The 72,089-nt window shown below is 39.7% G+C and overlaps 2 protein-coding genes across 2 annotated transcripts; both read right to left on the minus strand.

Moving 5' to 3' along the window:
* Positions 1 to 15,356: 15,356 nt before the first annotated feature.
* LOC137246709 (uncharacterized) lies at positions 15,357 to 18,120 on the minus strand. Its single transcript, XM_067777718.1, has one exon. It carries the CDS (start codon positions 17,983 to 17,985, stop codon positions 17,044 to 17,046), a length of 942 nt encoding a protein of 313 aa, XP_067633819.1. The 5' UTR covers positions 17,986 to 18,120; the 3' UTR covers positions 15,357 to 17,043.
* Positions 18,121 to 21,147: 3,027 nt separating this feature from the next.
* LOC137244448 (succinate--CoA ligase [ADP/GDP-forming] subunit alpha, mitochondrial-like) lies at positions 21,148 to 29,235 on the minus strand. The gene is made up of 5 exons (XM_067773437.1): positions 28,960 to 29,235; positions 28,422 to 28,595; positions 28,119 to 28,349; positions 22,860 to 23,040; positions 21,148 to 22,789 (listed from the first exon to the last, which is right to left on the minus strand). The coding sequence occupies exons 2-4, from the start codon at positions 28,557 to 28,559 to the stop codon at positions 23,032 to 23,034; spliced, it is 378 nt and encodes a 125-aa protein (XP_067629538.1). The 5' UTR covers positions 28,560 to 28,595; positions 28,960 to 29,235; the 3' UTR covers positions 21,148 to 22,789; positions 22,860 to 23,031.
* Between the last annotated feature and the right edge of the window lie 42,854 nt (positions 29,236 to 72,089).

Below are 72,089 nucleotides of genomic sequence, written 5' to 3' on the forward strand. Positions count from 1 at the left end.
TGTCTCGTGCCCCTGTCACACAAAACCATCCTAAACCCAACATCCCAACCAATTTTCCCAGTCCTGTCGCAAGTTCGTCGTCCAATGTCCATAGTCAAAATGTTAGTCCTGTTCAAAACCAAATGTTTTGTCCCTCCCCGTTTCACCTTATGTTGTGTTATGCTTGTGGCATGCCGGCGGATTTCTATTTGAAGAACCCGCCGGAAGCAGCAAAAGACACAAAGTGCAAGTCGAATTTCCACTTTATGAAATGTTTTGCGTGTGGAGGTGATTCGTCCTTTTGTGTCTTTAAACCAGAGGCGGGAAACCGGGCGTTGGCAGAGATGTCCGGGAGCTCTGCCTCAAACCAGGATCGCCCGGGGAATTAGTTGGAGGTAGGCAGATAGAAATTTTAAAAAGAGATAGAGAGAAAGAGGGAAAGGAAAAAGTGGAGGAAAAGAAGAAAGTTGAGCAAGTTAGAGATACTTTACATGTTAGGAAGTTGAGGTATGAGGAAGCAAGGAGGAGAATATTCTGCGAAGAGATCAAGGCTAAAAAGAAGAAGAAAAATTTTGAAAAAATACGGAAGATGCGAGAAAAACACAAGATTTTCAAAAGGATTAGAAAAAAAATTATTTCGACCATAGTTACTGTGCAGGGTGATAATAGGTTGTTCGCCAAAACGGAGATCGGTGGACGCGAGATGCTCGCGCTCTTAGATTCCGGGGCCGGGGCTAGCTGTTTGGGGAAAAACGCCCATAAGTTACTCGAAGGGAAGGAAAGCTTGATTCTGCCGATTCAGGGTCAAAATGTGAAGACAGCCAATGGGGGTGAAACCGCGGTTGTAGGTGTAGTGACTCTTCCAGTACTCTGGGACAGTACCACTCGGGAGCTGGAATTTCTTATAGTGCCTGGACTGCAACAAGAGGTCTTTCTAGGGATCGATTTCTGGAAAGCCTTCCAGCTTAATGTAGTCAGTAGGGGGCCCCAAATCCAATCAAAGGTTTCGGTCGTATCAGAGCTTACTCCTGCGGATGGTGACTTATCATTCGATGCGGTGCAACATGATTTGAGTCCCGAAGAAACTGTAGCTTTGGATCGTGTAAAAGCACAGTTTCCTTCCTTCGCGATATTTGGGTTGGGTAAGACCGATGTAGAGGAGCACGTCATCGAGGTGACGAATGAGCATCTTCCTGTAAAGCAGCGCCACTACCCTATTTCTCCGGCAATTCAAAGATTAATATTCGCAGAACTGGACAGGATGTTAGAGATGGGTGTTATTGAAGAAAGCAACAGTTGCTGGAACTCCCCCGTCTCACTCGTCATCAAAGGAACTAAAAATCGCCTATGTTTGGACGCCCGCAAATTAAATGATCGCACCATCAAAGACGCCTACCCACTCCCACATATAGACGGTATTCTAAGTCGGCTTCAGAATACCAGGTGCATATCTGCCATTGATTTAAAAGACGCGTTTTGGCAGATACCTTTAGAGCGAAAGTCCAGGGAGAAAACTGCTTTCACTGTACCTGGTAGACCGTTGTACCATTTCACAGTAATGCCTTTTGGACTGTGCAACGCGGCACAGCGAATGTGTCGCTTAATGGACAAGGTCATCCCCGCTTATCTTCGTGAATCTGTGTTTGTTTACCTAGATGATTTATTGGTTTGTTCTGAGAATTTTTCGTCCCTTTTAGATATGTTGTCCCGTGTTGCAAAATGTCTTCGTGATGCTAAATTGACGATAAACGTTGAAAAGAGTAAGTTCTGTTTTAAGGAAGTATGATATCTGGGTTATGTCGTAGGCGACGGGTGTATCCGTACGGATCCAAATAAGGTGGCAGCGATGCGAGACTTCCCCGAACCCCGAACACCGAAGCAACTCAGACGGTTCCTAGGGATGACAGGCTGGTACCGCAGATTCATACAAGATTACGCGACAATTGCAGCACCGCTGCACGACTGCCTCACTAAAGACAAAATAAAATCTTTTAAAATGACGGACGAAGTGATGCAAGCATTTGATTGCTTAAAGCAAAAATTAATATCTGCACCGGTGTTAATACATCCGGATTTTGAAAAGCACTTTTACGTGCAATGTGACGCATCCACGGACGGAGTCGGAGGGGTACTCTTCCAACTAGACGAGGACGGAAACGAACGACCGATTGCCTACGTATCTGCGAAACTAAATAAGGCACAAAGAAATTACAGTATCACGGAACTAGAGTGTTATGCAGCGGTCCTGAGTATAAAGAGGTTCCGGCCCTATATCGAGGATTGCCCTTTACGGTAATAACTGACCATGCCAGCTTGAAGTGGTTGATGGGTCAGAAGGACTTGTCTGGCCGGCTGGCAAGGTGGAGCTTAAAATTACAAGGCTTCAATTTCGACATCCAGCACCGTAAGGGCACCCAAAATGTAGTGCCGGATGCTTTATCCAGGGTCGATATGAGTGAAATGTTAATAAACGACAGAATACTGGACATTGACGTAAATTCACCTTACTTTAAAACGACTGAGTACCACGAACTCATAGACACGGTGACAGCAAACAAGGACAAATTACCGGAACTGTGCGTATCTGATGGATACGTTTATAGACGGACGCAATTTGACAAGGGGGAAGGGCTTCAAGGAGACCATGCCTGGAAACTCTGTGTACCGACTGAACTTCGTTCTGGGTTGGTGGAGGCATCGCACTGCTCGCCTTCGGCAGGTCATGGAGGTATACACAAGACCCTTGCGCGCATCCGTGAAAGATACTACTGGCCAGGACTGGTGGCAGATGTACAAAATTATATTAAAGGTTGCGATACCTGTAAAGGCAACAAAACCCAAAATGCTTTCCACAAACCATTGATGGGAAAACAACATGTTACTGAACGCCCTTTTCAACGTTTATTTATAGATTTTATGGGTCCATACCCACGTACATGTGATGGTAATGTTTATGTGTTTGTGTGTCTAGATCACTTTTCGAAATTTGTGTTTTTTAAACCCATGCGTAGGGCAACCTCAGCTGAAGTTGTAAAATTTTTAGAAAAGGATATTTTTCACGTGTTTGGTGTACCGGAGTATGTACACTCCGACAATGGCAAACAGTTCGTTTCAGAAATGTTTACATCATTTTTAGCAAGATATGGCACGACGCATGTAAGAACGGCGTTCTACTCGCCACAAGGCAACGCGGCAGAAAGGGTCAACCGATCAATATTGCAAATAGTGAGGTCGTATGTAGGCGAAAACCAGAAAAATTGGGACAAACACATTAGTGACGCGGCCTTTGCATTACGAAGCGTCATCCATTCGGCGATTAACACATCACCGTATTATGCGTTGTTTGGTATGCCCATGGTGCAACATGGTGCATCGTACGAATTGTATCGAAAATTAGGCGCAGTCAAGGATGTGGACTGCGAGCTAGAGTTAACTTCAGATAAGCTTCAGGCGATTAGAAATAATATTATGAAAGAGCTGAGGTTAGCTCACGAGCGTAGCAAGAAGGTATATAACACTCGAAGTAGGGATGTGACGTTCAAGATTGGACAAGTGGTATACCGCCGAAATTTTAAACAGAGTTCACAAATCGACAACTATAATCCCAAACTTGCCCCAAAACAAGTTAAATGCATTGTACTTAAAGTAATAGGTAACTCGATGTATGAACTCGGTGATGCTAGTGGAAACAGAATCGGGGTATACCATGCTAAAGACATATTTGTGGCATGATGCTAGTTAAAGTTCAATGTTGCATGTTATTTATTACTCACCTTGGTACCTGAAAAACTTGACCTGTAGAAAATGGACATCCATTTTAATTTTTTTTGTGATTATTTATTCAATTATTTTAGGTTTTATTGACCTGTTAATGTAATTACACCGTTTTGACCTAACTTTTATTTAATTATACATTCCCAACTTAACATATTAACCCATCTAGACATTTGCAACTTGACTAATTTTCTTCAATCTGTGATATAGTTTTAGTTCAAACTGTGATATAGGATTAAGAGGCCCATCTGTGATACTGTAGGTTAGTGCTTGCTTGAGAACCCAGTGATGTAGGTTTAGAGTTTTGATAATTTGTTTAAATTTTGTTGTAGCAGTAAATACATGTTGTAATATATGTTTTAGTAAGAAGCAAACTAGAAGCCCGGCATTAGGTCGTGGGTCGAGGCCACACGTTAGCCCTACACTTATAAACCAACCCAAGGCTGCGTTATGAATTCCTTTACGCACACGCTCCATGATGCAAGCACCATCGGCGGATGCGAGCCTGTAACGACAGCCTTTGAGGATTTCTCTGACGACATGCAAGCGGGTATATGAACAGATGTGTAGGCAACCGCTAACCAAATCTCCTTCTCCGCTTTACGATATTAACAAAGCGGATGTTTGATTGTGTGAGTGGGTTGAACTGTTGCTTGCACATATGTGTATATACGTGCCGCCTAAGGGGCGAACGCGGATTGGTTCAACCAAAGCAGGAAGGCGATTCGTGACTTACGGTGTCCTAAATGCCGCAAGGCTTAGTAGGTATAAAAGGGGGTCCCGCGGATCAACAGCATTAAAAATCAAAAAGTCGCGGTCTTAACTAGTGCCAAAAGTGAAGTGAAAAGTTTTGTATTCAAAGTGCGTTTTGTTCACCTTAAAGTGTGGGTGCGCGAGTGACAAAATATTTTTTTAAAGTGCGGTTTCACGCGAAAAGTAAACGCGAGCGAAAAAAAAAAAAAATATAAGAGTGAACCTTGATACCAGGGAATCCTCCCTAGGTGCACCGCAGAGCAAGGAGTATCGCCACCATTGGGCGTGGAAAAATCCCCTCAAAGAAGCAGCAAAGTCACAGGTAAGCCAAAGTGTGATATTTGAAATTCCTTTATTTTTTTTTGAGAAACCATTGTTTTTTTACCCGCGTTTTTTTTTACACCTTTTTCCTTTTATTAGAACATTTTCTTTTTTTTGAACCTTGGTCTAAATAATTTTGTTTGAAATTAACATTTTTTTTTTGGTAAATTTTTTTGAAGCAGGAGAGTTGTTAGTAAACCATTTTATTTTTTTAGAATTTTTTTTATAAAAAAAAAAAATTAATTGAGGTAAAAATAGTTTCGAATCGTTAGATCGGCTCAACCTAAAATCCACTGTGCGAAAGTAGAGTTTTTCATAAATGTTTCTTTGGCGCTTTTACACAAAAATCATTCCTCTATTACCAAGCTAAACATTTTTTGACCCAAAATTCCCTTTCAAATGTTGACCGTTTTTCGGTGTAAATACTTGCATTCCCGTCGAAATATTTGTTGTGAATTTTTAATTTTTTTGACTTTTATTCGATCGAATTTGGTCTTAATTTAAAATTCATAAATATTAAAATATGCATAGGTGCACTTACATGTACATATGTATATACATATATATGTACACGAGCACATATGCAAACAAAAGTTAGATTAAAAGAAGAAGAGAGGAGATAATTGAAATATTTTTTTTGTTAAGTCATTTTAAATTTAGAAGAAGAGAAACAAAATAACTAAATTTTTTTCAAACCCAGAAAAATTTTAAACAAAAATTCTTTAAAATAAAAATATTTGAAAATATATATGCGTTCTCTTTTTGCAGCGCACGAAGCCAGCCGAAGGCCGCGACTTCTTTTCATATAAAATTTACACAAAATCACACGGAAAAACATACAAGTTATTTGATCGAAGAAAACACGCAAAACAACAACAAACACCAACCACACATACAAAAGGGGTCAATTGTCAAATTAAGGGATTGGGTTCTGGCCAAAACGGCAGCCAACGAGGCTATATTGGCCAAAAGCATCCGAACGAATTAGCGCCAGAATTTCGCAAACACATACACAAACACGCACACACAACATAATCAAAAAGTCACCAACGTCACACCACCAAGAAAATAAAACCAAACCCGAACATCAAAGGCAAGGCACGCAACTTCACACTATACACTTCAAACCACCACACAAAAAGGTAACACAACCTAGTTAACACCGACTTCGCAACCGAAGTCAGCCTGATATATGTAGATAGCAGCAGAAATAACATTGCACGCAACCGCAGCAACATACAACGTGTTGCTAAACATTTAGTGGCGCAACCACCCCACGCACTTGGCAACATTTGTTTAAAGCAAGCACGGCTACACAAACAGCACTCATCAACATTTGCTCACCACACCTCCACACGCCAACTCAAAACAGAAAAAATACCACGATCACAGCACTGATAAAAGGAGAGAGAGAGAGCAGTAAAGCGCGGCTCACTGGAAGCGCGCTCACCAACTTGAAATCTTATCTCTTATCACCACCACCACTTACACTTTTTATTATATTAGGGTACACCAACCGAACATTTTTTTTGTCGCAAAGCTTTCATACATTTTTAATTTGAATTTTTTTATTTTTGGATTTGTTAATTCTCTTTGCTTTGCCTAGTTATAAAACCAGTTTTATTATTTAATTAGCATAAGTTTTACAGATCTCCTTATACTTTGAATATTTTCCTTACCTTTAAGTTTTTTTTACATTTTTTTTGCACTTGGGCCTACACGTGTACAGGCATATGCATCACCATTAGGGTGTATGCTGCCACTCTCAAAATTAAATCCTAGTAGTGGATCTTTTCGGGCTATCGTAGCCCATCCACACAATTTACATCACATTTTCAATCCTTTTTTTTAGGATTGAAAAATTTCCTTTTTTGATTTTTCCTTACATCTACACCGCACTTACACTTATTGCTTTACGCGCCGCGATCCTGTTTAGTTCCGTTAATTTTTAATTTTTATATTTAATGTAATTCATATTTAATTTTTACTTTTTGCTAAACATTAAATTAAATTAAACACATACATTTTTTTACATATGCATGAAGGAATGCACATGCACCGAACCGCCGCGTTAAACTAACATCAAAAGACATTAGCTCCTAATAATTAGCCTTGACCACGGTCAAGCGGCCAAAGCCCGTAACAGTATCAGGGATAACTCATAGATCTACATACATATGTTGTTTGTTTCCTTCTTTACTTCCAGCTTGGGTGTTGTTTTTGGTACCAAAATCATACGGATAAGCGAGGTAAGTTTTTTTGAAGAAAACATAGAAGAAAACACATGCACATACCTTTATTTATGTAGAGTGGTTCTCTGTGTAAGGGCACATATTCCTATACAGATATTTCTGCTGACATATTTTTGAGAGTGAAAGCACACACGTCCGTGCATTTTTATATATGATTATACGTGTACTTGTGCATAAATGATTAGATAGACATTAGGCCGTTGTTGAATTTTTAATGTTTCTTGGTAATAATAATTATTAATTCTGCTTTGTAAATTTTCCTTTCAAACAAAAATTAAAAGTTTGAAATTTGGACTAGGGGAGAAGTAATGAAACAGGAGTCATAATGTTTGATTAGCTGTAAGGAGTCATTTGTAAGTTATTTTAATAAATATTGTTTATTAATTCGAAGTTGGAATTCCTTGGAATCAGCGTCTTTATATTGTGTTGTATGGGTTGAGGAGTATTATTTTTCATACATAGGTAATTTCAGCAACAACATGTCTGGCTAAAGGCAATCCTTTGTTGGTGTAGGTGTTGCCCTTGCGGCAACTGATGGTAAGTTGGGGCAGTTGAGGGGAAAGATGGAAGGTACGTAGGTACCCAAAGACGGACATTAGTCAGGTTTAAGGGGACTCTACTCGGGAAGCGGAGCCATAGCAGAGTCCAACGGCTGTTCGCATCTCGTGAACAGGAGGGGTGGGAAGGCTCCACCTGACTCGGACAGGTTTTCTCCCGCTTTCCTATATTTGTTTTTCTTTACTTTGTTTAGATACTTTCCCTCAGGCATGAACTCAATTTTGCTATGTAACTGTTGGGGAAGGAGAAGTGGCAAGAACCGCGCCTCAAAGCCGACGAGCCTCAGCCGGGCTACTACCATGCCACTCCGCCACTCCTCCTCTCCCGCACCAGGCAGTTATGTAACAATTTTTTTTTTTTAAGGCAGATTGCCAAACGAAGGGCGTGGGGTTTCTGTTTCTTCGGTGAAGGAGCTCCAGGAGCAGCCAAAAGCAAAAAAAACTATGTATGTATAGAAGTACACTAAATTGAGAAATTGTTGATAATAAAAATTGTCTGTCTTTGTTTTGAACGTGAACGAAATGTTGGTATAAGTTGAATATTTCTTGGGGGAAAGGGAAGGGTGGGAAGGGAAGAGTAAGTAAAACGTCCAGGATTGCAATGAAACAAAGGGGATCGCGTAAGTATGGTACAGTAAAAAGGAGCGGTCCAAGGTAGGGTGGGCTTCCTGGCGGTAAACTCAGGCGAACACAGACTTAGAACGACCAGGTAATATGCGCCCTATCTCAATGTTTACATTGGGTTAAAAACCCCGACCCGAAATACTGAGCTAGCCAGGGCGTACACATTGGGACTAATGAAGGGGCGGTGTAAATATGTGCTTACCCATATTTTACACATGCACTTTACTTTAGAATGTATCCCCTAAGGATTTCAGGCCAATCAGTCTTTCGTCGCGTCTTCTTAAGACGGTTGATTGACCTGTAACTACGGGAAAGGATACCTCGGGGGTTACTGTCGGCTTCGCAGCATGCGTACTGCAAGGGCAGATCGACGGAAACGGCTGTTACAGTATCCAGAACGAAGTTGAGCCAGAGTGACTCGCGTTTCCCTGGGGAGTGTGCGTTCCTCTTCCGGAAGTTTTGGGTACTGTTTCCTGAGTACTGGATTCATCGGGCAATTCCTGGCATAAAGTTCCGACGCCTGTTTGTGGAGTTCACCAAGGACCTGCTTGTGTTTTTTGCTTCATACGGCTGAGTTCTCAGGTGCCGTATTTCCTCAAAATGCTTACGGAGATTTTTCCTTAAGTCCCTAGGCGGTGTTGGCTCATCAATCAGATGTCTGTTGGAATGCCCAGGTTTCTGGGTATTCAACAGGAACTGTTTAGTTAGCATCTCATTTCTCTCCCTGATGGGGAGTATTCTCGCCTCATTATGTAGATGGTGTTCTGGGGACATAAAAAGACAGCCGGTGGCGGTTCTTAGCGCAGTATTTTGGCAGGCCTGTAGCTTATTCCGGTTATTTTTAGGCTTGGCGACCATATAGGGGACGCGTAGCATGCAATCGGCTGGCCAATTGCTTTGTAAGTGGTAATGAGCGTTTCTATGTCTTTTCCCCAAGTACTGCCAGCAAAGGATTTGCCGGCTCTGGATTTTCGATACAATTGCGGCTGCGTGCTCACCAAAATGAAGATCCTGATCAAACGTCACACCCAAGATTTTGGGGTGTAGGACAGTCGGTAGCGTAGTGCCATCGACGTGGATGTTCAAAATGGTCACATTTGGGACGTCCATGTTGTAAATAAGGTCGCGGAGGATTTAGTCGGTGATAGTGCTAGGTTTCGCGAGGCGAAAAAACTGGAGAGATCAGGGAGATAGCCGTTTATTCTGTTGCAAAGCTCATCGATCCCTGGGCCTGGGCCTGTGGCCATTATTGTGCAGTCATCGGCGTACGAAACGATAGTAACTCCTTCCGGTGGCGAAGGTAGCTTGGATATGTAGAAATTAAACAAAAGTGGGGATAGGACACCACCCTGTGGCACCCCCTGGGTGCTGATGGCATTAAGCGCGGTGGTGGTGCTATGGAGTTTTCTGAAGCCATGCTGATGGCAGGCTAGCTGCAAATTTGCTTTGAAATAGGGGAGCAAAATGGCTTCAAGCGTCTTGGCTACTGGCGATAGGAGAGATATCGGGCGATATGACTCTCCTATGTTAGCTGGTTTCGCAGGCTTTAGTAGCGAGACCACCTTGGCCATTTTCCCATGACAAAGGTGGAAAGAGACAGGTTGAAGACATGTGCTAAATATTTGAACCCCTCTTTCCCTGGGGTTTTAAGCATCGACATGGCTATTCCGTCTGGGCCCTCTGCTTTGGATGGTTTAGCATGACCGATGGCATCCTCAACCTCTTTGGCGGTGATGGTGATTGGTGACGCGCTGAATTTATGTTTACGTGCGTGTCTGTTGGCCCTCCGTCTATCTTTGTCGACCGTAGAATGCATTATATATTGTCGGCAGAAAGCGCTCGCGCATTTTTTCGCATCCGACAGCACTTTGTCGCCAAAGGCGATGGAAACTTTGTCTTTGTGCTTAGTCGGATTCGATAGGGTGGACCAAAGTTTACCCACACCGGTAGAGAGGTTACAACCTCTTAGGTGCTCCTCCCATTTCGCCCGCTTGTGTTCATCCACAAGCAATCTGATGCGTTGGTTTATATCCCTTATTTGGGGGTCGCCTTGATCAAGCTGCCTTATAAGATCACGTTCTCTCGTTAAGTTTGCGGCCTCCGCCGGGAAGTGGGGCCGGATTTCGGGAATTCTCCCGGCGGGGATGAAACGTGCCGAGGCGGATTCAATGACCTTGCGGAAGGCACGCTCCCCTTGGCGGGCATCAGTCGGGATAGGGAGGGCAGCAAAGAGGTTGTCTGTAAAAGATTTATATTCTTCCCACTTTCCTTTTTTAAAGTTTATGAAAGTGCGTTTTTCGGTGACGATGAAGTCGGCGGTACGCTCGAGCGAAATAAGTATTGGCAGGTGGTCGGATGCCAATGATACCATCGGCTGCCAGTTGACGCAGTTTACGAGTTCTGCGCTCACGATTGAGATATCTGGCGAACTGTGACAGCTTCCTACCATGCGTGTGGGGGCGTCTCCGTTTATTGTGCAGAACGTCGTTTCTTCTATTTGATCCGCCAACATCTCACCCCTACTGTCCGCTCGCAAATTTGAATGCCATAGATCATGATGGGCATTGAAATCGCCTAAGATAATGCGATTGTTGCCAGTGAGTAAGGCTCTGATATTAGGGCGGTATCCGCTGGGGCAACAGGTGGCAGGGGGATGTAGATGCTGATGATTTCTAGGTTTGCATCGCCTTACCGGACAGATAGGCCTTGACGTTCTAAGACATTGTCCCTGCGGTCGATGCCAGGATCAAATATGTGATATTGCACAGAGTGGTGTATTATAAACGCGAGGCCGCCTCCATTTCCGCTCTCGCGATCTTTTCTGTGGATATTATACCCAGAGCAGGTCTGCAATGCAGATCGTGCTGTGAGTTTAGTCTCTTGAATCGCAGCAATGCGGATGTTGTGCCGCTTCATGAAATTGACTATCTCCGTAATCTTCCCAGTTAGTCGATTACAGTTTAACTGCAGAATTCTGAAGTGCATGGGGGGAGACGTCGCCACTCTGGGGGTAAGTGACGGGTGACTACGCCTGGGTTGAGGAAGGCCAGGACGCAATTGCTGTTGTGGCCCTAGGACTGGGCGTCCTTGGGCAAGCATTGGGGTACCCGGATGATTTGGGTTTACGACCTGGCAACATGGCGCGATGAAACCCGTCGGGGGTTTGCCGTCGCGGAGACCAGCGGAGGGGGGGGGGGGCGCTTAGACGTAGACTACGGGACGCCCTTCGGCGTGAACAGCAAGGAGCTACAAAAGATTTATAAAAGTTACGTGGACGTCGGGTTTTGGGATCAAGCAAAGAACAACCTGTCCGATGCAACCATCCCTTACACGAGACACACTGACAAGAGTATGACCGTCCTAAAAAGATTCTTTTCCGACAGATGCAGCAAAACCATTTCTCAGGACCGGGGTCAGAAGATGTACCCGGATTGGGTTCGGTACCTTCCCAGAGCAAGAGAATATGGAGCAGTCCCGCTGCAAAGAGCTGCTGGGAGGATGACAATTTGTGGGAGGGAGCCAACAAATTAAATGGGGTTACACTGAAATGGCAGTCCTTGGTCGGAAGAAATCCCGAGTCGCTCCGGTACATAGAACCGACTGCCTTGGGAAGCGCAAATTAAGTCGTCGTGAAGTTTTCCCCATTGTCGTAGGTACTACGACCCGTCCAATGCAGTTCACCTTGTGGCACGTATAGCTTGTAAATCGTCGATCTGTCTTTAACAACCTAAAATTTGGTTTAATCGAACGCAACGTTTTGCAATTCATTATTGCACATGGTGCAACCGTATCTAATTCCATCTGAATTTGTTTCCTATCTATATATATAGGAACCATTTTTCTATCTACTGCATTGCATGCATTAACACTGTTTAGTTTTTGAACTGATTCACATTCATCCTCTGAAATCTGATCTAATTTGGTCTTACACACTTTGGCGATGTGGCCCACTCTTCCACATGCAAAGCATTTGGAATTGTTAAATTTGCAGTCTTTTCTAAGGTGCTGCCCCCCACATCCGTAACAATTGGACCCTTTCTCTTTTGCTCTCTGTATCGGTTCTTCGCCACTCGGGTTTTTCGAATTTGTATTTCTTTTTAACTGGTGCGTATCCCAGTTTATATGTTGGCTCGCTTGTTTGTATCACTTCTGTGCACTTTAGGTCTGTTGTGGCGTTTTGTGTTAATTCGATTGTATGCGCAATTTCGTATGTTTCAGCAAAATTTTTTGGTTTCTTTGCGATAACTTCATTACAAATAACTCGTGATTGTACGCCATACAACAATTGATCTAGTAGCATTATATCTAAGAATTCGCCATACTCACAGTGTACAGCAGCTTCTCTTAACGGAAGTGCGAACTTGCAAATCGGCTCTCCCTTTTCTTGTTTGTTTTGCCGGAACTTGATACTTTCTGCATACTTATTCTTACAGCCATCAAAATGGCGAATCAAGATATTTTTTATTTCGCTGTAGTTGAGCGAGTCTGGTGTTTTTGGGCTAACAAGAATTTTTAGCGCTGTATTAAGCTCTGTCCCCATGTGTACACGTACGATCTTGTGCTGTTCCGCCTCTGAAACCTTGCTCAACTGTAATGCCCAATCTACACGTGTGAAATAATCGTGTACTGAGGATTTATCTTCCGATTTGTATTCCGTAATACTAAACGGTGGCGGTTTGGGTGACAACGAACGATTTACCTTTGTATTTGCCGCAGCATTCTGTGCAGCCTCCTCCACAGCTCCTCGGATTGCTCCTGCTAGCGCATCCAACACTGTTTTTAAATCCTCCGGTGTAAGACTCATTTTTAAATACACTTCTGACACCACTTTTATACATGAGTGGTTATTTAATTAATGAAATAAGTTAATTGCTACATTTTAAAGTTAATGCGTAAAAGTATATCAATTGAAAGATAAAAAAGTAATAAAGAAGAAGATAAAGAATGTTCTGGCAACACAGTTGCCAGATGTATATATAAATAATTTATTGTCGTGGCACTGCCATCTCGTTTCATACATAACAGTCGATGGTTCTGATGTTGTGCAACTTTCGGTGAAGTCCAACGCAATAGGGTTAGACGGAATATGTGCTAAATTCTTGAAAATAATCCTACCCATAATCCTTCCACACATAACATATTTAATAAACTCCATTCTAACGACTATTCTATTTACAAAATGTTGGAAAGCTGCTAAAGTTAAACCGATTCCCAAACAGAAGAATGAGTACAAGCCTATAGCCACACTACCTTTCCTCTCGAAGGTCGTTGAGCGTATTTTACATGGGCAGATCGCTACATATGTGCGTGAAAATAAACTCCTGACAGACCATCAGTCTGGTTTCCGCCCAAAGAGAAGCTGTACTACGGCACTCTTTTCTGTAGTTGAAGATACAAGGCAGCGCATCGATGATAAATTTACGGCTTTCCTAATCCTTCTTGACCACTCCAAAGCCTTCGACTCTGTCGACCATACACTACTATGTAAGAAGCTGAAAAACAGGTTAATTTTTTGAGTCATGCAACCAACCTAATCAGTTCTTATCTAGACGGCAGAACCCAGGCAGTATGTGTAGATAGCAGAAAGTCAAACTTGTTAGATATTTTACGTGGTGTTCCCCAAAGTTCGATCCTGGGTCCTCTGTTATTTCTGTTGTACATTAATGACCTGTCTAGTGTTCTCAAGTATTGCAACGTCCACATCTACGCTGACGATGTTCATTGTATACGTGCTGTCCTGTCGATTGTACCAGTTTATGTATAAGTAACTTGAATCAAGATCTGCGCCAAATAGGCGTATGGGCTTCTGTTGTTGTGGGGGGAAAACTTGTTCTAGGAACAGCTTATGTCTAAATCCTCTAAAGTCGAAATGTATCGTCATTCGTAGAAAGCCGCTGGCTATAAATGCCTTAGACAATATTATGTTTGAAATTCTGTTATAGAATATGTTGACACGGCAAGAAATCTTGCTGTGAGTTTTTTCAAACTGTGACTATGCGAGCAAAAAGAAGTTAAATGTTGCTTACAATAACATTGCCAGATATGTATATGGGCTGAACAGGCTTGATCACGTTTCCTATTACTCTGAGAAGTTGCTAGACATATCCTTTGACAACCTTCTAAAGGTTAGAACTCTTACTACCCCTTACATAACATAATTTACACCAAAGAACCTCATTACCTATTTCGAAGGCTTCAATTTCTTCATTGTTGTTGTTGTTGTAGCAGTGCTTCGCCCCATCCAATAGGTGCGACCGATCACAAATTATCAATATCCTCTAACGGGAGTCCAAGGAAACTTGCTGTGGACCATAATGTGAGGGGTTTTAGAGGCGTTGGTTCCACATTACAATTAAATAGATGGTTGGTGTCATGTGCGGACACATTGCAAGCAGGACATACAATTTGTATGTCGGGATTGATTCTGGATAGGTAAGGGTTTAACCTGTTAAAGTATCCAGATCGAAGTTGAGCTAAAGTGACTCGCGTTTCGCTGGGGAGCGTGCGTTCCTCTTCCGCAAGGTTTGGATACTGTTCTTTGAGTACTGGATTCACCGTGCAATTCCTGGCATAAAGGTCCGACGCCTGTTTGTGGAGTTCACTTGTAACGCACACCTCGTGTGGATCCACGCCTTCGCGCTATCAAGGTCCTAGCTAGCTCAGTGGGATGGGTCGGGGCCCTCACCCATTGTCCAGCTTGATGCGGGGTGGATGTTACAACCATCTCCTCTCCCTGTAGAGATGCACGCACCTCGCAGGAAGTCCACCCTACCTTGGACCGCTCGATCATTTCGGCTCTAAGCGGGTCCCCTTTTCTTTCTGCTCCGTTGTTGTTGTAGCAATGTTTCGCCTCCACCTAATAGCTTCAACCGATCACAAATTGTCATCAATATCCTCTAACGGGAGTCCAAGGAAACTTGCTTTTTCGACAGGGGTGGACCATAATTAAAAGGCTGTTAGAGGCGTTGGTCCCACATTACAATTAAAGAGATGGTTGGTGTCATGTGGGGACACATTGATCCGTCTGACTCCTTTTCACTTACCCTTTCCTCTTCCTTCCTCCTCCCAAACCGATCAAATTAGCAAGCCATGTTAATTTCTTTTATTTCAATCTAAAATTTTATTTATATGGCTTAATCCTATTCAAAGAAAACGATAAAAAAAACGATTAACCTTAGGGCTATTGAGCCAAGTAGTAATATTCATGAACAAAAATGATTTATATTAGGACAAAACTTCAGTGATTATCTGACACTAAAATATATTCTATATGTAAGACTGATCCATACAACCTTGCCTTCCTGCGACTATATTATCATATTAGGATCGATATATATTTATATATAGATATCGACATGCACCATGCAGAACAGAAAAATGTAATCACGCACAGGTTTAACGAAAACCACTAAAAAAGGGATAAAAAACAATATGGAGATGGGTGTTAGAGGCGTAGGTTCCACATTACAATTGAAAATATGGTTGGTGTGATGTGGGGACATACCACATGCAGGACATACATTTCGTACGTCGGGGTTGATTCTGGACAAGTAAGAGTTTAACCTGTTACAGTATCCAGAACGAAGTTGGACCAGGGTGACTCTTGTTTCCCTAGCTAGTGTGCTTTCTTCTTCTGCAAGGGTGGGATATTGCATATTAATAACCTGGTTCACCGGGCGCGTCCTGACAAAGGCGTTTACCGATTCTGCTGGCCTGCTTTTGCTTTCCTGGATCAAACGGCTGTGTTGGCAGGTTCCGGGTCTCGTCATAGTGCTTTAGGAGATGTTCCCTTAATCCTCGTGGATGCGGTGCGGTCTTCGATCAGTGTCCTTATCGCTACAACAATAACAACAGGCGTTGGTTCCACATTGTAATTGAAAAGATGGTTGGTGTCATGTGGGGACGAGTTGCAAGCAGGACATACATTATGTATGTCGTTGTTGATTCTGGATAAGCAGGATGCAGATAGAAATTAAGATAGACGCGCGTCTCCCTGGGGAGATCGCTTTTTTGTTGTTCTTGTATTAACGATAAAGCCAAAATTCCCACAGAATCGATAACCGCTTTTGCCAAAAGACGCCCGTTGAACCCTGTTATCCACATACAATACATTTATTTGTTGCGTCCCTTCCAGAAATTGTCATCCGTCCAGCAGATCCTTGTAGCGGGACTGGGCTATAACGTCCTGCTCCGGGAAGATATCGAACACTATCCGGAGCCAGTACCTTGTCCTGAGAAATGATTTTGCACCGTGTACCGGAAAAAAATCTCTTGCCAGCGTGTCACCTGCAAAGGATGCTTACATCGCACGGGCCGTCGACCCCGTAATTTTTACAAATCTTTTGTGGGACCGATCTTCACGTCCCTCAGCCGTTAAAGGAAAATTAAGACAATTTGTGAGTGATCGCATATATTGGGCTTGGTGAAGCACTGCTACAAGAACAACAAAACCCCGACCACGAAAGTATTTTATTCGAAACCCGAGAAAGGGGAAGACCTCCAATAAGTTGGGATGGCCAGGTAGGAAAGGCTTGAGCTCCGAATTGATGATGTAGATGACTTGGTACGAAACGGTCGAAATTGCCTGCCTGCACAAATTTATGATTATGATGATATTTACAAAAACTTAGCGAGAAAAATGTGAAAAAAGTTGTACTTCAATAAAAAAAAATTGCGGTGTTTAAACTAAGCAGTTGCAACTCGGTATTCATAGCATTGCTGCTAAGAGAGATTAATGGTTTGGTGTAGCCAATGGGGTTCCGCTCATATATTACTAAAATATTTTATCTTGACAGTCCATCATCTACCTCTCCCACTTCTAATATAGCTTGCAATATTTTACGTTTCAGTTTCTTTCGCGAAGTATCTGAATTAAGATTGCGAAATTCAGTAGCAATCAATTCACCAAACGCGTCCCATTGATCTCGTGATTGGACCGTGCAAATATCATCCAAGCTTTTTTTGAATGACATGTTTGTAGTGCTTGGACTACATTGATCACTTGATTTATTGCAAGAACGAACACCCGGATCCTGTTGATTTTCTCCGCTTGCTGTTTTCTGATATTGAGATATTACTTGAGTTGGTTGCGTATCTGAAGAACGTTCGTTTCGTGACGAAATAAAGCTATTCTCCTTGGGATTACCTTCAACCTCTAATACCCCTTTTTTTTGTTGGCGATTATTTTCAGAATTAGACGCAATTTTCCTATCCTCGAATTGATACCTAGTTATTTGTTCCATTGAATCATTCATGATCTTTGTATTTTGCTCTTCACTCTCCTCTTCGCTAGTATTTAAGTACTTAAAATAAGAGTCTCTTTTGCGTATTTTAGTCTGATATCCCCTTCCACCTGGACGGGGTTCAATGATATCACGCAAAAATTTTAAAGATTGAAAATGCTTCCACCGACAGCTTTCAATTGTGGATTCCTTCTCTGTCCCTGTATCCTCAATTCTTCGTTCCAATTTTTTCATCTCTGAGTTAAATTGATTGCGTAAATTATGAATCTTTTTACCAAATTCCATCTTTGTGATTAGTAAACTTGAACAAATTTGATCAATGGCTTTTTTTCTTTTTTCCTTATGTTTGTAATCCTCTGCATAATGGTTCCATAAGCATTCATGTTGTTGGTACAATTCAATTAGTTGAGTAATTTTTTCCCTTGTCCATACTGTGCTTTTCCGCCGTGATCCTATTTGCCCGAACTCAGCAGGTCCTGCCATTGAAAGAGTGTTATAATTTGGTTACAATATACAGATCTTGGTCATCTTTGATCTTGGTGATGACATACAAAGCACTGCTACAGCAACAACAACAACATGGGATACATTTGCCGTCTTTCAGTGAGTTTTCCAGCACCGGCTCACGTTCAATTCTCACAAGAATGCTCTGGATCATTGAGAGACTTGAGAACAGTGTTGCCAGGTGATGCAAAAAAAAAGAAGCTAGATTGGCAAAAAAAAAAAGGTTAGAAAAGGCTAAACTTAGAAAAAAAGAAGCTAAAAAAAGGCCAGAAATTTTTTGGTTAATTCATTAAATTTGTTTATATTTTAGTTTACACATTTGTAAATAAAAACTTATAAACATAACTTAAGCATAACTTCCTGTTTCAAAACATATCAGGCACATTTTCTTTGACTAGCACATGGAATTAATTAAATGATTGCATATGTGTATATACATAAAAAAAATATTACAAACTAATTATTTATATAAAATATTCCCCGTCTGAGGAATCAGAAGAGCTTAAGTCTGGGTATAAAGTTTGGCTATTTACCATAGATATGAGATCATCGGTAATTTCAAAGTCATTACAACATTTAGATAATCGTTTTAACGAGCATCTAATATTAAGCAGCGCATTAAGCATTTTAATTTCTAGTTTGTTCCTTAATTTAGTTTTCAGAATTTTCATGCCACTAAAAACTCTTTCAACCTCCGCGTTACTGAGTGGTAATACTAAAAAATTAAATATGAATTCGACAAGTTCTAAAAAAGGAGGTTCGTTTAATGCATTTTTATGTAAATTCCATGGTGGAGTGTACATTTTTCCATTGTATTGTTATAAGTTTTCGCCACTGCAGCTCTATTAATGCTATTTGACTTGAAGAATAACTATGCTTCTCTTTTTCAAAGTAAGAAAATACATCTGGCTTTGAAATTTTCAACGAATTTTCAGCAGAAAAAGAATTAGTCTTTTGTAGAGAACTCAGATTATTAGGTATAAGGTGTTCACAGGAACTATTGAAATTATTTTATTTTAGAAATTTTTAAATATACATTCGGATTAAAAAAGGCTAGAAAAAGTCACGAAGTTTAACACAAAATTTCGGGGCTAAAGGCAAAAAAAAAGGCTTAATCTAGCTTCGAAAAGGCTAACCTGGCAACACTGCTTGAGAAGGAAATGTCGTGAAATTTTCGCACACGTGAAATGTGATAGTCAGATGTCGCCGCTGTTTTTCATTTAATTCATTAGGTTTATTAAAGGCAGCGTTGCCAAACTAAAAAGAAGTAATTAAGAAATTATCTGGCTCACAAATTGAACCAGTCTTCTATCTGGCTCAAATCGTTGTTGTTGCATTTACATGCAAAATTATTTATCTGGCTCAGGATTTTGCCACCGGATGATAGCTATTGTATACTAGTTAGAGTGGGGTCGTTTCGTTCTGAACTTGTTCAATTGACCGGGTCTCTCAACTGAACAAGTGAACTAGATCTTCGATTTCGGTTCTATTTGTTCTTTTAGTTCAGTTGTTCCTTTAGTTCGTTTTACCTAATGTTATTCTTTCTCACTTCTCGTTCGCGAACATTGTAAATTCATACATACATACGCAGAAATTCGGAGCACGAATGTCGATGATGCCAATTACACTAAAGATATGTATGGTCATCTTTGTGTGTGGCACTGCTACAACAATAAATGTATGGACTAATTATGAAAAGCATCTTTTGTGAGAAACTAATTACATTTATTAAACTTGAAAAGATCATATTTACAATTTGTGTCTGTACTCTTTCAGTTTCCTGGATCTTCCGAAATGTGTAACTTTTTTTGAAGTTAATTAAACATATACATATGTATATATTAACTTATTTATTCATAACACATTTACGCATGTTTTTGTTTTTGGTTTTCCTCCTTAAATTATATGTTTTTTTTTGCTGATTTTTTGTATAGATAATATTAAAAAGCTAAACTGTTTTTGTGTTACTTCATTAAAATACATTAAAAAGAATTTATTAATAAAAATTTAAACATCTTTTTAAACAGGAGACATCCTTTGTACCCTTTTAAATATTACCGTAGTTGATTCGACGAAGTATGATGTTTACGTATTAAAAATAAGTATGATATTCTAGGGTTAAATATACCTACACAAAGCATTGCTGCATACACACCCTCATCTATACTTGTTGGCCTTTTTCGCGGGTGCAAGCAGCAGTGAACAAATTTGCTTGCAAACAAAAAACAGATGAACAAAAAGAACAACTTTTCGTTCATCAGGAAAAGAACTAAAAGCCCCCATTACTGATACTTAGCATAGACTTGACTTGACTTGGCGTAAACTTGGCAACTTAGCCACGATTATACTCCACTTGGCGCATAAAATCTGGCATCATAATCAGCGCTGAAATTTATTTTTAAATAAATGTCAATTTGTATGACAAAATGTCAAAATGAAATGGAAACAAACAAATGGCATCTCAAAATGTAAACGTCACTTAGAACTTACATAGAAAATCAAAATTCAACAGACTTCTAAGTCAAGTTAAGTTTGGATTAATCAGTAACATGCAATGTTCATTTAACAGAACTGTAAGTGACAGTTCGGAAGCCAAGTCAAGTCTACGCTAAGTATCAGTAATGGAGCCTAAAGAATCGAATCTCTGAAATGAACGAAAAAGCACAACTCTAAAACTAGTAAACAATGATGAGATACGATGGAATACTATCGATAGTCTGTCTGCCATTGGTTACGTTCCAGTGACGTTTGAACCAGACACGGCTACAAGTTTAACATCCCTACAAGACAGGTACCCGTTCCCTAATCGATTACTTAATCGTCATCAATAACTTGTTCACCAATTATCGTCTTAATGACTTTTACATTGCTGTCGTGAAAAAGGTAACGCATGTGCTCTCTCAAAATAGTGTACGTGTGACTCTCTTTCTCGCTCTTACCTATTGTGTTTTCGACATTCCTTCTCGCTCGATGTTATTTACATTTTTAAGTTACTTCATCAGTTATGTTTTCGTTATCGCTAACCAAAACATATGCAACAACAACAATACGGGTAACTGGTCTATCGGTTACCCGTATCGGTTACCTTCTGTCAAATCGCTTTTTCTATGAATGAAACGCGTCCTTTATGTTCAGATAATATTTAATTATAAATTATTCATATATACAATGTTTTTTTAGAATTTAAATTATTGTCTTATTACTCTAGCGAACTTTACATATGTGAATTTTTATATTTATAAACTATATAAATACATTAACGTCTATTCATAGTCGTGCCCTTTCCGAAACCTTGTTTTGAAGTTCTTATTTTTCCTGCGCTGGTAGTGTTGCTCATCAGTTTGCAGTCATATTAGTTTGGTAGGTATAGTAACATCAGACGTAGGGAAATTAGGAAGCATGTCAGGAGTATCACCAGAATCCAAAGAAGCATGGTGATTCGTCACCTCCGTTTTCTTCCATATCCGGATTCATTCCATACTAGTAATTATAAATATCTTGTAGATGCCACATAGGTGTAACCATACCCTCAAGATATTTTCGTTCAAATCTTGTGGTGTACACGTAAACTTGTATTTGTTCTAAATTATTCACCACATTCTAAACATAGAAAAGATGTATTAAGTGTTTGCGTAAATACCATTGTGATTACAATATGGACAAACATTCAATTCTAAACTTTTCGTTGTTACATCAATTGTTTCAGCGTGTTGTACACGTAAATAAAAATTCATACTTGAATGTATTTTCGTCTTCCAATCGCATAATTTACATTTTAAATAATGACTATTAGGCATATGAGAAATCTCATGGTACAATAATTTGTTGAAGCTTGGTGTAGCTGCTTGAATAACACAAAATTTACATTTTGCACCACGTTCGTTATATTTAAATTGTAAATGTTCTGGTTTCTCTACACGATGCATAAAGTTTAGATGCTTTTTCCAACAATGTGCTGAATTTAATTGAAATACATACATTGGGCATTGTCTCATGATAAATTTTCCATAAATATACTGAGCCTCTTTATGTAGGCTCTTTTCTTAACATCTAATTCTGGCCGTACAGAATATGACAGTTTTGCTTCAGGTTATAATCCACACTCATACTATTTTCAGATTCTGTTTCATAATTTTCATCATTTTCAACATTGGACTTTGCATCAACATCATTATCATCATCGTCATTTTTTGATAACTCTGTTTTAAGCTTCATATTTATCAAAGGTTCATCTTCCTTAGTATTAGAATTGGAAACATTGTCATCTTCGGTTAAGTTTTTATTAAGTTTAGCTTTTTTCCTATGTTTAAATTCTTTACTATCCGTACTAGAATTAATACCATCATCAACATTTTTCGTGGTCTGTTTGAGTTTTTAAATTTGCCAATGGTTCGCCTTTATCAGTATTAGAATCAGAATGGCCTTGGCCATCTTCACCGTGTTGCAAAGTAGGCGACACATGTTGGTGTTGATGTTTGCGCATATTGCGGATATGTTGGTGGTTCACTAGTCATTAATTGTTTAGAAGTTTCAACTTGTTGCGTTTGTTGTTGTTGTTGCTGGCTGATGATGTGGTGTTAACGTTTGTTGTACAATTTATTCGGGTGATTGCACATATTGTTGGTGTGTTATAGTGCTGGAAATCCTTCCGATATTGAAAGTCCTTGATTAGTGTAATCCCCACGTAGTGAACTACTCCTGTGACCGCGTCCGCGGTAACTATTACATCTGAAGGCGCTTAAGTTACAGGCATAGCTGACATCGCTTATATAACAGGTTGACTCTAAAGTAAAAACCAAAACAAAATATTAGAATCAGTGTTTATGAATAACATATTTAAAATAAGCTCTTACAACAACGTGATCGGTGGCTACATCCCCGTGAAAGTAGTGTGGTGTTCCTCCTTGTATAAACGTAGATACTGGATGTGCTCAACCGTGCAGTTTTCTTCTAATTTGAGCAAATGTATGTTCTTACAGCCACAGCTGGAATATTTGCGATATTTCTATCCTCACATCGTCAAAATCAAATTACCTAGAATGAAAAAGAAACTCATATCAGTAAGAATAGATTAAAAGTTTTTAATATAAGCCGAAAAGTGTTCCATAAATAGGGCTCCACACATAGCTCTTTTCCAAAGGCACAAGAGAAATTTCAGATAACTAGAATCAGGACCTGGTAAAGTAACTTCAAAGGCGATTTAGTCGCCACTACTTCGTATGCGTACTACGCTCCCTTTCGGCATGCATCATCAATTTCGTCATTACTATAAAGGCCATCTTGCTCACAGCAATCCAACAATCTATTTGTCCGCAAATTCGTGGAACTAAATTCCTAATGGAAGGTTCCTCTCCAAAAACTCTGTTTACAGACAGTCTTTCGCCGTGAAAACGAGGGCAGTGAAATATTACTTCTGCGCCTTCCAATTCGGACGGACAGCTTGGACAGAAAGGATCCTCCTCTATCCCACGCTTATGTAGATATTCCTTCAAGCCACCGTGCCCGCTCAATATCTGTGTGAGATGGTAATTTAGTTTGCCGTGTTTTCGCTCGTACCATTCCGCTATATTCCGGACTAGCATGGAGGTTCAGCGCTCTTTTCTCGAATCTTCCCGCCGTTCTTGCCACCTAACTATTGTTCGTGACCTTGCGGTTTTCTTAGCATCTTCAGATGGTCGGCTGAATCCAATGCCATACAGATCGGCCATTTCACCTGAGAGTAGATGTACTGGGATTTTCCTGGATAAAACATGGATCGCGTCGTCGGAACAGCACATGCTATTTGTATAGCAGTAATGCGGTAGGCTGCTAGTATATCTTTTTGGTGGACCATTTTAGATCTGTGCCATACTGGTGCTGCATATAATATTATAGAGCTGGTTACGTTGGATAATCGCTGACGGGTAGCTTCGCTTGGGCCGCCGATGTTGGGCATTATTCGCGTTAGGGTTCCACTAACTCTAGAAACTTTGTCCCCCACCGCCCTGAAGTGCTCCCTAAAAGTTAGTTTTGAGTCAATGATTACTCCTAGATATTTCAAGGAGGGCTTTGAATTTATTTGAAAAGCTCCTATGGTTAGGACCAACTCATCCACAGTCCGCTTTGAGCTCATCAGAACCACTTCTGTCTTATTGCTAGCCATCTCCAGCCCCGTGTTCGTCAACCATTCCTCTATTCTTCCCATGGCGTCATTACATAATGCTTGGAGCAGATCAAGTTTCTTGGCCACTGCTACTACGACAATATCATCTGCATAGCCGACAATTTCCGTGCCTCCGGGAAGGTGGTTTTGTAGCACCCCGCCATACACCGCATTCCAAAGAGTTGGACCTAGAACAGATCCCTATCTAATCTATCTATCTATCAAATTATTCGGAGCAGGTACGGAACTTGTCTTGGTACACCCAAAGTGCACCCACGCTTCTCATGGCTCCAGCGGGTTAGCGGCTTCCTAGAACTTAAGCCACTTGCTGCTTCTAGATCTGACATCTGTCAGCTGGAGTCTTAGCCCGGCAAGCGCAGGGCACGAGCACAGAATGAAATCGATCGTTTCCTCCTCCAACTCGCACTTCCTACATCTGCTATCACTGACCAAGACTAATTTAAAGGCATGTGACGCCAGAAGGCAGTATCCAGTAAGAATACCCGTCATGAGTCTAGTATACAGTTTAATGATAATAAAAATATAAGAATCAGTGTTTATGAATAACATATTTTAATTAATCTCTTACAACAACCTGATCGGTGGCTACATCGCCATGTAGGTAGTGTGGTGTTCCACCTTGTATAAACGTAGGTACTGTATGTGCTCAACCGTGCAAATTGACATTAGCAGTAACATTATTTACATAAACATAGCTTGGTATTTGTGAAGGCCTCAATATAGCATACATTGGTCCAGTTCGGTGTGCACCAGCCACTGGTACAAACACTTTTGAATGCATAGCTTTCATATAGGATGGATGTCCAGCAGTGCTCCGGTTGTGCCAATATGTAATGGGCTGCTCCGTCTCTTGGTACGGCTGTATAGGTATAGGCGGGTGCAATGTATTACTAGGCTCAAGATCGGAAGGTACATAGATGGCTCGAAGACGCCAGAGGGGATTGGAGCCAGAGTTTTCGGACCCAGAACCAAAATATCAGTAACTCTAAAAGCACATCCGAGCATTTTCGAGCGGAAGTATTCGCCATAAGTTAGTGCGCTAAGCTGAACCTTCAGCGCTGATACCCCAAAGAAACAATTGCCACACTCAGTCAGGCAGTCAGGTTCCACTAAAGGCACTTGCGGCGTTCGAAATAAAGTCAGCACTTGTCCTTCAGTGCGTAGAAAAGCTGAATCAATTAGGAGCACACAACGTAGTACTGTTGGCCTGGGTCCTAGGCCACAGGGGAGTGGAGGGCAATGAGCAGGCGGACTCCATGTTTAATTTGTTGCGTCTCTCCCACAAATTGTCAACCCCCCAGCAGATCCTTGCAGCGGGTCTGCGCCATACTCTCCTCTTCCGGGAAGGTATCGACCCCAATCCGGGTCCTTCTCCTGACCCCAGTACTGAGAAATGGGTTTGCTGCGTTTGCCGGAAAAGAATCTTTTTAGGACGGTCATATATATAAGGGCCTGAAATATTTCAATGAACTTCCTAATCACATAAAAAGTAGTAATAACTTCAATACTTTTAAAAAAAGTTTATTGGAGCATTGTAAAAACCTTCCAATAAGATAGTTTTTTTTCTTTTATTTTTTTACATGATATACCGATACTGGAGCGCGAAAAGGGAATGGTAATAATGGTAGCAGCAAAATACAATGCATCCGGCCCTAAGGAAAAGAAAATCGGACGCCACCTGTAACTCCAGACAGTTCCAACAACTAATTTCGCTGGAATTCGGTATTTCCAGCTGGTATTTACTGTTGCTGATCGGAATCATTCGCATTCCGACAGCATAAATATAACAATAAAATTATATAATGTGTAACAAAAATAACGAAAATAAGGCCAAATAAAAGTTGGAGCAAGGGGGATTGGAAACACGTCCTTTTCAACCTCCCATTATATGTTGAGCTGTGCTAATCGGAATCTTCATGCATTCCGACAGCGTCTTTACTAAACAAAGTTGAGGGGTGATTGGATACACTTATTTTCAATTTCCAACATCCAAAGACATGTTTAGCTGCATTGATCGGAGACTAATACATTCCGAAAGCTTAAAATACACATATAATTGAAAAATATAAGTTCCAAATTTTGTTGCCTTAAGCTGGGAGCACTGGAGGATTGGAAACGCGTCCTTTCCGACCTTCCTTAAATGACTGGCTCCCAGACTCGTCCCTTTGTCACGCTAGTAAATATGCTGATCGGAATCACATGGCATTCCAACAGCATATTCAATAGTAATAAGTGGTTATAACAATGAATTGCACTTAGTAGTTTAAGTTTTAGGCCTAAACAGCCGTAATAATAAATAAATTAAATTAAAAAAATAAATACTCTTGTCAGTGTTTCACGTGCAAGGGATGGTTGCATCCGACAGGTTGCTCTGGGCTAGATTCCTCGTAACTTTTATAAATCTTTTGTGGCTCTTGTTGTTCACGGCCTCATTACATTGAGGAAATACGGCACCTGAGAAAACAGCCGTATGAAGCTAAAAATCACAAGCATGTCTACAGTGAACTCCACAAACAGGCGTCGGACCTCTATGACGGTGATTCCTGTACTCAAAGAACAAAACTAGCAGAGGAGGAACGCACTCTCCCTAGGGAAACGAGAGTAGTCACTCTAGCTCAACTTCGAGCTGGATAACGTAACAGGTTAAACTCTTACCTATCCAGAATCAACCCCGACATACAAAACATTGTCCTGCTTGTAATGTGTCCCCACATGTCACCAACCATCTCTTTAACTGTATTGTGCAACCAACGCCTCTAACACTCCTCTCATTATGGCCCACCCCTGTTGAAACAGAAAGTTTCTTTGGACTCCCGTTAGAGTACATTGATGACAATTTGTGATCGGTCGCACCTATTGGATGCGGCGAAGCACTGCTACTACAACAACAGCAGGCGGACAACACGGAAAGAGAGGCAGCAACTGCATGACCCATCGATCCCGAGCTGTTCCTGCCAGTTGGCCCACAGGGGCATTTATTTGCAGAAGGGAGGGAAAAGAGAGAACACTGGCGCAATATGCCAGGCCTGAGTCAATCTAAGTTACTGTTAGGGGGTTACAGCACAACTCGATATAGGGCATTAATAGGCCTCTCAAAAAGATAACCTAAAAACCCCAACGGCTATTCTTACAAGACACTGTAGACTGAACAGTCACATGCAAAAACTGGGTATAGTATCGAACAACACATACCGATTTTGTGATGGATCAGCAGACGGTGGACCATATCCTTCTAGATTGCGGCGCAATTTCAAGACGTAGGGCTAAGTTTATGGGCTCACCATGGCCAGAGCATTCCCACATTTAATCCCTCAAGCAAAGAACACTGCTGGGGTTCATCAAGGAAGTCGGCTAGGATGAGGTGCTGTGAAGGAGATGTGCAAGTCACTGTGCAATCCTCAATAAATGATCTATCTATCTACGTTCCGGTAACAAGCACCATTGTGGTACTAGCCCCTCCATCTCGGGAACTATTGATATGACTACATTAAACCTTCTAGGGATTGAATATTAATAATGCCGGCAATGAGAAAGTCTGCTAAAATGCACCATTCTCCATGGAATGCTCGATATATAACTTTCCACGTTTTGAAACAGTGATGAAAAGAGCAAAATTTACAATAATTTTAACTGGCTGTGGGTAGTAAGGTGTTGATGTCCTCTCTTAACGCAATGTAATGACAACTGCGATGCAGGGAAAATGACAAAAATCATGCAAATCTACTGATAATAATTAATTTTTCCTCCCCTTCTATGCAGTTCTATGCATACATACATATGTATTTTTCTCTCCAAATGCTAATTAAAAAAATTAATTGGTTTTCACATGAACTTCGAACTCTGTCGTATTTGCATTCTTCAGATGATTATCAACAAAAGCATGACAAATTATCACTAAAAAAATCATACATGTTGCTTATATATTTAATATGGTAGCCAATTTACTTACCCTTTCTGGTGCGATGATTCCTGAACAGTCGGGCCTGACTAGACGCGATTTTTTTTGCCTTAAGAGAGCGTGCTTAACGCGAACCCTATCATGTTTTGGCACAACTTTGGTGATGCAAAATATCAAAGACATTTCTGCTTCTAATGCTTCTAGGATAGCAGCAGCAGCTCCCGGTGGCACCACATAAATAACAGTTGCATGCCGATCAGTTGCCTTTTTTGCTCCGGCTACCTATTCAATTTTAATTCACATTACATTATCTACTATTGCAATTTTTAATCACTACAAATCAATATAAATTACCGAAGCAAATACTGGCAAACCAAGATGCGTAGTTCCACCCTTTTTTAGGGAAATACATCCAACCAGTTTGGTACCGTATTCCAAAGCATGTTGCTTGTAAAGTACCTTGTTTTTGTAAGTTTCCTTTGATTTCGGCATATTCTGAGCTGAACCGCAACCCGGCGGAGATGCTATCTATTAGAATAATATAACATTTTTTTTATTATTTAAAAATGCACATACGTATGAATGAAAATCAGAAAGTAAATAATGTTGTTGTTGTTGTAGCGATAAGGACACTCCCCGTTATCGACTTTGGTGGTCCTTTGCCGGATGCAGATCGGGTACGTTCCGGGAACCATTAAGGTAGTAGCCCGACCATATCGGGAGCGATTTAGTAGACATAAAACTTTGTAGGCCATCCCGCCGATTCTATACAACTTAATAAACTTTTATCAAAAATTATCAAACGTGGAATCAAAAGGCGCGCCTCGAGCTCCGTTTTTATTATTATTTGATATTTTTAAATTAGGTGGTGTACCGTCTTGTAAAACTTTACCCTTAATATTATTTTGGGCGAAGGCCGCCAACGCAAAAAGATGGTCTCTGCAGCAATATTCTTAATTTCCGTCACATGTCACAACTCAAATTAACTTAATGTTATTTTGGGCGAAGGTCGCCAACGCAAAAAGGTGTTCTCTGCAACAAAATTTTTAATTTCCGTCACATGTCACAACTAAAAGCACAAGATATTTTTCGTTGTAAACAATTTATATTTTTTTTGCGTTTCAATGTTTTCCGGAATAATTAATGAACTGTCATTTCGATGACAGCATGAAACGTGGATGTGTTAGTGGAGAGCGAAAAAAGCTTTGAATGTGTGGGTGAACTGGTTACCTCCGTCTTGTAGGGATGTAAATGAGCAACAAAGTTCGTTCCGTTCCAATGAACAGTGAACCAGATACAGTTAAAAATTTAACATGCAAATGCAACTACAAATTGAACCATATGGCATTTTTCACATCAGCTGGTATGCGATTCAGTTTTTTCACTGTTGAATTTGCCCATGAAAAATTAAAATTGGGTTGGATTTTATATAAGGTGCCACGATTTTCAAACTTTTGTTAATTTGTAGGGTAGAGGGGGTCCTAAAAATCACCAATATGGAATCCGCAGCTCTAGGAAACTCTTAGTTTATGAAATGTAAGCTTTTTAATTTCCAAACTTATTAAAATTTCAGCTTAAGTCCTGCACTTAAAATTCGGATCGCACATGTCGATAGCGGTATCAAAACACGCGTATTTGCGTCAAGATTCAGAATCCGAAAGCAGAAACTATATTTTTTATCTCGTTTAAAAATTATTCGCGGAAAACCCGTCGGTACTATTGTCGCTTTTTTCGTTGTTGCATTTAAACAAACGAAAATATATGAAGGTTGTGAATAGTGTTGCCAGCTCCGCAACAATATCTTTTTATCTTGGTCATGGTACAATAATCAGGTAAAAGCACCAGAGTTGCATTTTACATATTTTTCATTCGAAGCTAGTTATAAAATGTCAAACTTTGTTTATGTTTACATTTTTTGTTTATTTATTTTTGATGTGAAAATTTATGAGTCCAAAACGCATTTTTTGACATCTCTCTCGATATTCTTGCACGAGTTTTTGCAGTTGTGAGCTAAAGTAAAGAATTACCCCGCAAGATCAAGGAAGAGGAAATATTGGGAAAAAGTTTGTGGCGTTAGCTTCCCTAAAATGGCTTAATTTGTTCGCTCCATTTTCAGGCCTGGGACCTTATTGTGGGAGCCCAGAGAGTAAATTTGATGCCCAACTCCACTCCATCGCTATATTTACCGTCTTTGATGTAAATATTCAGTATCCCGTTGTAAGATAAAAAATGTAATATAATTTTATGTATGGCTTAGCAGTGCTAATCAAGAGTTTGTAAAAACGGAAGTTGTCTCATCGTCCCCAACGGTCATTTCTACAGTTATCTACCAAAATATCGGACAATATTTTCGCCGCTACAACGTGAAGAAAGGACGAAGGATAAATAATAAAGTCCATTCTACATGTTCGCTTTTTTTTAGTGACACCGTTGAAGAGAAAGGCCAATACATGGCACGGAACAGCTGCAGCACACAAACGCATATGCATGATGTACCACGAATAAGCTGTGAAACCCAGACGCAGTAAGCTCCCCTAGTTTCAGGGCCACCATTAGTTTGCAAAGAGCGAAAATATGCTACACAAATATACGCAAAACGGCCCTCATCCACCACCGGACCACCACTAGTCAGCAAAGAGAAAAAAATTGCTAAACAATTATACCTACGAAAAGCGGCCCTTATCAGGGCCACAAATAGTTTGCGAAGAGAAAATATTGCTAGACAATTATGTTTTACATGCTATAGATTTACTTTTGGACAATTTATATCATCCATATGATGACAAGAAAAAAACTGGATTATAACCGATACTGGAGTTGAAAACGGAAATATTCCAAGCCGAACTTTTGCCGTAGCAGGTACCGATACCAGATCCAGTCTAAAGCCGAAATTGCTACAAAAGCCTCCTGGCTAGAGCCAGAAGGAAAACCCGGAACCGTAATTGAAGTCAGTACTACAACCGAACTAGTATCCAAAAATTAAACCGAAAGCAAAATCGGTTCCGATATGGAGGATCCATGTGGATCTTTGGAAATGTTCTAAACGCACGTGAACTGCACAAAAAACGCATGCACTTCGTATTACCTTTCTTTCTAGGACTATAGAGAGACCTTTGAACCTTTTAATTAATAAAACTTATTTATTTTTATTAAATATATAAATGTATAGTCTTTTATTTATTTTATGTTACACTAGGCACTTATATTAAAATTTGCAGGACTAAACGTGTGTAGTTAATTGGCCGGTTCACTTTCAACTGAATACTGCCGCTAACGCAACTCTCTAGCTAGGCAGTTTTTCTTTACGTTGCTTAGCAACGAAATTAATCATGGCATCGAGCAACGGCAGTTTCAACCAATCAGAAACTCTCCGAGTTGCTCGACTCCAACAATTTTAGTGATGCCAAGTGCATCTGATGTATGGTTGCATCTTGCACTTTTCTAGAGAGGGTTGCCATCGCAATTTATTTTAATGCAATTTACTATGGCACTACACCGAACAGAGAAGCAAAAAGAAAAATTGGATCAAAACAACCATGCAATGACGCTGAACCTGAAAGTTCGGTGGCATAGCGACTCAATTTGAAATTTTCAACACACCCGTGATTTTTTTAATTAAAAAAGATTACATCTCAAGACATGAAGTACATATCCTTCAATGAAATCTGCACCTCAAATACCGACGCGAAGAGTTTCCAACGTTAAACGTTATTATGTATATATGTATCTTCGATATTTATTAGGTTACTAAATTACTTAATTTTTACTTTACAAAATACATGAAATTTTAAAATAAATCAGTACTTATTCATGAACATACTATTAACGCAGCATTTTATATACAATCTCATCCTATATTTTCAACATCTCTTGAAGACAGTAACGCTAGCACTTATACATACATGTATTGAAAATAAGGTCCACTACAAAAAACATTTAGCAATAGCAATAGCATTTCCCAATATAATTTTAATACTACAAAATAACGACCTTAGGCAAATAAAATAGGAAAATCATCAACATTACAACGCCCACGTGAAAATTTTAAATTGAAAATTTTCAACTTCTTTTGCAAATATCTCTTGACCAACACAAAATATTTTACCTACGCTTTCGGATTATTGTTGTCGATGTTAATGCGCGTCTTTTAACACCTCTCTCGATATTTGTGGACGCGTATTATCAGTGTCATGCTGTCGTATATAATTACCAAGAGTTGATGCGCTGAAAACGTTGAAGAAATGATTCAGCTGCTATATGTAAATAAATAATAACAATAAATTAAATATAAATTATAATTATTGGCGACCTTTTTTCTTCAACTAATTGTCCTGTTTTGCTGGATCGAGGTCCGTGTTTTATAAATTAAACACAATTGTTTCTTTTTTCAAAAAACCGATATATTTCGATTGCTCTACGGCAATCGTCTTCAAGGTTACAGAGCTAATAAAAACATAATAACAACAATTAACAAATAAACATATTGTCACGGATATTACCACCCCTAAGTTATCCCATCACTAAGGCGATGCTAAGGCCATGCCAAGCAGTATTTACGTTAATAATCAAATCAAGTATACACATATATAAGGCAGCCCAGAGAGATGTCACACACACATGCATTTACTTATACGGCTATGTGCGCGCGAGAGACTGTAAACTACAAACATTCACATCAATAATTCAATCTTTATGTGTTTACATAAACGAATAAATAATTGCGTCTACACATATGTACGTATACGAGCAGCGGAGCGGCAATGCACAAACACATGCATATATCTTATCTTAGCCGAAACAACTAGTAACTTCTGGAAATCGAAGAGCCTAGAAGTATGCAGCGTAAACTATAAAAGCGGTGCAGGCGAGTAAGAAGTAATTCAGTTTGATTTGAGTTGTCAAGCAGTTTGATTAACACGATATCTAGCGAGCAATAGCAGTACTATTTTGAATAGTGGAGTTTCATTTGAGCTATCAGTTTGGTTATTAAGCTATTCGTTGCACAGTTTGAGTGTTATTGTGAAGCATTTTAATAAAGGCCATTTTTGCATTATTCAATATTGGAGTTATTTATTCAACAGTTTAGCGATACGAACTTAGCAAAAGGGGCAAATAAGAGGATTTGCAGCAAATTCGTTACAATTGGTGTCAGAAGAGGAATTGTTGAATAAATTCCGGAGGACAACAAGGACATGGCAAAGTTCAGTGAATTGAAGATCCAGCAACTAAAGAAGGAGTTGGAGAGCCGTGGATTGAATACAAGCGGCGTTAAACTTGAACTTCAGGCACGGCTACGAGAGGCAATGGAAGCGGAAGGAATTGATGTGGAAGAGTATGACTTTCATCTTGATGGCGAGGAAGTAACAAAAATTGAAGAGAAAAACGAAACATCGCAGACAGTTACGAGCACAGACTTGAACATGATTTTGGCTGCAATATCTGCTCAAACATCGACAGTGGCTTCTCAACTGGAATCGCAAAAGACAGATATAACATCTCAACTGGCATCTCAACTGGAAGAACAAAAGATAAATATGGCATCTCAACTAGAATCCCAGGAGAACCGTATAACATCCAAGATGGAAGAACAGAAGACACGTATTGCAGGAATGTCGTCAGAAATAACATCGAAAATTGAAGCACAAGAAACGCGTATTTCACAAATTTCAGCACAGATATCATCTCAGATCTCCACACAACTAGAAGAGCAGGAAGTCCGTATATCATCTAAACTGGAAGCGCATATGGAAGAAAAACTAACCCAGTTTCATGACGGCTTCAGTGGTCGACAGGATAAAATCGAGGCCGAGGTGGATGCTTTGAGAGGACGTATCGAGCAGTTGCAACTAAATCGCCCAGCAGTTTCAACGAGTAATCCAAAGACACCATCCTTTGACGGTTCTGTTCCTTTTCAGGTCTTTAAGCTACAGTTTGAGAAGACCGCAGCAGTGAACCAATGGAATGCTGAAGATAAAGTTGCAGCTCTGTTCGTGGCACTGAAAGGGCCTGCCGCGGAAATCTTACAGACTATTCCAGAGTACGAACGGAACAGTTATGACGCATTGATGGCTGCTGTAGAACGGCGATACGGAAGCGAACACAGGTAACAGATATTTCAAATAGAATTGCAAAACCGCTACCAAAAAGCTAACGAGACTTTGCAGGAGTTTGCTTCGGACATTGAAAGATTGGCTCATCTTGCAAATGCGGATGCACCCGTGGAATACACGGAAATAGTGAAGATTCAGAGCTTTATAAATGGCATACGGGACGTCGAAACGAAGCGAGCCACATACGCGAAACCAAAGCAAACATTTTCTGAAACGGTATCCCATGCATTGACCCAGGAAACGGCGTCATTATTGAGTAAACCAGCATACAAAGCTCATCGTGTGGAAGTAGAAAGGCCGGAGTGGGTAGATACAATTTTGGAACCTCTGAAGGGATCACAACAGAAAAATGCCGGAGTTATGAAATGTTTCAAGTGCGGTAACCCAGGTCACATTGCACGTCAATTCAGTAGCAATTCCAATAGTTCCAACAATATGGGTGGCCGTAAACGCAGAGCTGAAGGAGACGAGCAAATCTCCAAATCCACTCAATCGTTAAACTAAAGCGAGTCAGCCGCAAGGGGCGACAGCTGGCTCCCTCAATTGAATGCCCCATAATCTCTATCTCGCAAATTGGAAGAAGGTCAAGCAATCTTACTGTTGGAGGACATGTGGACGGAAAGGAACGGTTACTGACTGTAGATACGGGTGCATCTCATTCCATCATTCGAGCGGATTTAGTCAACAAGAAGATAAGACCATTGCTTGGAGCAAGATTACGTACAACCACGGGAGAGGACACCCAGGTAATTGGAGAAGTAGAATGTGAAGTAGCAATTGGGAACGTCACGGTACTTCACAATTTTATAGTGGCAGGTATTGTTGATGAAATCATAATTGGAGTGGACTTCTTAATCAACCAAGGCATCAAGATCGATATGCAAAGCAAGACGATGCGATATAAGAACTTGGATGTGCCACTTAATTTCGGCTACGAGAGAGGCTACAGCAGTAAATGAGTGCTGGTGGAAGAGAGTCAGCAAATACCACCAAAATCAGAAGCAGTCATCAGATTGTGGGACAAACAAATTGTGGGTTGTCGAAGCAGCAAATAAATCAGCACTGAACATACTTGCAGGAAAAACCCTGGCTATGACAAAACAAGATGGACGTATTCCGGTAAGAGTACTCAATGAGTTCAAGTCACCATTCAATTTGTCCAAAGGAGCTATTTTGGGAAGATGCCAAGAGGCCGAAGTAGTTATTAACTGTGAACAGCTCCAGGAATACGTTTCATCTAGTAATACTGATCTTTCAAATGATATCACGGCATGGACGCATGGGCTAGAGGAAGCCTATCAGAGTAAGGCAAAACAACTGCTCCTAAAGTACGCGAACATATTTGACCAGGATGATTCTAAACCAGGCCGCACCAACGTTGTGAAACACCAAATTGACACTGGAGATGCGAGGCCGATCCGTCAAGCTCCACGTAGTGTTCCACTGGCGAAGCGGGAAGTTGTGAGTCAAATCATTCAAGAAATGAGCGACAGCGGCGTCATCGAACCATCAGCTAGTCCATGGAGCTCACCGGTAGTACTTGTAAAAAAGAAGGATGGAAAAATGAGGTTTTGCGTGGACTACCGGAAGTTGGATGACGTAACGAAAAAGGATAGCTACCCATTGCCAAGAATTGACGACACTCTGGACTCGCTATCTGGTACGAAATGGTTTTCCACGCTGGACTTGAAAAGCGGCTACTGGCAAGTGGAGGTGAAGGAGGAAGATAAAGAGAAAACAGCCTTCAGTGTCGGTGATGGCCTTTGGCAATTTACAGTGATGCCTTTTGGACTTTGTAATGCACCAGCTACTTTTGAGAGACTCATGGACCAGGTACTGAAAGGACTACATTGGAAAACATGCTTGGTGTACCTGGACGACATCATCGTATTGGGCAAGAACTTTGATGAACATCTTAAGAACTTGGAGGAAGTTTTCCAGAGAATAGCTGGCGCTGGTCTGAAGTTAAGTCGCAAAAAGTGTGCGCTGTTTAAAAAGGAAGTCAATTATTTGGGTCACAAGGTAACGACAGAGGGCATCTGCACTGCGAACGAAAAAATAGAGGCTGTAAAGGATTGGCCAAGACCACAGAACCTACATGAATTGAGAAGTTTTCTTGGGCTGTGCACATATTACCGCCGATTTGTACCAAATTTTTCCAGCGTAGCCCATAGCCTCCATGAGCTTACAAGAAAAAACAAAGCTTTTGAATGGAAGAAGGAGCAAGAAGTGGCTTTCCAAACATTGAAGGAGCGTTTGTGCACTGCCCCAATGTTAGCGAGTGGATATGCTATAGGAGGCGTTTTATCACAACTGGTCGATGGACAGGAGAAGTTAGTTGCATATTACAGCCGTTCGATTGGAAAACCAGAGAGGAACTACTGTGTTACGCGGAGAGAGCTGTTGGCATTGGTAGACTGCATTAAACATTTTCACAAATACCTCTACGGCCAGCGATTCCGTGTCAGGCCAGATCACGCAGCGTTGAAATGGCTTCTGCAGTTCCGTAATCCGGAAGGACAATTGGCACGGTGGATCGAGCGACTACAAAGCTACGACTTTTCCATTGAGCATCGAAAAGGTAGTACCCATGGAAATGCTGATGCAATGTCACGAAGACCATGTAGTTTGGAATGCAAGCACTGTTCAAAAGCCGAGGCTAAAGAAGACATTATAGATGTCCGGCTAATGAATATAACATGTACAGATGAATGGGACAAGGAACAGCTAAGAAAGTGCCAGCTAGAAGATGCAGATCTGTCACGTGTTATGCAAGGGCTCGAACGAAATGAAAGACCAAACAGAGAAGAGATGTCAGCAGAGAGTCCCATTGCGAAGTCATATTGGGCACAGTGGAACAGTTTAGAATTGATATCCGGTTGCCTTCATCGAGTATGGGAGAGTGAGGATGGTAAATACAAGAATAAACTGATAGTTGTTCCCAGAAAGAGGATTCCTGACGTGCTCAGCGAGCTGCATAATGGTCCAAGCGGAGGTTATCTTGGAATCACGAAGACGCTCGAGAAGATTAAACAGAGATTCTATTGGGTTGGTTGCCGTCAGTCGGTGACTGAGTGGATTGCGAACTGCGAGGTTTGCAGCAGAGCGAAAGGGCCCAGAACACGAAGTCATGGCCAGATGAAGCAATATAACTCAGGTGCGCCATTTGAAAGGATCGCCATGGATGTCGCAGGTCCATTTCCTACTAGTAACCGCGGAAACAAATACGTACTGGTGGTTATGGATTATTTCAGTAAATGGCCAGAGGTATACCCAATCCCAAACCAAGAAGCAGAAACAGTAGCAGAAGTGGTTAAAAACGAATGGGTTGCAAGGTATGGTGTACCAATGGAGTTACATTCTGACCAAGGCAGGAATTTCGAATCAGCTGTGTTCCAGGAAATGTGTAAGTCATTGGGCATTCGAAAAACACGGACAACTGCATTGCATCCTCAATCCGATGGTATGGTAGAACGATTCAATAGAACATTGGAGGAGCACTTAAGGAAAGTAGTAGACAAGTACCATAAAGAATGGGATACCCGCACACCATTATTCTTGATGGCTTACCGATCAGCAGTGCATGAGACAACGGGCCAAACCCCTGCAAAAGTAATTTTTGGCAATGACCTTAGACTGCCAGCTGATTTGAAGTTTGGGATAGATGCCAATGCGGAGAGAAATGTCAGGAAATCCACTAGTGATTTGGAAGAAGAGCTAAGAGGAATACATGATCTGATAAGGCAACGAACAAAGATTATGAGTGACAAGATGAAAGCCAGATACGATAAAGCAATTAATTCAGAAGGTTTTCAGGAAGGAGATTTGGTGCTGTTATACAACCCACAACGTAAAAAAGGTTTGTCCCCGAAATTGCAGTGTAATTGGGAAGGCCCATACAAAGTTTTAAAACGGATAAACGATGTAGTGTACCGCATACAAACCATCGGTAAACCACGAACCAAAATGAAAGTGGTCCATTTGGAAAGGCTGGCAACGTTTAGATCGAGAGATTTGTCTGATCGGGACGATCAGACTTAGGTGGAGGGCAGTGTCACGGATATTACCACCCCTAAGTTATCCCATCACTAAGGCGATGCTAAGGCCATGCCAAGCAGTATTTACGTTAATAATCAAATCAAGTATACACATATATAAGGCAGCCCAGAGAGATGTCAAACACAGATGCATTTACTTATACAGCTATGTGCGCGCGAGAGACTGTAAACTACTAAAATTCACATCAATAATTCAATCTTTATGTGTTTACATAAACGAATAAATAATTGCGTCTACACATATGTACGTATACGAGCAGCGGAGCGGCAATGCACAAACACATGCATATATCTTATCTCAGTGGTCACAAGAGAGGGCAATAATTTGTGCACGTAGTTGTGGCTGGCGATTTTATAGCCGAAACAACTAGTAACTTCTGGAAATCGAAGAGCCTAGAAGTATGCAGCGTAAACTATAAAAGCGGTGCAGGCGAGTAAGAAGTAATTCAGTTTGATTTGAGTTGTCAAGCAGTTTGATTAACACGATATCTAGCGAGCAATAGCAGTATTATTTTGAATAGTGGAGTTCCATTTGAGCTATCAGTTTGGTTATTAAGCTATTCGTTGCACAGTTTGAGTGTTATTGTGAAGCATTTTAATAAAGGCCATTTTTGCATTATTCAATATTGGAGTTATTTATTCAACAGTTTAGCGATACGAACCTAGCAAAAGGGGCAAATAAGAGGATTTGCAGCAAATTCGTTACAATATCAAACATTTAACATATTTACATACTTTTCTTAACACGTTTGCTCTGTGTGACGTGGAGTATGGTACTGCTTTTTTCTTAGCAGGTAAGAAAAGAATGTAAATATGTTAAATGTTTGATATGTATATTTGTTAATTGTTGTTATTATGTTTTTATTAGCTCTGTAACCTTGAAGACGATTGCCGTAGAGCAATCGAAATATGTCGGTTTTTTGAAAAAAGAAACAACTGTGTTTAATTTAAAAAACATGGACCTCGAGCCAGCAAAACACGACAATTAGTAAATTAAATATATATAATTTAAAAATCAGCTAATTAGCTTTATTTGCCGTTAAAAATGCCTTTGTCCTCCAGGTTCATCAGCAAACAAACCTTTTTCTTTTTTTGTTTTGGCTTTCTTGACGAAAATTACATGTGAAATTTTTCTTCGTCCATCACTTTTGAAAGAAGAAATTGAAAGAACGATTGGCAGTTTATGTACGACCGGCAACAACAAAATACACAGGAGGGTTGTATTTTCACTTCTGCTTCTACCTGGTAATTGTACCCTGATCTTGGTAGAACATTATAAGGTGGTGGCACGTCGACATAAAGGCAAACAAACATACACTATCAATGTATTTTGTTTTTGTAATTCTCTGAATAATTTGGAATTAATGTATTTAATTGGAACAAGTGGAGAATACATACATTTGTCAAAAAAAAAAAAAAAAACAAAAATTGGAATTTATAGAGATTTTTATGCTGAATCCAACGGTATATTTCTTTTTTGGTGCAAATGAGAGGTTTGGGGGTAATTCCATGTCGAAAGGCGAAATTATTAATTTTTCAAAGCGAAATATCTCCGAAACTAGTGGATGGATTTCAAAAATTAAAAAATCGAAAAATAACTTATAAAAATACCTTTCATCTGATGTATATGTGTCTTTAACTTTTCTAGTCTTTATTTACCAAAAATTTGAAAAAGCTCTTTTTTGCATTCGTGAACGAGCTGATATTACCTTATAACTCTTATGTTTATGTTATGTTAGCCGATCCAACACCGGCTGCGCCATGCACAGTAATTCTGCGTAGAACACCTTTCTGCATAGGCGGCCTTCGGCGCGCTTATAAATAATAACCCTGGGCTACGCCATGCCAAGTCCGGGTGTGTGCTATAACTGTGACTACCGCCACGGTGATGTCCTTCTGCGTAGTACACCCTTCTGCAGAAGAGAAGAGAAGAGAAGAGAAGATAAGAGAAAAGAAGAGAAGAGAAAGTAAGATAAGTTCATTTTTAGTGACATTTCATTGGTCAATACAGTGAGTGAATCAATTATTTGTAAGCAGTTTTGTCAAGATCCCAAATAATATTAGACTACAAATTATTCAAAGAGTTTTACAAAAACTAAATACATTGATAGTGTATGTTTGTTTGCATTTATGTCGACGTGCCCCTACCTTATAATGTTCTACCAAGATAAAAAGACATTGTTGCGCAGCTGGCAACACTATTCATCACCTTCATATCCCTGCAAAAATTGTTAGATTACGTGTTCCATTTTCTTCATGTTGGAGTCCTCTAACAATACTCCTTTGCAATGCGTTTGCGGACCACCATCAGCCGATCATTGCTCGTTTTTTAACGACCGTCATCACGACACGATGACGATCGAACAGAGTTGCCAAAAGTAAAATATTGCATACAAATAACTGATAATAAAATTTTACTATGGCAACTCTTATAAAATGCAACCGGGCACTGGTTTTATGTATACATACTATAGTATAGAGAAATATTAGTTTCTTTATTCACGCAAATGCTAAATAACATAAGAATATTCGTAGTAAAAAATATAAAAGTTGTATTGCCCCTCTTCATTTACTTTCATTTTAAATTAAACTCACTCCGATAATTCATTCCGATACAATTCCTCGTTAGTACTTTGGCATATGATCCTCTGTGGGTGCTCCATGGAGTACTACAGTGAAAGTACTTTGGAAAGTACTCTCACGTATGTACTCTATGGAATACTCACAAATAAAGCGAGAGTGGGATCACATACTCCTCTCCTAGGACATCGCAATGTTAATTGGAGCACATTTGTTGTATGAATACAGATTAGTTTTGGAATACTCCTATACTCCCAAAGGAGTATTCCTTACATTATTTATGGAGTACTCGCGTTTTTTGAAGGGATGTTTTCTATTGTTTAATTGCAACAACGAAAAAAGCGACAATAGTACCGACGGGTTTTCCGCGAATAATTTTCAAACGAGATAAAAAATATAGTTTCTGCTTTCGGATTCTGAATCTTGACGCAAATACGCGTCTTTTGATACCGCTATCGACATGTGCGACCCGAATATTAAGTGCAGGACTTAAGTTCAAATTTTACGAAATTTGGAAATTAAAAAGCATATATTTCATAAACTAAGTGTTTCCTAGATTTGCGGATGATAATTTTGTGATTTTTAGGACCCCACCACCCCTCGAAAAAAAGTTGGAAAATCGTGGCACCTTATTTAAAATATTCCCCTTTAAATTAAAACAAAAAAATTTTAAAGTGGAAAAAATCGTTGCGCTAAGGCATCGAAGTGCCAAAAAGAATATTTGGTGCAGCATTTGGAGGCAAATACAGATTTTGTCAATGAAAGCAGAGAATTTAAACACAATGAGAAGGCGTTATTTTGGCATCCACTGCTTACGATCCATTTGCATGTGACACGTCTTGCACTTCACCACTATTCCCCAAATTCATGTTAACTTAACAGGGTGCAAGACGTAACAGAAAATTCTCTTAACGACTTTCTCTGTTCGTCTTTTACCAAAAAATTCTCTGATCAGAGCAAGTATATTGCAAATTTAATTTTCTGATTTTTTGTAAATAAATTATGATGATTGGAAGGTTGAAGTCTTCGGCACAGCCGAAGACAGTCCTGTCCTTACTTGTTTTTTTTTATATTCAAAGTGTGAATTTGAATCTGTGCCTACGATTCAGGGCAAAACAAAAACAAAAGTGCTACAAGTGTATAGGGGTTGAGCAGCTCCGATGTAAAGAAATATTTTGACAAGTATAAAATACATTATTCAGTCAACAAATATAGTCAAAAAAGATTCAGAAAGCTGAATTAAAAATTATTATAAATTTACGATCTCCTAAAGTAAACACATTTGATTCAAATATGATTCCAAAATGTGGTTGAAAAAATATATTCAGTGTGTGATCATCTAAAGTAGTCATATTTGATTATTTCTTTTGTTCAATTGTATGGTAACTCATTATTTTGTCAGAAAGAGTAATCAAATTATATTGATATGTATGTAGGGAAATTGAAAATTTAATCACCTAAATGGTGAGTGGGTATAAACAAACCTAGATTGGTATATATGTACACACATATATTCCTAAACTAAAGATCAGCCTACATCCCCATTTCCCACCCACTTCATTGATACCAATATATCCATGCATAAGCTAACAAATGTTTGTACATTCACATGTTCAAATAAAAGACAAACTGTTTCAATCAACCACTTCCAACAAAAATTATTCTTACGCACAAGCATATGTACAAATCTATGTTCATATGTACGCTAAGAAATATTTTTATATTCGCATGTTGACAAACAAAACAAAATTCACTTCAACCATCCAACCATACGCACAAGCACACATACATACATATGTACATATGTATGCTCATGTTTTGTATGTAAATCACAAAACTCTGAAAACTAGCTTCCTCTTGATTTTTCATTCATAAATTCATCTTCTTAAGTTGTCCAAATTGATGATAGAATTTATAAAATCGTCAAAAGACAAATTTTTGCGATTTTATAAATTCCAACTTCGATGCATATTGGGGATATTCATTATGACGAGCATAACTACTTTCATAACCCCGCACTTTTCCTTTGAAATAATACCAAACTATTTATAACCCTGTATGAAAGTACTAATATGGTAGTAAAAAATGCAAATAAACATGCACAGATATTGCCTAGTAAATGTCCACTAACATATTAGCAATATAATCTAAAACTTTCCATTCATTGTTCATATAAATTATTGCAAATAATTTTCCCATATCCTGAATTGCCGAGTTGTCACAGCTTATGGACATTTTTATTTGCTATTTGAAACCCCCTATCATATTCTGCCGAAAAATTGTTCGCGCAGTCACGCTGCCAAATTTGCAGCAACTGTGTTGCAGTTGCTACATAAGAGTGGTGTTTTACCCGTTTCTGGCCCGAATTCGCACTGTGACGTCATACTGTATATGCTGACTTGTTTATCACATGTCAGTACAAAGTAAGAATTTTACATTATTTTCATAGATAAAAATTAATATATGGGAGCGGCGAAATAAATTAAAGTAATTTTGCGAAGAAATATAACACTATTTCGCAAAGGAGCAATAAATTCGTTTATTTTAATTTTATAATAAATTCCCCTTTTAGCTGTGAGTTATTAAAGGTATAAACGGCAACACTTTTAACCACCGACGACACATAATTTGGCTCGTGCCTATTGTATTTCGTCGGCTAATTGCTACGAGCATTGATATTTACATATCCATGGCCGTATACGCGGATTGCCATAATTGATTTGGTCGCTTCATAACGCGGAAAGCGACAAGTTGTTTTATTAATAACTTAAGACACTGCCACAGCATCAAAGCGACCAAGCTTTTTATACATGTCTGCCTTTAATTGGAGTATTATTGAATATGTATATATGTATGTACATTTGTACTTTTTTGCTTTGGTTTGTATTTTCATACATATATGTATATTCAATGATACAATGCTCAACATCTGATCAACAGGCACATGCTTTTTGTGTATTGTTGGTCTTATTTACATATTTAAGGGTTGATTTGAGGCAGGTCAAATGTATTTAAGTTTGACTTGGCTTATCAAACCTGCCTTTGAAAATATTCAAGTACATAGGTACTTACATCATTGTACTGAATAACACATATAAAATGCTTTAAGAAATTTCTTTATAGGTACCTCCCCTCCCACCCATAGTCCAAATAATAACTAAATATTTTTTTATTTATTCAATTGTTATCAAATATTTTATTTATTTCAATTTTTCAATTTATTAATAATTCATACTTCATGGTTAATATGCATACATTTTATGCAAATTAACGTTTTATAAATATGCAATGGATTTCGTGTGCACAGAAATTCCAAGTGTGCAAATGCCGTCGGCAAAACACTATTTGCATGCATATTTCAATTTGCATACATTTTCCTAACATTTTAATTTATTAACAAAAAGGGATGGGATAATTCATAAATGTATGATTAATTTACATACATTTCATGAAAGGGCATATTTTGGGTATATGAATAGGTTTTTGTTTGTAAAGAAATAAGCAAAATTTCTGCAATTTGCATCAACATAAAACAAGCAAATATATTGCTATTATTATATTAATTAAGTTCAAATTCATATTAAATCATAAAACAAGCAAATATATTGCTACAAGTAATAAAATTTAAATTTAATTAATCCTACTAAATACCTATATTCCCACAAAGAAATCATATTAAGAGAAAATCCAGAGAATTTATACACCAGCTGAAACTGTTGACAGAGAATTTTCTGCTGTTAACTGGTTAACATTGAAATTGGATTGTGTGTGGTGAAGTGCAAGACGTGTTCACATGCAAAAAAGTTGGAATCTAGCAAAAACGCCTTCTCATTGTGTTTAAATTCTCTGATGAAAGGTATGAATAAGTTTTCAAATTAGTTGAATTAGTTGCATATTAATATTTTTATTTCAAAACTAAGAATTCTGTCCGCCGATGATGTCAAGCAGAAGGAGAGATCTTGGCAGTCGCTAACTATTTAGACGCTTTAGGTGGTGCTCAAATATACGGCGCAAAGTGGCGCAAATATTGGTATGATCTAATGTAATATTTTATGTTATTATTAACATATTTGAATTTAATTAACGGATCTTTCAATTTAGACAAAATACCCGCTCCAAGTATTTGGCCATTAAGGAAGCAGAGAGACAACGTGGCATTAACGGCCCACGACAAAGACTTTTGTCCGATATGGAGGAGAGAATCCTAAAAATTGGACATAGGCATCCGTGGATGGGGACCATTCCCAATAAGTGGGTTTACCTCATGTGGTATGCATCACTCTTTATCACTACTATATATATCTAAACCTATAAATCTTATAAAATAAAGTCGCTAAATGACATGTACGCACATAACTTCACACAGAATGCTCCGATTTTAAAACGATTTTTTGCATTTGAAAGCTTAGCTACGTGAGATACAGTTAATATAATTTGAAGGTGTATAAAATAGGGGCGTGGCAAATTGCCAAAATGTAGTAAAAAATCATAAAATTTTTGGTTACACAGCTATAACTCATAAACGGATGGATGGATTTAAAAAATTCTACTTTTCACTAAAACTTGGAGATATTTACCTTCGATCTGCATAAAAAAAAATACTTGATTCCTTTCTTATATCAGCCAAATTGTTTAAATAAAAGCAACATTTTTACCAAAAAATGCGTGTCTGTGGTTGTTCGCTGTCAACTGTGCGCGCTAATTGCTTTTGAGTGAGGCATGATGCAACACATATGCACATATATAGCATTCGCTTCGTTATTTAACTTCGGGCGAAGGTTTATAGGTATGTATGGATGTACATCACTACCCTACACGAAAAGCTGATAGTTTTACTAATACACTCACACTTGTAATTGACAATGCTGATCCTGCGATGACGTAAACATTGATACTCAAATTAATGTATGTTCCTTTGTTCGCTCACGCATGTCCGCATGTACCCCACGACAGCCTATAATCATGAAAAAGGACTCAAACTGGGAAAGCTTCGGACACCTGGTATAGAACAAAAGAACATACAGCAGATACCATTATGCATGTGAGACAGATACATAATTCTCAATGGAATTTTATGTATGCGAGAACAGTTTATCCGAGTTAATCATGCTGTCACTACTGACTGTCATATGACAATCAAATGATTATCACGGTTCTTTTGTTATTTTTTAAATTCCGCCATTTTCAACCGACGAAAACCATATAAAAAATAAGTTTAAAAAATGAAAAAGAGAGCATTTCAAAGCTCCATGCCAAAAGAAAAAAAAAAAAATCGAAAATAATATTAAAAAATGAGGAAAGCGCTCTTCTGTTGTTTTGTTATTTTCTGAATTTAAATTAAACATTCTGAACTCGAATTCTTATAAAACTATTTATTTTAAACAAATAAGAAACACGTATGCTTTTATCACGTACAAAATTAAAAACGTAATGAAATAAAGCAAAAAAAAAGCAAAAAGCATTGTTTCATTTTTGGCGGAATATAACAATGGTCATTTATGATAGTATAACAGTCAAACCTGATATCTACAGTAAACTATCATTTATGACACTTTTTGATAGTTAGAGTGTCAGCACTGATCCAGGAAAATGAATGAGAGTGAGCAGTACGGCTATATACTTAATCAGTAGGCCATGTTGGTGTATAAGAAGGAGACGAAAACTCACACGTACACAGTTGTTTACATCACATTTGCGCAAGTCCCCTTAAGTTTGTGATAGAAAGTTTGTATGAGGCGCTGATCGTTAGGTTGACATTGCTGACAATCAGATTATAGTCATATGATAGTCAGTATCCTTGTAGGGTACATAGTATAAAACAAAGTCGCTTTTTCTGTCCCCATGTCGCTTTGAAGGCTTAAACCTTTAAAAATACACAACGGATTTTGATGCGCTAACCCCAGCGGGTTAGGGGGTCAGAATATACCCGCGGTAGGTATGCCTGTCGTAAGAGGCAACTAAAATACCAGATTCAAGGGGCTGTGTAGCGCAACCCTTCAGGTTGCCAGCGCAATATCTAGCTTCTCCAAACCCAATTGTCAACCTCACCTATCCGTGGCGAATCCTGTTTCACTAACAGACGGGGCTCTGGCGACCCTAAGTTCCTCATGGAACTTGGGGTTGGGGAGGGAGGGGATGGCCTGAAGGTTTAATGTGGCCTCATAAATCGTTCCCGAGATGGTCGGGCTAGCACCTTAATGGTGCTGTGGTGCCGGAGCGTACCGGCTGTATCCGGCAAAGGACCATCACATTGATAACACTCCACAAAGCCTTCAGGGAGCAACCTTATCGCTACAACAACAACAACAACAACATGCGCTTTTTTTTTAAATAGATAAAGAGTGATAGAAGAGGAAGCAACGGATGAACATATTTGGCTGAAAATTGGTGGGGGGTAGCTTAGAACCAGGAGACAGACATAGAATAATTTTTATCCCGTTCTGGCTAGGGTCTTGAGATCAAAACGTGGACCTGGGTAATCCTGGGATATGTTTGTACAATATGAGTATCAAATGGAAGCTGTTTATGAGTACTTTGATACGTGGTATTTTTCGTACCCGCTGGTGGCGCGGGTGCCCCTCGAATGTGTTTATAGAATATGGATAACAAATGAAAGCTGTTGAGTGCTTTAGTACAGGGTAGTTTTCATAGCTATTGGTGACTAGGGTCTCGAGATTGAGGCCAAAACGTGGACCCCGGTACCCCTAGAAAGTGTTTATACAAGATGGATAACCTCTGTTGATGAGTGCTTTAGAACGGAGTAGTTTTCATACCTATTTGTGAAAGGTCTCGAGATATATGCCAAAACGTGGATCAGGGTAACACGAGGATTTGTTTTTACATTATGTGTATCAAGCTGAAGCTGTTGATGAGTGCTTTAGTACAGAGTAATTTTTATACTGCTGGGTGACTAGGGTCTCAAGATATAGGCCAAAACCTGGACCCGGATACCCCTAGAATGTGTGTGTAAAATGGATATCGAACAAAAGCTGTTGCTGAGAGCTTTAAAGTAATTTTCATTGTGATATTCCATTTAGCTGCATCAACCTGGCAAAACAAAAAAATATGCATGCGAAGCCGAAATAAAGACATGAATTAATAATACCCACATAACTATTTACATACATCCTATTCGATTTACCTGGCAATAAGGGATGAAAAAGAATAGGAAAAACTTGAGAGAAGAGAAAAGAGGGAAGGAGACTGAGAAAGAGATAGAGTGGGACGAAGATAGAGAGGATTGAATAAAAGGATTAAGAAAAAGTGTGTGGGGGGGGGGGGGGGGGTAGAGTTAGACGGAAAAAGCTTATTAAAATGTATGCAGATAGACCAAATTTAGGGCAGAACAACGTCTGAGGGGTCTGCTAGTATTATATATGAAAGGAATGTTTTGTTTGGTTAGAAATTGGTATAGGGTTAGGAATACAAATAAGAATAGACACAAGAATACAGATAAGGGTAGAAATAGCATAGGAATAGGGAGAGGAAGAAGGCATATGAAAAGGGAAAGGGAAGGGAAAAGAAAATTAAAAAGTAAGGGGAAAAGGAGAAGAGTAAGGGATCGGGTGGGCGAACGAGAGGGAGGTCGAGGGTAAGGATAATGAGAAGGAGCGGGCTGAAAAGATGGAAGAGAAGGAGAACGAAAAGGAAAAGGGGAAGGAAAAAGGAAACAAAATGAAGGGGAGGGCAAGGAGAAGAAAATCGGAACGGAAAACGAGAATAGGAAAGTAAGGGAAAGGGGAAGGAAAAGGACACGGGAAGAAAAAAAACCAAAAGAAGTGAAAGGAAAAGAAGGGGAAATAAAAAGAGAAGAAAAACGGAAAGAAAAAAGGGGAAGGAAGAGGGAAAAGAAAGGGAGAGGAGAGGAAAGGCGGAGGGAGAGAGGGCCGAGGGAAGGAGAATGAGAGGGAGGGAAATACAAAGATGGAGAAGAGCCATAAGAATGAGGATGAGGGCATTTTATAAAAACATGCCAACGTGCTTATTTTATTATTTGCACATATGAGTAAATGTTATAGTTTCTATATACCGTTTCAGATCAACGAAGAAATCGTAGCTATAAATACGATATCATCAAGCACGAATTCTGATCTAACCCTGGCTTACATGGGCCAAACCTCTGTAAGGCATGGTCCTGATCCCTAAGCTTCGGAGGAACTTGCTCCAGTGGGTCGAAAATGGACGGAAAGGTTAGTTGGGGGTGTTTTGTCAAGAGCTAAATGTAAGCGGCAATTTCAAGTTGGCTGGTCGCTGCAGCGTCTACTCTGAAAGCAATGGAGAAGATTGTAGACCACGAGATTAGATCAAAGGGGCTCAATATAATACCACTTCATCGAGATCAGCATGCATATAGGACAGGCAGGTCGACAAAAATTGCCTTGTATCAGCTGTCCACGGAAATCCAAAGTGCGTTCGAATGCGGAGTGGTTGCCTATGGGCATTTTTGGACATAGATGGGTTATTCGACAACACGACCCACGAGAGTGTGAATCGGGCACTCGAGAGAAGAGAGATACAACATCCAATCCGTATGCGATACAGTAGAGATCAAGACAACGAAGGGATGTCTACAAGGAGGCGTCCTGCCACTCGTGCTGTGGAGCCTGGTAGGAAATGAACTTTTACGGGGGCTCTCAGAAAACGGAATCCGATGTCAGGGTACGCGGATGATATTGTTATAATTTTAAGAGGCAGATTTGAGAGCACCCCTTGTGACATAATGCTAAGGGCATTGAGGTTAACGAAAGAATGGTGTACTGAAGTAGGTCTAAGTATCAACCCTTGCAAAGCAGCCATTGTGCCTTTCACCAGAAGAAGAAAGCGGGAAGTACACGGGAAGGAGTACAGTTGGAGCAGACGACCGAGGTGAAATACTTGGCAGTCACGTCCGACTCTAAGCTCTTATGGAGGGCTTCCTCCTCGACAACACCATATCAAAAGCCACAAGCGATATAATGGTGCGCAGACGTATTGCAGAAATATCCTGGGGATGCAGCGCAAATTCCTAAGACGGATGTACACTATGATAGTGAGACCTATCATAATGTATGGAGCAGTTGCCTGGGCATTAAGGACTACCATGGTGATCGCTTCAAAATAGAGCTGGGGAACAAGTGTACGTGGGACACCTCCAGAATTGAAGAGATTCAAGAGGAACATAATCAGGGCTGTCATGGAATCCAATTGTTGTCGAAATCGGATTTAAAAACGACAAGAATATTACTTTGGTGTTATGAAATCCAATGTTATCGGCATTGTGAATCAAACTAAGTGTGGTATCTTCTGCATAGACGTAAAAATTCCATAGTGATTGGATCACCTGATTTGTAATTGGCTATCGCTGTCTCATTCTGTATCTCTTTCTAGCACCCGCTGAAGATAGGTGGCCCTATGCGCCGCCATATTGAACACCCTGTCAAAACGCTGAAAAGTAGCCATATTGAATATCCTGTCAGACAGTTGACAGATAAGATATCACACTTAGTTTTATTCACAATGGTTATCGATTTAATGCTCGAATTGGTATTAGTGTCGCTTTTAGGTGTCACAGAATCCGATAATATCGATTTTGCTATCCAACCTGTTAAATGCGGTTGGAATTCATTTTTTCATAGTTGTTTTTCACTTGCAGTTGAATATTTTCTAAAAATGTAAGTGAATAAAGGTTTATTTTATAAAAATAAATATAAACTATTTCATTTGCTATAAAAGTAAGTAATTCAAACCCGTTACGAAGAGTCATTTCATCAACATCCTGGGAGAATTATTCGGCCGATAACTTGACGACTCTACTGAGGAATTGCGATCTCAGTTTAATAAGAAGCATAAATGTCAACGACATGGTCAACTATATAAATACTTGTTTACTAGATTGTATTGGAGTACTAACGTTTGAAAAAAACAGTACGGTAAAGTTAAGAAATAAATGGTATGACCAAGAATTAACAGAATTGAATAAACTAAAATACCGGTTGCACTCAAAAGCTAGAGCAACGGGTGACTATACCGAATATAACATGGTAGCGAAGTACTACAAAAAACTAATCAAATTTAAAAAGATTATATACATGGAGAATAATATTGATATCAATTGTTCAGATAGCAAGCTAATGTGGAAGCATCTTAAGCATGCTGTAAACTTAACGGAGCTACAAGTAAAGATCTTGACGGTGATCGTAAAAGGTGTGACATATGATACACCTGCGATATTGCTGAAGCATTGAACTCCTTCTTTATAGATATAAACATGGAAATTGAAGTTTTTCAGAGTGAGAACGACTTCCAATTTACAACTAGGTCATGTTTAAAATTCGAAGAAATTACGGTTGAGGATGTTATACGTATAGCAAAAAGGTTCAAAATTAAAACTGGGGGGAAAAATTTACTTTCAGAAGGCGTAATTAAAGATTCGGTATCGTACATGGGTTTCTTCTATGCAACCTTACTTACTTGCTTAATTGGCGCTTAACCGTCTAAACGGTTATGGCCGTCCAACAAGGCGCGCCAGTCGCTCCTTCGCTCCACCAACCGGCGCCAATTGGTCACACCAAGGGAGTTTAAATCGTTTTCCACCTGGTCCTTCCAACGGAGTGGGGGCCGCCCTCTACCTCTGCTTCCATAGGCGGGTTCCGATAGAAACACTTTCTTGGCCGGAGCATCATCTTTCATTAGCATAACATGGCCTAGCCAGCGCAGCCGCTGCGTTTTAATTCGCTGGACTATGTTGATGTCTGCGTATAGCTCGTACAGCTCATCATTAAATCTTCTTCGGTACTCGCCATCGCCAACGCGTAGAGGTCCATAAATCTTTCGAAGAACTTTTCTATCGAACACTCCCAAAGCCGCTTCATCTGCTGTTGTCATGGTCCATGCTTCTGCCCCATATAGCAGGACGTGTAAGATAAGTGACTTGTAGCGTATGATTTTCGTTCGCCGAGAGAGGACTTTACTTTTCAATTGCCTACCTAGTCCAAAGTAGCATTTATTGGCAAGATTGATTCTACGCTGGATTTCAGTGCTGATGTTGTTGCTAGTGTTGATGCTGGTTCCCAAATAAACGAAGTCTTTTACTATTTCGAAATTATGGGTGCCAACAGTAGCGTGGTTGCCAAGGCGCGTATGCGCTGACTCTTTGCTGGATGACAGCAAGTACTTCGTTTTGTCCTCATTCACCTTCAAACCCATCTTTACCGCTTCTTTTTCCAGTTTGGAGTAAGCAGAATTAACAGCGCGGGTGTTTAGGCCGATGATATCAATGTCATCAGCATATGCGAGTAATTGCACGCTTTTATAGTATATTGTTCCAGTGCGGTTAAGTTCTGCAGCTAGTATAATTTTCTCCAGCATCAAATTAAAGAAATCGCACGATAGGGGGTCACCACGTCTGAAACCTCGTTTAGTTTCGAACGGCTCGGAGAGGTCCTTCCCAATTCTGACTGAGCTGATGGTGTTGTTCAACGTCATTTTGCACAGCAGTATAAGTTTTGCGGGGAAACCAAATTCAGACATAGCGGCATATAGGCAGCTCCTTTTCGTGCTGTCGAAGGCGGCTTTAAAGTCGACGATGAGGTGATGTGTGTCGATTCTCTTTTCACGGGTTTTTTCCAAGATTTGGCGCATTGTGAAAATCTGGTCGATGGTAGATTTAGAAGCCGCACTGATAAGGTCCAATCATCCGGTTCACGGTGGGCTTCAATCTTTTGCACAATACACTTGAAAGGACCTTATATGCGATATTAAGAAGGCTGATTCCACGATAGTTGGTGCATTTTGCTGTATCCCCCTTCTTGTGGACTGGGCAAAGAACACTTAGATTCCAACCGTCGGGCATGCACTCGTCCGCCCATATTTTGCTAAGAGGCTGCTGCATGCGCCTTACCAACTCCTCGCCGTACTTGAATAGCTCCGCAGGCAATCCATCAGCGCCCACGGTCTTGTTGTTTTTCAATCTGGTTATTGCTATTCTAACTTCGTAATAATCGGGCGGGGGGACATATATTCCATCATCATCGATCACGGGATCGGGTTCTTCATCTCTGCGCGGTGAATTGATACCTCCATTTAGGAGAGCGGAGAAGTATTCCCTCCATAATCTAAGCACTCTCTGGACATCAGCTACAAGGTCGCCGTTTTCATTCCTACAGGAGTTTGCCCCGGTCTTAAAACCTTCCGTCTGTCGCCGTACTTTTTGGTAGAATTTTCGGGCGTTATTCCTGGTGGCTAGCAGCTCAAGCTCCTCGCACTCACGCCTTTCTGCTTCTGCTTTTTTCTTCCTGAAAAGGCGTCTCGCTTCCGTTTTCAACTCACGATAGCGTTCACACACTCCTCTTGTCGCGCTCGCTATTAACGTAGCCCTGTAGGCAGCGTCTTTTCTTTCGGTTGCAACGCGGCATTCTTCATCGTACCAGTTGTTTTTTCGTGTCCGCCGGTAACCAATTTTTTCCTCGGCGGCAGTAGGAAGTGCTTTGGAGATATGCTCCCACTGCTCCTGTATTCCTTCAGGATGAGTTTTGCTCTCAGAGAGCAGGTGTGAGAGCCGAGTTGCGAAATCATTGGTAGTCTGTTGTGATTGAAGCTTTTCGACGTCTAGCTTTCCTAGTGTTTTTTGTTCCTTGGACTTAGCCGCGTTGAGGCGGATGCGTATTTTGGCTGCAACGAGATAATGGTCCGAGTCGATGTTAGGTCCTCGGATCGTGCGCACATCTAAAACACTGGAGGCATGCCGTCCGTCTATCACAACGTAATCGATCTGATTGCGAGTATTTCGATCAGGAGACAGCCATGTAGCTTGGTGTATCTTTTTATGCATGAACCTCGTGCTGGATATGACCATATTTCGAGCACCGGCAAAGTCAATCAGCCTCAGTCCGTTACGAGAAGTTTCATTGTGTAGGCTGAACTTTTCGACTGTAGGGCCAAAAACGCCTTCTTTGCCCACCCTGGCGTTAAAGTCGCCAAGCACGACTTTTATATCATGACGGGGGCAGCGCTCGTATGTGCGTTATAATTGTTCATAAAAAGTGTTTTTCACCTCATCGTATTTCTCCTCTGTCGGCGCATGGGCGCAGATGAATGATGTATTAAAAAATTTTGCTTTTATTCGGATAGCGGCGAGACGCTCGTCCACAGGCTTGAACGCCAGTACTTGGCTACAATGTCTCTCTCCCACCACGAATCCGACACCGAAACTGCGCTTATTCGTATGGCCACTCCAATAGATGTCACAATTTTTGATCTTCTTTCTTCCATGCTTCGTCCAACGCATTTCTTGGATGGCGGTGATGTCAGATTTTGCTTTGACGAGGACATCAACCAGCCGGGCATCTGCACCAATCCCATTCATTGAGCGGACGTTCCAGGTGCACACCCTCAATTCTTTGCCCTTCAAACGTTTGCCATGGTCGTCATCAATAGAGAGTGTATTTGTCCGAGGCTTGTTGTTATATTTCATTAGAGTATGGTTTTACGTAGCGGGTCCCAAGCCCAGCGCACAACCCGCTCAGCGGGGGTGTAAATATTACTTGCACGTTTATATAGCGAGCCGCTTGCTCCAAGACAGACGCCCGCTTGCAGCCGCACCTAGAGGTGTACAGACGCTGCCGATGAGATCTCCCCCGGCTAGCCCTTAAACCGATTATGTCAGAGTGGCCTAGCCAGGTTGTCGCCTTCTCACGTTAGCTAAACGATTTTTCCCGCGACTACTTTCGAGTTGTCTGGCCTAATTTCACTACATAGCGCTTCTTTAATTTGGTTGACAGATTCTATATGCGTTGGTAGGGCTTCGCGAGCTTTGCCTTCGAGCTTGGATTTTAAAAATGCAATAAAAGTAGGAGTTAAATTTTCGTTAGAGAATACTTCCATTAATTCAACTTTATTTATAAACGAGCCAAGTGCTAACGGGTCTCCACTGTATTTGTCTCGCATAATCGAGGCACAAGTATTAATAAACGATTTTTTCTCCTCGATTGTGGCCATGGTTGTAACGTTAAGAACCGGAGTTAGAATAGAAAAACTAGAATTTGGAATTACGGGTTGATCAGCAAATCCTAAAAAGTCTGCGCTCAGGGATAATTTATAATTATGTTCACTTGTTAAGGTATCAGTTGACGATGCACTTGAAGATGAATCAGAATCTGAATTATTGGAATCTATATCTTGCTCTGAGTTTTCGGAATCTAAATTTTGCTCTGAATTTTTGGAACTTGAACTCGGATGGGGATCTTTAGAAACAACCTTCCCGCTTCTTAGGTCCATACGCGTTGAAACGAATAGACAAAATATTAAAATTTTTGTTGCAAGATATGTGGAATTTGTTTATGAAGATTGAATAGAAAATTGAAGTTAAAGGAAATTAAATTGGAGCGAGTTGAGTTGAGCTCAAAAGAAAATTATGAAAGTATTCTTAAAGGGATGGAGATATTTTAAAAGAAATTTGTGAAAGTATGTATTTTTGAAAGCTTTTAGATTTTAGTTATAATTATACAATTGGTTAGCGAATACTTATAGCAAAAAAACTTTAGTTAGTGAATTTTATTGAAATACTAAAGTTAGTGATTAGTTAGTGAAAAGAAAGATTAAAAAAATATTTACTTTACGCTTTTGTTGTCCGCAAATCCAAACCCAATGATTGAATTTACCTGAAAATTTTTCATGCAAAGCGGAAGTGAGAATTGGAATTCACATGCAATTTAAAAGATGTCGAATATTGTTTACGAGTATACTTATTGAAATGTAAGAATTTTTAATTGTACAGAATGTGAAAAAAATTTTGAATCTAAAATGTATGGCAAAATTATAATTTTATTTCAATTTAAATGCAAAGATTATAGAATGGCAAATATTTTTGTACAGGCTTTAAACGGACGCACCGCTTTTATCAAAATTGTCTTGTTTTTATTTTTATAGATACGGGCGCACCGCATCTTTCCAAAATTGTATTATAAATGTCCTCGGACGCACCGGGGTTTAAAAAAAATTTATGTTATATTTTTACGCGGACGCACCGCTTTAAAGAAAAATTTTAATCATATTTTTAACAAAATTGTGTTTGTATTCTTTTGTGATGGAGTCCACTGTAGGGCAGAGTGGGACCAAAACTAGAAACAATTAATGAAAAATTAAAAAAATTTTCTGTTTTCGTCCGACCCTGTCCCACAGTGCCTACCTGAAACCTTACGCATATACTTATGTATGTGTGTTTTCATAAATTTGATGGATTTTTTTTTTTTTTTTTGAGAAAATGCTATGAAAATTGGTTTTGTAACGTTTAGAAATTGAAAAAAGTAATTTTAAGTAGTTTTTATAAAATGAGTTTAAATAGTATGCCGTTTTTTGGTACAGTTTCGGTTTTGATTTTATAGTTCAAAATTTCTTTTTTTCCCCACTTTTTTCTAATTTCTTTTATTATTTCTGCTGCCGATTAGTTTGTTGTTTTATAAGCTTTGAATTTTCGTATTATTTCTGATTTTTATTAAGTCTTGGTATTATGTGTATATGTATATTTTTCCAACCGATTTTTTTCTACCACTAGCCACGACCAACAAAAAATCCACCACCACTGCCTTATTTGTTGATTTCGTAAAGTTTTTTTTCTTTTACCGTTTCAAATGGTGGGTTTTTGTTAATTTTTACATATTTTTGGTTTTTAATGATTTTAAATTTTTTGTATATTTTTGTAAATTATTCATTTTTCCATTAATTTTTAAATTTGTGCAGGGCTTCTCTTTTTTTCTTTACTCTGAGCACCCAGTTCTGTTGGGAGGCTTGCCTCCTTTCGGCCACACACCGTTTTTACAGGGCTTCGGCCCACGGTCGCCATATAGAGGATCCATGTGGATCTTTGGAAATGTTCTGAACGCACGTGAACTGCACAAAAAACTTACGCACTTCGTATTACCTTTCTGTCTAGGACTATAGAGAGACCTTTGAACCTTTTAATTAATAAAACTTATTTATTTTTATTAAATATATAAATGTATAGTCTTTTATTTAATTTATGTTACACCAGGCACTTATATTAAAATTTGCAGGACTAAACGTGTGTAGTTAATTGGCCGGTTCACTTTCAACTGAAAACTGCCGCTAACGCAACTCTCTAGCTAGGCAGTTTTTCTTTACGTTGCTTAGCAACGAAATTAATCATGGCGTCGAGCAACGGCAGTTTCAACCAATCAGAAACTCTCCGAGTTGCTCGACTCCAACAATTTTAGTGATGCCAAGTGCATCTGATGTATGGTTGCATCTTGCACTTTTATAGAGAGGGTTGCCATCGCAATTTATTTTAATGCAATTTACTATGGCACTACACCGAACAGAGGAGCAAAAAGAAAAATTGGATCAAAACAACCATGCAATGACGCTGAACCTGAAAGTTCGGTGGCATAGCGACTCAATTTGAAATTTTCAACACACCCGTGATTTTTTTAATTAAAAAAGATTACATCTCAAGACATGAAGTACATATCCTTCAATGAAATCTGCACCTCAAATACCGACGCGACGAGTTTCCAACGTTAAACGTTATTATGTATATATGTATCTTCGATATTTATTAGGTTACTAAATTACTTAATTTTTACTTTACAAAATACATGAAATTTTAAAATAAATCAGTACTTATTCATGAACATACTATTAACGCAGCATTTTATATACAATCTCATCCTATATTTTCAACATCTCTTGAAGACAGTAACGCTAGCACTTATACATACATGTATTGAAAATAAGGTCCACTACAAAAAACATTTAGCAATAGCAATAGCATTTCCCAATATAATTTTAATACTACAAAATAACGACCTTAGGCAAATAAAATAGAAACTATATACTTCTTAAAAAGTTGTATCTCCCTTTACATTAAACTGCTTTGGAATATAAATACGTACATTAAAAGATGCATACAATACAAAACGGTCCTTATTTATATATCATAAACAAAATTAATGTTGCGACCATTGGATATTTTTCAAATAAATTGGTTCTAGCACCATATCCCATAATGGAGACATTTCACGTAAACGTTCGACATGTTTGATGCATGTATCTGTAATATAATCAACCTCTTCAATGGTGGTAAAACGACCAATAACAAACCTATAAAAATTTAACAATAAATTACTTTCAAATTAACTACACAATTCAATACGGTATACTCGTATACCTTATTGAACTATGTGCCAAATCCTCATCAGTTCCAATCGCACGTAGTACGTACAAAGGTTTCAGTGATGCAGAAGTATATGCTGAGGCACTAGACAACGCCATATTTTTTAAGGCCATCAGTAATGATAAATTTAATAAACCACTATAGCTTTGCTCTAGATCACCATTACATATACCATGTCATAATCTTGAAGTGATGCGATCATATAAACGTTTCGAAAGAAAATCTATAAATTTCTTATCATATTCAGCACTAAATCCAATAACAATAATCCGAAGGCGGAAAAGAAAAATTTTAGCTCGTTCAAAAGATATTTCCAAAAAACCGAAAAATGACCTCGGAGTGCTTCGAAACCGGGGTGGGATCCAAATATTTTTGCGCTGGCGGCCTTCGGTGGGTCCAACACCGGTTTGGAGACCAAAACTATATCTATCTGCGCAAAACACTTATGTCCACAATTTTTTTTTGTGGGTACAAATCATCAACATTACAACGCCCACGTGAAAATTTTAAATTGAAAATTTTCAACTTCTTTTGCAAATATCTCTTGACCAACACAAAATATTTTACCTACGCTTTCGGATTACTGTTATCGATGTTAATGCGCGTCTTTTAACACCTCTCTCGATATTTGTGGACGCGTATTATCAGTGTCATGCTGTCGTATATAATTACCAAGAGTTGATGCGCTGAAAACGTTGAAGAAATAATTCAGCTGCTATATGTAAATAAATAATAACAATAAATTAAATATAAATTATAATTTTTGGCGACCTTTTTTCTTCAACTAATTGTCCTGTTTTGCTGGCTCGAGGTCCGTGTTTTATAAATTAAACACAATTGTTTCTTTTTTCAAAAAACCGATATATTTCGATTGCTCTACGGCAATCGTCTTCAAGGTTACAGAGCTAATAAAAACATAATAACAACAAATAAACATATCAAACATTTAACATATTTACACACTTTTCTTAACACGTTTGCTCTGTGTGACGTGGAGTATGGTACTGCTTTTTTCTTAGCAGGTAAGAAATGTATGTAAATATGTTAAATGTTTGATATGTATATTTGTTAATTGTTATTATGTTTTTATTAGCTCTGTAACTTTGAAGACGATTGCCGTAGAGCAATCGAAATATGTCGGTTTTTTGAAAAAAGAAACAACTGTGTTTAATTTAAAAAACATGGACCTCGAGCCAGCAAAACACGACAATTAGTAAATTAAATATATATAATTTAAAAATCAGCTAATTAGCTTTATTTTCCGTTAAAAATGCCTTTGTCCTCCAGGTTCATCAGCAAACAAACCTTTTTCTTTTTTTGTTTTGGCTTTGTTGACGAAAATTACATGTGAAATTTTTCTTCGCCCATCACTTTTGAAAGAAGAAATTGAAAGAACGATTGGCAGTTTATGTACGACCGGCAACAACAAAATACACAGGAGGGTTGCATTTTCACTTCTGCTTCTACCTGGTAATTGTACCCTGATCTTGGTAGAACATTATAAGGTGGTGGCACGTCGACATAAAGGCAAACAAACATACACTATCAATGTATTTTGTTTTTGTAATTCTCTGAATAATTTGGAATTAATGTATTTAATTGGAACAAGTGGAGAATACATACATTTGTCAAAAAAAAAAAAAAAAAAAAAAATCGGACTCTATAGAGATTTTTATGCTGAATCCATCGGTATATTTCTTTTTTGGTGCAAATGAGAGGTTTGGGGGTAATTCCATGTCAAAAGGCGAAATTATTAATTTTTCAAAGCGAAATATCTCCGAAACTAGTGGATGGATTTCAAAAATAAAAAAATGGAAAAATAACTTATAAAAATACCTTTCATCTGATGTATATGTGCCTTTAACTTTTCTAGTCTTTATTTACCAAAAATTTGAAAAAGCTCTTTTTTGCATTCGTGAACGAGCTGATATTACCTTATAACTCTTATGTTTATGTTATGTTAGCCGATCCAACACCGGCTGCGCCATGCACAGTAATTCTGCGTAGAACACCTTTCTGCATAGGCGGCCTTCGGCGCGCTTATAAATAATAACCCTGGGCTACGCCATGCCAAGTCCGGGTGTGTGCTATAACTGTGACTACCGCCACGGTGATGTCCTTCTGCGTAGTACACCCTTCTGCAGAAGAGAAGAGAAGAGAAGAGAAGAAAAGAGAAGAGAAGATAAGAGAAAAGAAGAGAAGAGAAAGTAAGATAAGTTCATTTTTAGTGACATTTCATTGGTCAATACAGTGAGTGAATCAATTATTTGCAAGCAGTTTTGTCAAGATCCCAAATAATATTAGACTACAAATTATTCAAAGAGTTTTACAAAAACTAAATACATTGATAGTATATGTTTGTTTGCATTTATGTCGACGTGCCCCTACCTTTTAATGTTCTACCAAGATAAAAAGACATTGTTGCGCAGCTGGCAACACTATTCATCACCTTCATATCCCTGCAAAAATTGTTGGATTACGTGTTCCATTTTCTTCATGTTGGAGTCCTCTAACAATACTCCTTTGCAATGCGTTTGCGGACCACCATCAGCCGATCATTGCTCGTTTTTTAACGACCGTCATCACGACACGATGACGATCGAACAGAGTTGCCAAAAGTAAAATATTGCATACAAATAACTGATAATAAAATTTTACTATGGCAACTCTTATAAAATGCAACCGGGCACTGGTTTTATGTATACATACTATAGTATAGAGAAATATTAGTTTCTTTATTCACGCAAATACTAAATAACATAAGAATATTCGTAGTAAAAAATATAAAAGTTGTATTGCCCCTCTTCATTTACTTTCATTTTAAATTAAACTCACTCCGATAATTCTTTCCGACACAATTCCTCGTTAGTACTTTGGCATATGATCCTCTGTGGGTGCTCCATGGAGTACTACAATGAAAGTACTTTGGAAAGTACTCTCACGTATGTACTCTATGGAATACTCACAAATAAAGCGAGAGTGGGATCACCTACTCCTCTCCTAGGACATCGCAATGTTAATTGGAGCACATTTTTTGTATGAATACAGATTAGTTTTGGAATACTCCTATACTCCCAAAGGAGTATTCCTTACATTATTTATGGAGTACTCGCGTTTTTTGAAGGGATGTTTTCTATTGTTTAATTGCAACAACGAAAAAAGCGACAATAGTACCGACGGGTTTTCCGCGAATAATTTTCAAACGAGATAAAAAATATAGTTTCTGCTTTCGGATTCTGAATCTTGACGCAAATACGCGTCTTTTGATACCGCTATCGACATGTGCGACCCGAATATTAAGTGCAGGACTTAAGTTGAAATTTTACGAAATTTGGAAATTAAAAAGCATATATTTCATAAACTAAGTGTTTCCTAGATTTGCGGATGATAATTTTGTGATTTTTAGGACCCCACCACCCTCGAAAAAAAGTTGGAAAATCGTGGCACCTTATTTAAAATATTCCCCTTTAAATTAAAACAAAAAAATTTTAAAGTGGAAAAAAATCGTTGCGCTAAGGCATCGAAGTGCCAAAAAGAATATTTGGTGCAGCATTTGGAGGCAAATACAGATTTTGTCAATGAAAGGTATGAATAAGTTTTCAAATTAGTTGAATTAGTTGCATATTAATATTTTTATTTCAAAACTAAGATTTCTGTCCGCCGATGATGTCAAGCAGAAGGAGAGATCTTGGCAGTCGCTAACTATTTAGACGCTTTAGGTGGTGCTCAAATATACGGCGCAAAGTGGCGCAAATATTGGTATGATCTAATGTAATATTTTATGTTATTTTACACATATTTGATTTTAATTAACGGATCTTTCAATTTAGACAAAATACCCGCTCCAAGTATTTGGCCATTAAGGAAGCAGAGAGCCAACGTGGCATTAACGGCCCACGACAAAGACTTTTGTCCGATATGGAGGAGAGAATCCTAAAAATTGGACATAGGCATCCGTGGATGGGGACCATTCCCAATAAGTGGGTTTACCTCATGTGGTATGCATCACTCTTTATCACTACTATATATATCTAAACCTATAAATCTTATAAAATAAAGTCGCTAAATGACATGTACGCACATAACTTCACACAGAATGCTCCGATTTTAAAACGATTTTTTGCATTTGAAAGCTTAGCTACGTGAGATACAGTTAATATAATTTGAAGGTGTATAAAATAGGGGCGTGGCAAATTGCCAAAATGTAGTAAAAAATCATAAAATTTTTGTTTACACAGCTATAACTCATAAACGGATGGATGGATTTAAAAAATTCTACTTTTCAGTAAAACTTGGAGATATTTACCTTCGATATGCATAAAAAAAAATACTTGATTCCTTTCTTATATCAGCCAAATTGTTTAAATAAAAGTAACATGGTTGTTCGCTGTCAACTGTGCGCGCTAATTGCTTTTGAGTGAGGCATGATGCGACACATATGCACATATATAGCATTCGCTTCGTTATTTAACTTCGGGCGAAGGTTTATAGGTATGTATGGATGTACATCACTACCCTACACGAAAAGCTGATAGTTTTACTAATACACTCACACTTGTAATTGACAATGCTGATCCTGCGATGACGTAAACATTGATACTCAAATTTATGTATGTTCCTTTGTTCGCTCACGCATGTCCGCATGTACCCAACGAAAGCCTATAATCATGAAAAAGGACTCAAACTGGGAAAGCTTCGGACACCTGGTATAGAACAAAAGAACATACAGCAGATACCATTATGCATGTGAGACAGATACATAATTCTCAATGGAATTTTATGTATGGCCGATTTAATCATGCTGTCACTACTGACTGTCATATGACAATCAAATGATTATCACGGTTGTTTTGTTATTTTTTAAATTCCGCCATTTTCAACCGACGAAAACCATATAAAAAATAAGTTTAAAAAATGAAAAAGAGAGCATTTCAAAGCTCCATGCCAAAAGAAAAAAAAATCGAAAATAATATTAAAAAATGAGGAAAGCGCTCTTCTGTTGTTTTGTCATTTAAACAAATAAGAAACACGTATGCTTTTATCACGTACAAAATTAAAAACGTAATGAAATAAAGCAAATAAAAAGCAAAAAGCATTGTTTCATTTTTGGCGGAATATAACAATGGTCATTTATGATAGTATAACAGTCAAACCTGATATCTACAGTAAACTATCATTTATGACACTTTTTGATAGTTAGAGTGTCAGCACTGATCCAGGAAAATGAATGAGAGTGAGCAGTACGGCTATATACTTAATCAGTAGGCCATGTTGGTGTATAAGAAGGAGACGAAAACTCACACGTACACAGTTGTTTACATCACATTTGCGCAAGTCCCCTTAAGTTTGTGATAGAAAGTTTGTATGAGGCGCTGATCGTTAGGTTGACATTGCTGACAATCAGATGATAGTCATATGATAGTCAGTATCCTTGTAGGGTACATAGTATAAAACAAAGTCGCTTTTTCTGTCCCCATGTCGCTTTGAAGGCTTAAACCTTTAAAAATACACAACGGATTTTGATGCGCTAACCCCAGCGGGTTAGGGGGTCAGAATATACCCGCGGTAGGTATGCCTGTCGTAAGAGGCAACTAAAATACCAGATTCAAGGGGCTGTGTAGCGCAACCCTTCAGGTTGCCAGCGCAATATCTAGCTTCTCCAAACCCAATTGTCAACCTCACCTATCCGTGGCGAATCCTGTTTCACTAACAGACGGGGCTCTGGCGACCCTAAGTTCCTCATGGAACTTGGGGTTGGGGAGGGAGGGGATGGCCTGAAGGTTTAATGTGGCCTCATAAATCGTTCCCGAGATGGTCGGGCTAGCACCTTAATGGTGCTGTGGTGCCGGAGCGTACCGGCTGTATCCGGCAAAGGACCATCACATTGATAACACTCCACAAAGCCTTCAGGGAGCAACCTTATCGCTACAACAACAACAACAACAACATGCGCTTTTTTTTAAATAGATAAAGAGTGATTGAAGAGGAAGGAACGGATGAACATATTTGGCTGAAAATTGGTGGGGGGTAGCTTAGAACCAGGAGACAGATATAGAATAATTTTTATCCCGTTCTGGCTAGGGTCTTGAGATCAAAACGTGGACCTGGGTAATCCTGGGATATGTTTGTACAATATGAGTATCAAATGGAAGCTGTTTATGAGTACTTTGATACGTGGTATTTTTCGTACCCGCTGGTGGCGCGGGTGCCCCTCGAATGTGTTTATAGAATATGGATAACAAATGAAAGCTGTTGAGTGCTTTAGTACAGGGTAGTTTTCATAGCTATTGGTGACAAGGGTCTCGAGATTGAGGCCAAAACGTGGACCCCGGTACCCCTAGAAAGTGTTTATACAAGATGGATAACAAATGAAAGCTGTTGATGAGTGCTTAAGAACGGGGTAGTTTTCATACCTATTTGTGAAAGGTATCGAGATATAGGCCAAAACGTGGATCAGGGTAACACGAGGATTTGTTTTTACATTATGGGTATCAAGCTGAAGCTGTTGTTGAGTGCTTTAGTACAGAGTAATTTTTATACTGCTGGGTGACTAGGGTCTCAAGATATAGGCCAAAACCTGGACCCGGATACCCCTAGAATGTGTGTGTAAAATGGATATCGAACAAAAGCTGTTGCTGAGAGCTTTAAAGTAATTTTCATTGTGATATTCCATTTAGCTGCATCAACCTGGCAAAACAAATAAATATGCATGCGAAGCCGAAATAAAGACATGAATTAATAATACCCACATAACTATTTACATACATCCTATTCGATTTACCTGGCAATAAGGGATGAAAAAGAATAGGAAAAACTTGAGAGAAGAGAAAAGAGGGAAGGAGACTGAGAAAGAGATAGAGTAGGACGAAGATAGAGATAGATGAAGCGAAAAGACGGAGGGAGGAGTGAATAAAAGGATTAAGAAAAAGTGTGTGGGGGGGGGGGGGGGGGGGGTAGAGTTAGACGGAAAAAGCTTATTAAAATGTATGCAGATAGACCAAATTTAGGGCAGAACAACGTCTGAGGGGTCTGCTAGTATTATATATGAAAGGAATGTTTTGTTTGGTTAGAAATTGGTATAGGGTTAGGAATACAAATAAGAATAGACACAAGAATACAGATAAGGGTAGAAATAGCATAGGAATAGGGAGAGGAAGAAGGCATATGAAAAGGGAAAAGGAAGGGAAAAGAAAATTAAAAAGTAAGGGGAAAAGGAGAAGAGTAAGGGATCGGGAGGCGAACGAGAGGGAGGTCGAGGGTAAGGATAATGAGAAGGAGCGGGCTGAAAAGAAGGAAGAGAAGGACAAAGAAAAGGAAAAGGGGAAGGAAAAAGGAAACCAAAAGAAGGGGACGGAAAGGAGAAGAAAAACGGAACGGAAAACGAAAAGAAGAATGGGAAAGGGAAAGGGAGGGAAAAAGCTTATTAAAATGTATGCAGATAGACCAAATTTAGGGCAGAACAACGTCTGAGGGGTCTGCTAGTATTATATATATATGAAAGGAATGTTTTTTGGTTAGAAATTGGTATAGGGGTAGGAATACAAATAAGAATAGACACAAGAAAGAGATAAGGGTAGAAATAGCATAGGAATAGGGAGAGGAAGAAGGCATATAAAAAGGGAAAGGGAAGGGAAAAGAAAATTAAAAAGTAAGGGGAAAAGGAGAAGAGTAAGAGATCGGGAGGGCGAACGAGAGGGAGGTCGAGGGTAAGGATAATGAGAAGGAGCGGGCTGAAAAGATGGAAGAGAAGGAGAACGAAAAGGAAAAGGGGAAGGAAAAAGGAAACAAAATGAAGGGGAGGGCAAGGAGAAGAAAAGAGGAACGGAAAACGAGAATGGGAAAGTAAGGGAAAGGGGAAGGAAAAGGACACGGGAAGAAAAAAAACCAAAAGAAGTGAAAGGAAAAGAAGGGGAAATAAAAGGAGAAGAAAAACGGAAAGAAAAAAGGGGAAGGAAGAGGGAAAAGAAAGGGAGAGGAGAGGAAAGGCGGAGGGAGAGGGGGCCGAGGGAAGGAGAATGAGAGGGAGGGAAATACAAAGATGGAGAAGAGCCATAAGAATGAGGATGAGGGCATTTTATAAAAACATGCCAACGTGCTTATTTTATTATTTGCACATATGAGTAAATGTTATAGTTTCTATATACCGTTTCAGATCAACGAAGAAACCGTAGCTATAAATACGATATCATCAAGCACGAATTCTGATCTAACCCTGGCTTACATGGGCCAAACCTCTGTAAGGCATGGTCCTGATCCCTAAGCTTCGGAGGAGCTTGCTCCAGTGGGTCGAAAATGGACGGAAAGGTTAGTTGGGGGTCTTTTGTCAAGAGCTAAATGTAAGCCGCAATTTCAAGTTGGCTGGTCGCTGCAGCGTCTACTCTGAAAGCAATGGAGAAGATTGTAGACCACGAGATTAGATCAAAGGGGCTCAATATAATACTACTTCATCGAGATCAGCATGCATATAGGACAGGCAGGTCGACAAAAATTGCCTTGTATCAGTTGTCCACGGAAATCCAAAGTGCGTTCGAATGCGGAGTGGTTGCCTATGGGCATTTTTGGACATAGATGGGTTATTCGACAACACGACCCACGAGAGTGTGAATCGGGCACTCGAGAGAAGAGAGATACAACATCCAATCCGTATGCGGATAAATGCCCTACTGAGTACGAAGATTGCTGAAAGCTCGAGACGGTACAGTAGAGATCAAGACAACGAAGGGATGTCTACAAGGAGGCGTCCTGCCACCCGTGCTGTGGAGCCTGGTAGCAAATGAACTTTTACGGGGGCTCTCAGAAAACGGAATTCGATGTCAGGGTACGCGGATGATATTGTTATAATTTTAAGAGGCAGATTTGAGAGCACCCCTTGTGACATAATGCTAAGGGCATTGAGGTTAACGAAAGAATGGTGTACTGAAGTAGGTCTAAGTATCAACCCTTGCAAAGCTGCCATTGTGCCTTTCACCAGAAGAAGAAAGCGGGAAGTACACGGGAAGGAGTACAATTGGAGCAGACGATCGTGGTGAAATACTTGGCAGTGACGTCCGATTCTAAGCTCTTATGGAGGGCTTCCTCCTCGACAACACCATATCAAAAGCCACAAGAGATATAATGGTGCGCAGACGTATTGCAGAAATATCCTGGGGATGCAGCGCAAATTCCTAAGACGGATGTACACTATGATAGTGAGACCTATCATAATGTATGGAGCAGTTGCCTGGGCATTAAGGACTATCATGGTGATCGCTTCAAAATAGAACTGGGGAACAAGTGTACGTGGGACACCTCCAGAATTGAAGAGATTCAAGAGGAACATAATCAGGGCTGTCATGGAATCCAATAGTTGTCGAAATCGGATTTAAAAACGACAAGAATATTACTTTGGTGTAATGAAATCCAATGTTATCGGCATTGTGAATCAAACTAAGTGTGGTATCTTCTGCATAGACGTAAAAATTCCATAGTGATTGGATCACCTGATTTGTAATTGGCTATCGCTGTCTCATTCTGTATCTCTTTCTAGCACCCGCTGAAGATAGGTGGCCCTATGCGCCGCCATATTGAACACGCTGTCAAAACGCTGAAAAGTAGCCATATTGAATATCCTGTCAGACAGTTGACAGATAAGATATCACACTTAGTTTTATTCACAATGGTTATCGATTTAATGCTCGAATTGGTATTAGTGTCGCTTTTACGTGTCACAGAATCCGATAATATCGATTTTGCTATCCAACCTGTTAAATGCGGTTGGAATTCATTTTTTCATAGTTGTTTTTCACTTGCAGCTGAATATTTTCTAAAAATGTAAGTGAATAAAGGTTTATTTTATAAAAATAAATATAAACTATTTCATTTGCTATAAAAGTAAGTAATTCAAACCCGTTACGAAGAGTCATTTCATCAACATCCTGGGAGAATTATTCGGCCGATAACTTGACGACTCTACTGAGGAATTGCGATCTCAGTTTAATAAGAAGCATAAATGTCAACGACATGGTCAACTATATAAATACTTGTTTACTAGATTGTATGGGAGTACTAACGTTTGAAAAAAACAGTACGGTAAAGTTAAGAAATAAATGGTATGACCAAGAATTAACAGAATTGAATAAACTAAAATACCGGTTGCACTCAAAAGCTAGAGCAACGGGTGACTATACCGAATATAACATGGTAGCGAAGTACTACAAAAAACTAATCAAATTTAAAAAGATTAAATACATGGAGAATAATATTGATATCAATTGTTCAGATAGCAAGCTAATGTGGAAGCATCTTAAGCATGCTGTAAACTTAACGGAGCTACAAGTAAAGATCTTGACGGTGATCGATATTGCTGAAGCATTGAACTCCTTCTTTATAGATATAAACATGGAAATTGAAGTTTTCAGAGTGAGAACGACTTCCAATTTACAACTAGAAGAAATTACGGTTGAGGATGTTATACGTATAGCAAAAAGGTTCAAAATTAAAACTGGGGGGAAAAATTTACTTTCAGAAGGCGTAATTAAAGATTCGGTATCGTACATGGGTTTCTTCTATGCAACCTTACTTACTTGCTTAATTGGCGCTTAACCGTCTAAACGGTTATGGCCGTCCAACAAGGCGCGCCAGTCGCTCCTTCGCTCCACCAACCGGCGCCAATTGGTCACACCAAGGGAGTTTAAATCGTTTTCCACCTGGTCCTTCCAACGGAGTGGGGGCCGCCCTCTACCTCTGCTTCCATAGGCGGGTTCCGACAGAAACACTTTCTTGGCCGGAGCATCATCTTTCATTCGCATAACATGGCCTAGCCAGCGCAGCCGCTGCGTTTTAATTCGCTGGACTATGTTGATGTCTGCGTATAGCTCGTACAGCTCATCATTAAATCTTCTTCGGTACTCGCCATCCCCAACGCGTAGAGGTCCATAAATCTTTCGAAGAACTTTTCTCTCGAACACTCCCAAAGCCGCTTCTTCTGCTGTTGTCATGGTCCATGCTTCTGCCCCATATAGCAGGACGTGTAAGATAAGTGACTTGTAGCGTATGATTTTCGTTCGCCGAGAGAGGACTTTACTTTTCAATTGCCTACCAAGTCCAAAGTAGCATTTATTGGCAAGATTGATTCTTCGCTGGATTTCAGTGCTGATGTTGTTGCTAGTGTTGATGCTGGTTCCCAAATAAACGAAGTCTTTTACTATTTCGAAATTATGGGTGCCAACAGTAGCGTGGTTGCCAAGGCGCGTATGCGCTGACTCTTTGCTGGATGACAGCAAGTACTTCGTTTTGTCCTCATTCACCTTCAAACCCATCTTTACCGCTTCTTTTTCCAGTTTGGAGTAAGCAGAACTAACAGCGCGGATGTTTGGGCCGATGATATCAATGTCATCAGCATATGCGAGTAATTGCACGCTTTTATAGTATATTGTTCCAGTGCGGTTAAGTTCGGCAGCTAGTATAATTTTCTCCAGCATCAAATTAAAGAAATCACACGATAGGGGGTCACCCTGTCTGAAACCTCGTTTAGTTTCGAACGGCTCGGAGAGGTCCTTCCCAATTCTGACTGAGCTGACGGTGTTGTTCAACGTCATTTTGCACAGCAGTATAAGTTTTGCGGGGAAACCAAATTCAGACATAGCGGCATATAGGCAGCTCCTTTTCGTGCTGTCGAAGGCGGCTTTAAAGTCGACGATGAGGTGATGTGTGTCGATTCTCTTTTCACGGGGTTTTTCCAAGATTTGGCGCATTGTGAAAATCTGGTCGATGGTAGATTTAGAAGCCGCACTGATAAGGTCCAATCATCCGGTTCACGGTGGGCTTCAATCTTTCGCACAATACACTTGAAAGGACCTTATATGCGATATTAAGAAGGCTGATTCCACGATAGTTGGTGCATTTTGCTGTATCCCCCTTCTTGTGGACTGGGCAAAGAACACTTAGATTCCAACCGTCGGGCATGCACTCGTCCGCCCATATTTTGCTAAGAAGCTGCTGCATGCGCCTTACCAACTCCTCGCAGTACTTGAATAGCTCCGCAGGCAATCCATCAGCGCCCACGGTCTTGTTGTTTTTCAATCTGGTTATTGCTATTCTAACTTCGTCATAATCGGGCGGGGGGACATATATTCCATCATCATCGATCGCGGGATCGGGTTCTTCATCTCTGCGCGGTGAATTGATGCCTCCATTTAGGAGAGCGGAGAAGTATTCCCTCCATAATCTAAGCACTCTCTGGACATCAGTTACAAGGTCGCCGTTTTCATTCCTACAGGAGTGTGCCCCGGTCTTAAAACCTTCCGTCTGTCGCCGTAGTTTTTGGTAGAATTTTCAGGCGTTATTCCTGGTGGCTAGCAGCTCAAGCTCCTCGCACTCACGCCTTTCTGCTTCTGCTTTTTTCTTCCTGAAAAGGCGTCTCGCTTCCCTTTTCAACTCACGATAGCGTTCACACACTCCTCTTGTCGCGATCGCTTTTAACGTAGCCCTGTAGGCAGCGTCTTTTCTTTCGATTGCAACGCGGAATTCTTCATCGTACCAGTTGTTTTTTTCGTGGCCGCCGGTAACCAATTTTTTCCTCGGCGGCAGTAGGAAGTGCTTTGGAGATATGCTCCCACTGCTCCTGTATTCCTTCAGGATGAGTTGTGCTCTCAGAGAGCAGGTGTGAGAGCCGAGTTGCGAAATCATTGGTAGTCTGTTGTGATTGAAGCTTTTCGACGTCTAGCTTTCCTAGTGATTTTTGTTCCTTGGACTTAGCCGCGTTGAGGCGGATGCGTATTTTGGCTGCAACGAGATAATGGTCCGAGTCGATGTTAGGTCCTCGGATCGTGCGCACATCTAAAACACTGGAGGCATGCCGTCCGTCTATCACAACGTGATCGATCTGATTGCGAGTATTTCGATCAGGAGACAGCCATGTAGCTTGGTGTATCTTTTTATGCTTGAACCTCGTGCTGGATATGACCATATTTCGAGCACCGGCAAAGTCAATCAGCCTCAGTCCGTTACGAGAAGTTTCATTGTGTAGGCTGAACTTTTCGACTGTAGGGCCAAAAACACCTTCTTTGCCCACCCTGGCGTTAAAGTCGCCAAGCACGACTTTTATATCATGACGGGGGCAGCGCTCGTATGTGCGTTATAATTGTTCATAAAAAGTGTTTTTCACCTCATCGTATTTCTCCTCTGTCGGCGCATGGGCGCAGATGAATGATGTATTAAAAAATTTTGCTTTTATTCGGATAGCGGCGAGATGCTCGTCCACAGGCTTGAACGCCAGTACTTGGCGACAATGTCTCTCTCCCACCACGAATCCGACACCGAAACTGCGCTTATTCGTATGGCCACTCCAATAGATGTCACAATTTTTGATCTTCTTTCTTCCATGCTTCGTCCAACGCATTTCTTGGATGGCGGTGATGTCAGATTTTGCTTTGACGAGGACATCAACCAGCCGGGCATCTGCACCAATCCCATTCATGGAGCGGACGTTCCAGGTGCACGCCCTCAATTCTTTGCCCTTCAAACGTTTGCCATGGTCGTCATCAATAGAGAGTGTATTTGTTCGAAGCTTGTTGTTATATTTCATTGGAGTATGGTTTTACGTAGCGGGTCCCAAGCCCAGCGCACAACCCGCTCAGCGGGGGTGTAAATATTACTTGCACGTTTATATAGCGAGCCGCTTGCTCCAAGACAGACGCCCGCTTGCAGCCGCACCTAGAGGTGTACAGAAGCTGCCGATGAGATCTCCCCCGGCTAGCCCTTAAACCGATTATGTCAGAGTGGCCTAGCCAGGTTGTCGCCTTCTCACGTTAGCTAAACGGATGTTTAGCGGCTACCCAGAGGATACTTGGCCTCAAGCGACCGGCAGTAGTGGGCTGCTTGAACCGCATGCAAAAGAATCGCTCTGGCCATTCCCAGGTGAATGGCGGTCAGAAGCTTTCCCCACTTTCGTGGACTTCTACCCACGGTTCCACCCTCCTTCTATGCAACCGCTATAAACAAATCCATGACTACTGGAAAAGTGCCAGACATGTGGAAAGTTTCGACAATAGTACCAATTAGGAAAGTAAAAGATTCAATAATGGCAGAAGAACTAAGGCCGATAAATACATTGCCGAACATGGAAAAA

This window comes from Eurosta solidaginis, chromosome 3, assembly GCF_040869045.1.
Source record: "Eurosta solidaginis isolate ZX-2024a chromosome 3, ASM4086904v1, whole genome shotgun sequence".
Lineage (NCBI taxonomy): Eukaryota > Metazoa > Arthropoda > Insecta > Diptera > Tephritidae > Eurosta > Eurosta solidaginis.

Bases quoted from the DNA above. Each gene is read 5' to 3' on its own strand.
- LOC137246709 (XM_067777718.1), bottom strand. From the start codon at position 17,985: ATGGCAGGACCTGCTGAGTTCGGGCAAATAGGATCACGGCGGAAAAGC.
- LOC137244448 (XM_067773437.1), bottom strand. From the start codon at position 28,559: ATGCCGAAATCAAAGGAAACTTACAAAAACAAGGTACTTTACAAGCAA. The intron at 28,350-28,421 runs GTAATTTATATT...AAAATTGAATAG, and splicing joins GTTTGCCAGTATTTGCTTCG to GTAGCCGGAGCAAAAAAGGC.